This window comes from Oenanthe melanoleuca, chromosome 3 (genome assembly GCF_029582105.1).
Source record: "Oenanthe melanoleuca isolate GR-GAL-2019-014 chromosome 3, OMel1.0, whole genome shotgun sequence".
Lineage (NCBI taxonomy): Eukaryota > Metazoa > Chordata > Aves > Passeriformes > Muscicapidae > Oenanthe > Oenanthe melanoleuca.
The window spans coordinates 44,594,069-44,666,157 of NC_079336.1; positions in this window are offsets into that span (position 1 = coordinate 44,594,069).

The window sequence follows — 72,089 nt, forward strand, 5'->3', positions numbered from 1 at the left end:
ACACACTAAAGGTGAAATTCTAAGTTCCAGTACTACTTTGGAGATCTGTTATATGTTGTGTACAAAAAAGACACTGGGTGAAAGCCTGTGAAATCAGAACCCAGGTCTCCTCTTCTGCTCCATTCTGCTTATTAATCTATGGCTAGGTTATGGCTCCAGGATATCTCCTCCTTCCTCTCCCTCTAGGTTCCTAATCCTTGCATTCCTTTTTGCTCAGTTACACAACTTTTTTGGGAGTGGTGAAGAAACTGCCATATAGCTGGGAATCAAATACTAGCTCTGGGGGGATAGAAGATACCTTAAAATTCCTGTAGCCTCTGGAAAGCTTGCATCCCAGCTTCCTCCCAATTTCCAGGCATGTATTTCAGGTTCTGAGCTCTGTGCAAAATGTGTCTTCTTCTCACCATACTTTAAAGCAAAGCCAATCCAAATAAAATGAGTTTCAATAGGTCTTTGTGGAGACCTCTCTTTTAAATTTGGGTTGTGGCCAATGCCCCATGAAGAAAAAATCCTGGGCTTTTCTCTAGGTGTCCTGCACCTGAAAAGTGCCTACTTTAAGTGCCCTTTGGGTTAGGATGTGGCTGAGAGAAGGCTTGTGATCCACACTGATGTTTTGATTGCAGTTGAAATAAGACCAGGACAAGCATGTTCTTTAAAGTTTCCAGAAATTTTTCTTAAAATAAAGCTCTCGATGAAAAAGGAAGTGAACATTTTTTCATCCAGTTTTAAATTTCAGTATAAATATACATATATTTGCCAAAACCACAGAGACTTAAATATACTTATATATACTTATATTATATACTTATATAAGTTATATAGGAGAGAGGGAAGTGATAAGGGGATGTGAAATCCTTGCAATCATGCATAAAAGCAATACTTCCATTTCCTGATACTAGTAAGTAAAAAATTAGTCAAGAAACAATTTTAAAGGTGTTTTATTGAAGTACAAAACAATCTTCCTAAAAAAACCAAGAAGCAAACAAACAAACAACAACAACAACAAAAAAACTAGTGGAAGAACCTTGGGAAATTTTAGAAGCAGTCTGGAGAAATGGTAGAAATATATTTTAGCCACTGCACTTAAAAGGTGGGCAGACTAGGTGACCTAATTAAAAGACAAGACATGACAGGATGCGCATTATGGTCTTGCAGTGACGTGCTTTGGTGCCTTTAAAAGTAAGACAGAGCACACAAAGCTGTTAAACATTGTGGTGTGTCACCTCTAGATTTTAAAACCCTTAGATGCCCTCGAATCTTGTTTCGAAAATATTAATTTCCAAAAGTAAACTGTCAATTATTAGAAAGAAAAATATTCCCCACATGAAGCAACGGCTTTTTTTCCCTTTAATGCACTATAAGATCCTATCAAGGGAAATTGTCTAGACAGGGTTTATTTTACTAATTCTCAATGACAATAATAATTAACGAGTTAACAAAAATGTGGTGAAATGCAAACATTTAATGTTTAAGGCTGAAACTGAAATGAATGTTGGAGGAAGGGCTGCTTGGGAGAGAGCCCTTACAACCCCATCAGGTTTTCCTGCTACCCCTCTGCCCAGCACTGCTGCTCTCTGAAGGCAGTAAGCATTGGAGAAATAGTATAAAAATGATGGGGCCATTTAATGGCTGACATCTTGCAAGCTTAAGGCACAGAATTTTCTTTATGGGTTTCAGGAGTGTTTTTTTTCCTCCGTTTTCAATGTCTCCTCCCTTCCCTCCCCACCCCCCCAGCTTCCCACACACAATGCAGGTGAATATCAGAGGTTCCCATCAAGAAATATAATATGAAAATACCTGTGCACCACTACTTCAAGGACAGTGAGAACATTTCCTAGTGGCATCTTCTCTGTGCTTGGAGACATAGTTCAGTGATGCATGTGGTTCAGTGATGCCAGTTAATGCTTGGACTCTATGATCTTAAAGGTCTTTTCCAAGCTTAACTATTCTATGATTCTAAGTGCATTTCTAAGTGTTTTATTGAAAATTATTTCCAGAAGTGAGCTTAGTCCTTGATTAAAGAAAAGATTTTACATATGAGAAAGAGAAACTTGGAAGGTAGATAATTTTTTCAAAAGCAAAATTATTCAGATTCCATTTCTACCTTAATTTATCAAAGACTTGATTCAAAAAGCCACCCCAAACCTTATACTGGCATTTTTTAAAAATCTTCTGTGAACCCATATGCTTCTTTATCTATGTAGTTGTGCCTAACAGAAGCATATCCATAGAATATCTGAGTAGAATATTGAAATTTCATCATTGTTTGTTCAGCGTGCATTTGTATTTCTTTCACACAGAGAGAAAGAGTGGTGCATGCAGTCAATCCCCATCACATTCTGCTGATGTTAATTCTGCATATTCCACTTTCAATGTCAGCACAGTCTTCACTGTGTCACTCGAAACCCAGGTTTTCTTAAAATCTGTGTCACATTTCCTCTCATGACCTCACCACACATCCACTTAAATACCCTACACAAAATTTAATTGAGATTATAATCTGGTGACTTCATTATGAACTTGCTTTATCTTTCAACAGGTCTGTTGGAGCCAGTGTTGGCAGAAGCTGCATTTCCATCATCCAGTTGACTGGGTGGTGCAGATTTTAATTATTTCCTTCAGCACTCTGGTTTACTGCAAGCCTATACACATATCACACAAGTGCAATAGCTGCCATTTCTTTCCAGCTGTCCCCAAAGCATATATTTCTCTCATTACCTAAACATTTCTCATCATTAGGTAAACAATTATATTCTCTTGTAGATTTAAGTACCCTCTGAATGCCCCATGTAAGGTATTTAGAAATATTGGATACACTAATGAGCAAGATATTTTTGAAGTTGTTTGCATGGGAGTTCTCAGAATTAGAAGGCAAATAACTACTTTTCTCTCAACAGATATTAGTTTGTAGAAAGGCTATAAACACAGAGGTTACCCAAAAGAAGGGATAGGAGGAAAATGAAGATTCCTTGTTGCAATATGGAGAATCCAAACATGTCTTAACATCCAATAACAAGATTAGGATTTAGTAAACCTAATATCTATTAATATTCTGAAACAATTAGTTGCAATTACATCTACTAAAGAAATCCACTAATGATTTGCCTGTGTTAATTTTGGTAATATAACTGCCTAAGATATAATAATCAAATTATATATTTATATGAAAATATAAGTTTTTAGTAAAGGCTTCACTTTGGCATTTGAGTTCTCTTTGCAGAGCTTAGTCATTAGCACATTCCATTCAGTTTTGGGGCAAAAGATGACCTTATCTGAACATGCCCAAAGAATATTAGTATTTTCAAAGCAGAAGGAGTCAAAAGTAAGTTTTGGGACAGAATTTTGAAGCTACCTCTTATTGGAAGTTATCCATAAAAAGTCCTGCAAGAGTAGAAGAAGGAGCTGAACTTGCATTTCAACTCACCCTGAAAAAACCATTTTGGGCCATAAAAAGGAAGAGAAGCCAGCAAATCTGGCCTTGTGTGAGATAACATAAGGACACAGGATTTGCATAGAATGACACTGACAAGGCCACAAAGCACCTCATCAGCTTTCCAGCTGCACACTGCAGAGGAAGAGGAAACTTTGAAGCTTTTTTAGTAGTAGATATGTACATGCTTCTATCTCTTTCTAAAGATTTTCAGTGGTATTTTTTGCATTTGATAAATGCACTCTATTCTTCTGTCATCTTAACCTCACTTATGCTAAAGGTGATAGCAATTTGATTAGAAAATTCGTAGGACTTTTATTCTTTGAAGAAGAAATTCTTAAAAGTAGCAGAATTATCTATCCCATGAATTGGACTGTATCATCTTATGTTGATAGCTTTCAAATGATATTTAAAGGAATATCTAAAGTATAACAGGATGTTCCCCTGTTCAGAATGGATTGGGAGTTGTCAATTCAGCTGTTTGCTGACTATAAGTGTTTTGACCACTAACATTATTTAGGAAATTTTTTGCAGTACAACAGTGGTGAGTGTACCTCAAACATACCAAAGGAACCAAAGGAAGCATTCAGCCAAGCTAATCTAGGAAATCTAATGTCAGTTACAAGGCCAAATCTTCTATGTATGGGAAAGAGATTTGCACAAGGCAAAGGAGTATACCAGTTGCAGAGTAGATCACATCATACACAAATCATCTTTGTGGGTCTCAGTTTCTACTTGCTATGACAAAGTTTCTTCAAAATACATAGGATGCCATGGAGACTGAGTTCAAGCCCTTAATCCTTGCTTTGCTGGTGCTGACAAAACAGATCTCTAGACACACATGGGATGTCTACATGCAGGAAACGGGACTGATGTGCACAAAGGGATAAAAACGTGGCATGTCTGTAGCAGTCCAACTTCTCCTTATAATAATATAACAGGATATTAATTTGCTGAACTGGCTTTAATTCAACTTCAAAAATATGAGCTTTAGGGCATGCTTATCATGAAGAATATAACTTTACAAAAAATACAAAACCAGTGAATGGTTTAATGCCTGGAATAGAAGAAAGTTAGTGTAGAAAAGATTTATAGCCTACAGATTAACTTCACAAATGTAAAGAAGCCTTTCATCTTCAATGCTGAGATTTGTATGCTGTGACAACTCTGAGAATCTTCTTGGACAGGATTCCATTTTGTTTTTCTTTTCTCCTGCTTATCATTCCATATGCTTCTAGTGCCATGTGCTTTTTCTGATGTTCCTACTGAACACAATTTTTTGTTATACCATCAACTTGCACTTGGCTGGTTTTGGATAGTATAGGTCACAGATTACTGGTTCACATCTGTACAGCAGGAATGCTGTACAGGGGTGCTAGCTAAAGTGTGGTGTCTCATGGGCTGCTGTCAGCACAATCTGGTGCCAGTCCTGCCTGGTGACTCTTGGAATTATGGTATTATTATATATTATATGGAAATACTCTGAGGTCAGATGTCCCAGTTGCAGAGGGTGTTAGCTAGCACGTATTGAATCCAGGGGATGAGGGGGAATTTTCCTTTTCAAACTTCTCACCTAGCAGAGTTTCTCCCAGACTAATTCCAGGCAGATACCATCCTTGCTGTCTTCCTCTGGGGGTCAGAAGGGCCCTGTGCTGGGGCCAGCCCTGGTAAGAAGAGGGGGTGGTATTACTGGCAGCCTCAGTAAGGGCTCACCAAGCATTGACAATGTCACATTGCACCAGGTGAGCCAAGCAGACCCAGACTGACTTCTGATGAAGTGTTTGTGACTTCTCTTACTCTCCTTCTTGTAAATAAGATATTTGAGTTACTGTCTCCAGAGAGATAAATAGATGCTAATGCTAAAAGACAAAATAAAGTCATTATGTTTTCAACACATGTTAACTTAGAGATGGTCTCTTAGGGGCTAACACATTACTTGCAATTTTACTTTAAAATGACTTTGTAATTGACTACTATTAATCTGCTTCACTTGTAGGTTATGTGTGCTAAAGGGATGATACAAATAGTTGTTCCTATTGATAAACATTCAGTTGCCAATAAAATTCAGGCTCAAAACTGATGACACTGCCTTTTATACAGCACTCCAATTAATCCAGAAGGAGCTGATTCCCAATGCATCCTCTGCAGCCATTAAATAGTATCTGCTTACTGTAGAATTTACTGATCAGGTCAATTAATCTCTTAGAAACATCTGCTTTGACTCAGAGCACATACCTCTCATATATAAGTTAGAGAAGCATTTCTCTGGCTCTATGTTACTAGGCCTTAGTTTAAAGTCAACAAAAAGTTACCCACTGATTTATTAAGACTTTGAATTAGGTCTTTGGCTGCAGTGCTGAACACTGAAAACAGGGAAAGCTATACCTCGTCAGTCCTGTAGTGTGTCTGGAATATGATCATGTAAACTGTGCACAGGGCTCACACTGCTTCCAACATCTTGATAATCCAGGGCAAGGGAAGGCTTAGCTGTGCTGTACAGTGGAAAACAATGGATAAAACAAGTACATCAGGGTCTGTTGTGGATGATACAGAAACACTGCCGCAAGGATCCGGGCTGGGCTGGCATGACTCAGGCTATTCTCTAGCACTCTGGGCTGTCAACTTAAGCTTGTACACAGATAAAACTTGGATCCAGCAGAGTCTTTTACTCAAAGCTCTGTGGAAAAGTAGGCATTGTAGTCCTGGGTCTGTTCCAGCCCTGGAAGCAGTAAAGCTGTATTCATGGTGTTCTTCATGTATTAATAAATACCCTGCTGGACACAAGGCTTTGTATCCCTGGCATGGATGATCAAAGAGCATATTACCTGCTCAGAGAAAAAGGAGAGGTTGCCAAACAACAAATACAAATACAAATACTTGTATGTAATGGACAGGGCATGTTAACTTGGAGTTTTATTCTGGATTTTTAGACTGTAAACTCCCTGGGATGCTTATTGTCTTCTTTACTGTTAGCAGAAAAAAAAATGCTGGCAAAAAAGAAAAAAAAAAAAAGACCAAAACAACTGTGATTTCATCTCATGTTGAAAAAAAACCCAGTAATATCTTCAGGATTTTAATAGGCTTTTGCTTTAGTTTCATTGCATATTGAAAATGGTTTGAATTTTGGTGTTTGACATTATCACTGAATAATTTATTGCATTTCTGTAAGAAGACCTGAACCAAGCTGTTGGAGAATAATCAAAAATGAAAATAAATCAGACACAAACTGGAAAAAAAAATTGAGGAGCATACATTAGAGCTGATGATGTTTTGGGTCAGTTCAAGCTAGGCTGGAGGATGAACAGACTGAGAGCAGCCCTGCTGAGAAGGACTTGGGGGTGCTGGTGGATAGAGGTTGGACATGATCTGGCAATCCAACAGTGTCCTGGGCTGCATCCAGAGCAGCGTGGGCAGCAGGGCAGGGAGGGGATTCTGCCCCTCTGCTCTGCTCTGGTGAGACCCCACCTGCAGGGCTGCATCAGCTCTGGGCTCCCAGCACAGGAAGGACTTGGACCTGTTGGGAGAAGTCCAAAAGAGGGTCACCAATATGTTTAAAGGGATGGAGGACCTCTCCTATGAAAAGAAGCTGACAGAATTAGGTTTGTTCAGCCTGGCCTTTTTTATAATTTTATGATTTAATCACATTGACCTGCTGAACTACAGTCATTTGGATTCAATTAAGATGATTCTGAGATTATTTGTACTGATACTATGCTCATAGTTTATTTTAATAGGCTGGCCACAGAAAAATAATTATTGTCTTTAAAATCAGTGTACTGTCATTCTGTACTTGTATAAATATGTTTAAAACAAATGCACAAGTATCAAAGGGCCTAGAAAAGACAGAGTCACAAATTTTCTGTGAGTGTCCTGAATCTGCTTGATAATCCAAAATTCCAGGAGCCTTTCAGGATTAAACTCACCTTGGATACAATGCAAAGAAACAATATTTGAATATCTTCATATATTTGATTCAAAGTTGGATAATGAACCATTCAAGTCTAATACTAAGGACAAAATTTGCCTTCTCGATATAATTGTGGTATAGACTGGTGTGGCTCCACTCCTGTTACTAGACCTGCACATCTTTATTTTGGCTCAGCTAAAGACACTTGACCTACATGACTAACCTTTTCACATTAATATCTTACTGAAGCCCATAGAGTAACATTTAAATAAAGAAAGGCATGCCTATGCATCTACAGTGTCATGCTCAATTCCCACCACGTTTTTATTTTTAGTGTTTACCAATCCATAGGTCACTGATAAAAACTCCTGCACATCACAGTGCTTGTATGCAGGAAAAAGGGTGCCACAAACTGCTGAGTATCTCAGGGGATTACATCCTTTCTAAGGAAACAGAAAACTGTTGTGAACAGCAGCCAAGAAGTTCCTGGTGCAAACTGAAAGCAAAATTGCTTTTCTGAGATGAGGCAATCAAGAAAGAGCTAAGAAGAGCTGATCCAAACACACTGGCAGCTAGTTTGGTATTTTTGTTTTGGATTGTGGGTCCAAAGCATAATCCTGTTTTCATTGGCAGTGAAGATCTTAACAAGCATAGATAATTCTTGGCTGGATTATGCTACCAAAATCTCAGCAGTCTGCCAATTAACTCAAGCTGCTGCCCTTTCTCCAAAAGAGAATTACCTGAAAATAGATTGACTACACTGAACTGTCCCAAGTTAATTTTTAATAAAAGAAATTAGATCATTTAGCTCTTGTTTTACTCTGTGATACTAGGTTCTGTTACACTTTGTATACTTCCCCAGAAACATAGCAAATCATGCACAATTTGTAATGAAATGGAAGACTGCAAACAGTATTAGAAATCATTCAGAAGGCAGTGAAAAAAGAGTGTTTGTTTCAAGTTTTGAAAAAGCAAAGCCAGACAATATAAATTGCAGGTACTTTTCTTACCTGTTTCACTCTAACATGGAATGGTTCAAAACTTCAGAAACTTGTGGGAAAAGACAAGAAATAGCTATTTTGAGACAGCTTGTGTATATTCATGAAGAAGAATTGCTGGCAATGAATGGTCAAATTACCAGCAAAACACATGAAGGTCAATAAACCGAATTTAAAAAAAAAAAAAAGGAAAAAAAGAAGGACCAGACTAGTTTATGAGTGGTTGACTTCACTATCCAAGTATTATCTATTCACACTATGCTTGTTGAGCCGTGTGTTTTTTGAGTATCCTGTGTGGCTGCAAAGATACAAAAGGGGTCTGCACACCAGGAGACACATCTGCTTACCTTGTCCAGCAGCCCCATCTGAGAATGGCAGCACAAAGGAGAGATTGATCCTAATGGGAAACTGCAGCGTTTTTCAGGTGACCTGACTCAGGAGGTGAAAGAAGCACAGTTATTTGCATAGGTATGCTGCCAGGGAATTCCCTGAAGGGGTGAGACCTGGAGAACTCCTGGCAAAGGCTGGTGCTCTGAGCTGTGGAGCAGATCTTATCTCCCTTCACTTCTCCCGGTTTCCACCCAGTTTAAAATGTGCTTTGATCTCCACCCCTGCTGTAACTGTAAGCAGGAATTTATTCTTAGTTCCTAGCACAGAGGCAAGAAAAGTGTGTTAATCCTAACTCCTACAAAGTTTTAATGAGATTAATAAATTCCTTAATCTACCTAGAGGTTTATTAATTAGATCTTTTCTTTCTTTAAGTGAAAAGAAAAACAAAAAGAAGTAATACCGCTCTGACAAAAGGAAGTAATGCTTTGACTTTGATTGAAAAGAAAGACTCCGACTTGCAGTAGTAGTATTGGCTTTGCACAGACATCCTGAGCAAATGCAGAAATGTAGGAATACAATTTCTAAGTCACCTAGGATCAACTTTCTCATGTCTGTGTCATTCAAAACTGTACGAAGTAATGCTGTTGTTTTGATTCATTCATGTACAAATATCATGTTACTGAATTGTGGTGAGGAAGAAGCAGTGCTGTTTTCCTTTCAGTTATGTGATTTGCAGAGGGAAGACATTGTTTCTGATTTTTTGCTGTTGTTTTTGTCTGTATGTGATGTATATTCCTTGCTGATACTTCAACTTGTGTTAGGAGAAATCTTTTAAAGAAGATGCATTTGAGTTATTCAAGAAAAAAAAAAAAACTTGCAGAAATACTGTACTCTTCAAGTTAGTTGTAATTTTCAGGGAGGTTTCAAAATGTTTACACATGAAAATGTTTAGAGGGAAAATTTCCCACCAGTCATTGCAACTGCTGCAATATTGTATGAATAAAAAGGTATGTTTACTGATTTTGTTTTTCTTTTTCAGTCTCTGTAATCTGCAGTGAACCATGAACTGCCTCTGGTGGTTTTATGTTCCCTCTTCCATTATAATATGCTCTGCAAAGGGCAGAATACAAATAACATGATAAGAAACAGTTACTCATAATTTTACTCTATTTTTCTCCCTTCCTATCCAGAATAATAAAACAGAGGCTACCAGCTTGTGTATCTAATTTCTGAGTTGATAATAAAAGATGGTACAGAGATGGGGGACATGGATCAGTCCATTTAGGTAGGTTAAATTACAGCTTAATGGGTTAACTCCACACTAACCTAATTTTAAATTCTTTATCCTCAGCTCTGTATTACTGATCCTAGTCCCACATGGATTCTTTTGCCATTCAATATTGAGAAAGTGCTTCTCTGTTTTATCTTTCAGGGTCTAAATAACACTCATAACCTCTCCATAAGAAGCTGACCTCACTGGCTGCTGATCCCCCCTCCCCACACACCCACCTGACACTGAGAGGCATGAAGGCATGGAAAGTGACCCCAGCTGCAGAGTGGGAGTGTTTGCTGGGTGTGTCAGACTCTTCCAGACAGCCCTGGAAATGCCCCCCACTCTGCATCCCTTGAAACAGCACCCACTAAAAGTGCTAGTGAAGAAACTGAAGAATATCAGGTAAACCTGTGCTGGCATAGGTTTATAAGACTTGACCCAAGGGATATCCTCAAGGGAGCAATGTCTGAATTAGTATATTATAAATGGCAGTCATGGATCTAGCCTTGTTTCTAGCCCTTCTTGCTCCATTTCCTTAGAAGTGACCCAAGTATGAGTACCTCCAATCCCTTATCACCATTGCTAATTGCTATTAAGCACCTTTTCAAATGACCTGAGAAGATTTGGCTGCTTTTATTCCACTAAAATAAATCAATCAATAAATATATATTTTTAAACCATGGAACAGAGAGAGCAAAAAATCCATGCAAGATCCTGTGTTACTGGGAGATGCCAAGCAAGGAGTACAAAATAAATTTGGTGGCATCCTCTCACCCCAGTGTTTACTTCTCCAGAGGATACTGGCTTTGTCATTGCTTGGGTTTGGGCACAGTGTTTCACTCTCTTGAAAGTTTTAGGAAATGGAAAACCAGTTTTGCAGTGCAGGGCTTTGGTGAGGCTTGGGTCTCAGCTGACACCACAGGCAGCACAAACAATGAGTGATTGAACTGTCTTTTAGGTTTCATTTGTTTTGTAATATTTATTATGGTATAAGTCTAATGCAATACTGAAAATATCAGACTCATTGAAATCAGAGGGATTATATTAGGAGTGCAGTGTTTGTTGCATGGGTTTTATTTTGGTTATATTGGTTAAGTATAGCCTTGTTCATTCACTTTGGAGGATTTCTGAGATTCATTAACCTTTCAGAGTGAGTTTTATGCCAAATGTTCATTTTATCTCAGAGGTTAATTTAATTTGCTGTTCTCTACTGCAAGCAAAGCAATAGTTCAATTTGAACTAAACCTTAGGTCATCCTGCAACGAATCGCTTCCAGGTGGTTAAAAGAAAGTGGTGTAAGACAGAAAGGGAATTACAGCAAAATGAAAATGCCTTTTAAACTTCAAGAGAGGAACCAAGTAGTAAAGCAAGTCAGCATGAGAGGTAAAAGCACAGGGAGTGATTCATCTAGTTGTTGAGCCAGTTTTGCACCAACACAGAGCAAATGTCTCGATGGAGCTATGTTGGAGTAACTGGTATCCCAAGCCAGAAGTTTCAGTTCAATGCAGTGATACACCTTAGTCTTCACAAGTGTTTCTAGTTCAGACTCTTATCCATGAAATTTGGAAGTGGTATGTAAATCATGTACTTGTTTCCACAAAATGTGCACCTATAAAGTTGAATAAATTCGGGAGTTTCTTGACACAAAGCCAATTAAAAAGCTCTTTGGGTTTTCAGCTTTCATGGGGAACCATTAATTTCACAGAACTCATTCTGGGATAATATGGCTTTCCTAAATAATATTATTGGAGGCTTTTTTTTTGTACCAGAAAATACCAAAATAGTTGATTATATATTCAGCTAACATAAGCCCCATATTAATTAGAAGTTAAACACATATTAGTAATCAAAAAGTTTACTTTTTTGTAGGAATCTTCAAAAAACCTCTCAATAAACACCAAAAATTTAGAGTTAGGGTTAAGCTTCAAACCAATTAAAAAAGTATTTGGCATGTAAATATGAGTTTGAATCAAGTTGTATTCTTGTACCTCCCCCCAAACACTACCCTGAAGGCAGACCATAAGTTGACATTTAACCATAAATTCCTAATAACTTCCATAACTCACCTTATCCAATTCCCATTAGGAAGAAGGTATATATGACAACACTGCCACTAGGTTTTTCTTGCCATTTATTTCTGAATCTGCTGGCCAGTCTAAAATCAAGCTAATTAAAGGGCAGACCTATCTGAGTTCCCATCAGTTTTATGGAATGAGGAGCTAAAGCAGAGGAGGTAAAGCCTTTAAAATCCTCTGTAAATCCTGTAGCTGAAGGAAAGGCTATAGCATCAGTTTGTGCACTATTGGACACCAGAAAAATAGCATAGGAGATAGACTTTTCTGATAACCCCTGTCATGAATGCTGCTTCTTCTGGAGATCACAGAATACATGTCATGCCCAAATCCACAAAATCCCACAGTTTGTTGCTTCTGGATCCCTCTTTCTTGCTTGTGCCTCTTTGGAACCTACAATGCAGACATATTTCTGCATAAAATGCTAAGTAACTTCATCTTCCCATCTCTTTGAATATTTCTGTACACTGCTATGGAGTAGAACTGTTTAGTAGTCTTTGGCTCCAGGAAGAGGAATGCTATGGCAAGGACAAGCTTGGGAAGGGGAATAGAGGGTCTGTCTCCCCATGCAGCAGCCTCCAGGTAACTGGCCTCATTTGGTACCTTGGTTGGGGACAGAAGTTCCTGGGTTTTGCCTTCTGGACAATAAAGGCTTTGCATGCTCTTTGAAGGAAGCAGTTTGTCAGTGGTCCTGTTCCTGGTTTCTTTGCCTCCTTCCTGGTGGAGACATTTCTCCATCCATTTTTCTACTGAGGTCTAGGAAGTGTTTTCCAGCTGAGCTGTGTGCTTTCCCCTTTGCACTAGAATACTTTGCACTATGCAGTAAATTTTTAAAGCACTAGAGAGATTAGACTGTGAGTTCTGGGCCCAAATATCTATCCCCTTTTCAAGTCAGTAACACCTCACTTGCTGCTTCCACAGCCCTCAGAATACAACTGGAAAATGCCAATAGCACCACTGGGATCACAGACCTGAGCATGGAAACTGCTGGAGCAGAAATGCATGGACCTTCATACATGATGTGAAGGCCAAGTGACAATGATTTCAAGTTTACTTAATTTTTCATCCACTATGTGAAACCTATTTACCAAAGCTAATGACCACTCTAAGTATCCTTGTGAAACACCACCACCATTGTTGAGAACTGCCAAATTTTGTCTAACCTTTCTATTTTTGCTTTTTTAAAGTTCATGAAAGGACTATAGATTCCTTCAATACCATCTGCAAGTATTCAGCACTTCTCAGTATAGAAAAAAGTTAAGACATAATTAACTAAATGACAACTAAACAATTAAATCCCAAATATTCATCCCTGTCAAAATAATCCTGGTAGAGTAATCAGTAGGGGCGTCTTTTTGCTGACATGCAATATGTTAACAAATGCAATATGAAAGGGTTGTTATTCTGCATAAGAGGTTTATAAAATAAATTAAATATCTCTTTCAAATAAGCATCCATTCATATGTGTTATTTAGCCATATATCAAATATTTTGCTTGTTGATTACTGGAGAAATAGCAAGTAAAATCCTCATTTTGAGCCTTTAAAAATCCTTCCTTCATGTAAATAGAGTCTGGTTTTTATTCCAGAGGGTTTCAAAAAGGATTTTTCAAGGGACATGTTACTTCTCTCTTCTCAGTGGTGATTCAAGAGGAACCAGTGATTTAAAAATGCACCAGCTCCTTACAACCAACACTGAGATATTAAAACAATATTTTCATTTTCTTTGTTTTATGGCACAATTTGCTGGAAGTTCACACAAAATGTCATAAGGAATTTTGGTCTTGGGAGGACAAAAAAAGAAACAGAAATGAAAAATATTCTTGTATTTGACTTACAGCTTTGTGTGAACATCAGGGTTTGAAGGGAGTCTGGAGGCTGAGATCTGAGCTGTAGCTGAATGTTAAATAAGAAATATATTTTTGATTTGTTTCTGCTTAACTACAGTGATGGAGAGACATGCAGTAAGTGCATTCTGTTGTACAATCTGTGACCTCAATGACGAGAGAAAAAATGGGCTTTTGCTGTCAGCTTCTCCTCCTATTACAGATTTGAGTTTTACTCCAACATTACTTCCAGTCTAATTGCATTTGACCTGGCATTCTTGCTGTGCTAGTGTCAGGCAACATGTCTGGAGGCCTATGCAACAGCTAATATTTATAGAGTAAATATAATTACTTGCTAAACCCTGGAAGCATCAGCCTTATGAACTTCCTAATTTTCATTAAAACACAGGTTTCTTTTTACTTGCCTGTGGAAGCAATCCAGACAAGGTATTTATTGTCCTAAGTGGAAGCTGTCTGCACTGAGAAATTAAGGTAGGGAATTAGAAGTTTGCCCTATTTAGTGTAGATTCAAACTAAAAATAGCAGGTTGTGGTCAGCTGTAAAGAGTCATCTGTATGTTAACTATCAAAATATTGATATAGGCAGGTTAATGGTGTCTGCATGTTTGCATCTTACAACTTCAGAGCTGTTTATATATTTGCACAACTTAGGTGATATTTTGTTGATTCCCTGCTTCTTTCAATAGGGACATATTCAGTCTTCAACAGGAAAATTTTTTTGTTTTGGCTGCTATTACAAACCAAAGGTATCTATATCTGTTTGCTTACCTTTGCACACTTAACAAAAGTTTTTCTTCATTTTGGGAAGTCTTAACATTTCAGAATGGGAACTTCCAATTCACTATTTTCTGATATTTGTTTAAAACCTGAAATGAAGCATAGGCTAGACCTGCTCTTCCCCTGTTTGGGACAGAGTTTTATTGCCCCATTGTCAGCATTACCTATAAACAATAAAATTAACTTTTCATACCTCTAAAGTGATGCCTGGAGCTAGTTGCAGTATTAGTGTTTTCAGGCTCAGCTCTGCATGATTCAAAGTGCACTTTTAAAAATGATTGGCATCCTCAGCTTGGGGCTTGTGTTTTCACCCATGAGAGGTGAAATTGTAGAACATTTTGCAGTAGCAAGCTTTGCATTATGCATATCCATTACCCTCACAACTTAGGAAACAGCAGTACGTGTGTGTCACAGCACAAGAGGGTGTGCATGCTGACCTCAGTTCTCTCTCTTTCCAGCTGTTTTTGTGTAATAAACAAAAACAATCTATCTTCAATATGTAAGCAGGTTCATTTTTGTAGTGCAACCTTCCCCTTCCCACTCACACTACAGCATAGCAAAAAGCTCTAAGGCAGTAGGGCATCCAAAACTGTGTATTGATTCACATACATACTGAAAAACTGAAGGTTCATGCCTCTGTTCAGTGATGATAATTTAAGACCTGTGGAATTTTGCTACTCAGGGCTCTATTTCACAACGCAAAAAGTGAGCCAGTTCAAGATCCACCTACTAGGATCCTCTTGTCATACAATCCTATGATTTCCTGTGATTCACATTCCTACCTTTCCCCTCAAAATAAATTTTTTTTTCTGTATTTTAAGCCTTAGTGTAAGATGCTCCAAATACTATCCTTCCTTTGCCTGGATGCTCAGACGGATGTTTTTACTTATTAAAGAGTATGAATCAATTCTAGGTTTCTGGTAAGTCTTGCCTTTCTTTGTCATTCAGTTTGTACTTTTTTCTTTTTTTGTTTTATGTAAGGAGTCTATTTTTGTCTTGGTGTAACACTGAACACTTAACAAGCACACAGTGATACACACAGGGCTTAGTGAGCCCTGATTCTCAAAGGGAGTGCTAGCTGAACACAGCTGGGGTGTCTCCAATTATATGATAAAGTAGCTTAGGGCTCCTATTTTTTTTCCCTCTGAAAAACTGACAGAAAATGCCTGTGTGCAATGCAGAGCATGTGTGCTGTATACCTGTTTATATTCTGGATGTGTCAGACTTCCAACACATGAGCAGATGAGTTTTCCAGCTCATGTGCATTGAATCTAACAAATCCCGCTCTGCAGTGTATGGTTAGCAGAATGGGCAGGCTCAGAGGGTTCATTTCCACAAGGAGAAGAGTGCTGTGCATGTGGTTTGCTGTGTGTGAGTCCATTTTTCTGCACATCAAGCAGCTGGGTCAGATCTACTGCCAGGATTTCTGCAATCCCTTGCAAACCTTGTCAGCAGAGACGGGACAGTGGCTCTTGCCCTGTAGCTGGCACAGGAGCTGTGCTCCAGGCTTCAGCTTTCTGCTGCTCCTGCAGCATCCTCAGGTCTGGAGGGCCCCATCTCATGGAGATTACACAATTCTGCTCAGCAGAGCTGTGGGAGGTACAGAGGAATCTGGCTTCAGCCAATACCTCCAGGGTGTTTTGGCACCCAAGGGCATGTAGGACCCTGTGGGCATCCTGAAATAGAGCATAAAGCAGGAATCCAACATGGAGCCCTGGCATCAGTGTTCAGTAACTTTAATAACAGTGCACTTCTCTGGCAGGCAGCATCTGTGCAGTGCTGGGCAGCTTCCTCACGTTCCCCTGAGCTCCAGCTACAGTGTTTAGCACAGGGCTGGTCCTGAGGTCTTGCTCCTGACTTTATCAACACAATTCCTCCCCCAGTGAAAACAGTATGATGCCAGCTGAATGTCAAGGCTTTGCTCTTCACCTCTTAAAACAGCTATGAATGTTACAAAAGCTTGTAGTGCTACATTTTTAATGTGCATCACATCTGTACATCTCTAGAATGATGTGTCTATATGAACAACAGCTGAAACACCTCGGTCTGTACGGCTGCCAAAACGATTTATGTACATCACATTAGTCAACACAGAAGGAACTGGTTATTTTTATAAGGAAAATGACACCATCCTCTTTCAAATATTTGAAATATTTTTGGCAAATCACATTTTTATAATCCTTATACAGCTGTTTCATACTGAAATGAAACATTATATTCCACACTCATGTCCATTCCAAGACCTCCCCTCTGATTTTATTTGCTCCTTTACACAATCATATAAGAGATGATACTTATCACACACAGAAAGGAAAGCAATGTGGTATAAACCCATATGTCTTATGCAGTCAGACTATTATGCACCACATTGGCAGCATCAGCAGCTTGTGTGGACCATGCCACAAGGACATGGAGGCACCCAAAATGTGAGGTGAAAGGGGAAGTGGAAAAATGGATGGTCTTCTATGGACTACTGGGGGTCAGCTTCTCTCCTGGTATGTTTGGCCAGGGGTAAGGGACTGCAGATGCTGCAGGTTTCTGGGTATCCTGGTACTTGTGCTATAAAAAAGACTGCAAGGTGTGATCTCTGCAGTTGATTTTGCTGAAGTAAAGCATGCACTGCCAGCAAGACTCAGAAAGCTGTTACTTCTTTCTGCCCCAGCAGCCCAGAAACCAGTGATCACTGTGGCAAGCCCATCTTCTTTCCATTTAATTGTTTTAACCTTATTTTCCTCTGTGTCTTGTTATTACCAATGGATTAAATCACGTTGCTTTATACTGCTCCAGAGTACCCATTAAGACAGTGAGTAGATCTACTCCAGACTTACATTGCTAGGATCAATATCAAGATCTGGCACATTTTGTTTATGAACACTTCTTTCTTTGTCCTCCCAGCTGGGTGGCTTCAGAGCCTGGAAAATGAGAGGCACTATTTTTAATGTCTCATTCAAACAGCAATGTGGTAGAATTGGCAAATAATAGTAGCTTTCAATACAGGAAACAACACACATTGCAACTGTTCCTATTTTAAAAGTTATTTTTAAAAATCTCTTCATGTTGATTGTAATAATTATTTGTGCTACTCTAGCCCATAAACCTTAATTTATGAGTTTATTGTTAATCAATGCTGTAGTTATAGCTATTTTTTTATTTGTGTGTGTGTGTGTGTGTGTGTGTGTGTGTGTGTGTACATAAGTTTGTGAATTTTAAAATGCTAAAGAAGCTACTCAGTAAGGTATAAATGATGATTTGGAAAATAAATTTTCAAAATACTTTAATAAAATAACACCTATAAATAATATACTGAAAACATTATCAATAAGATTTGAAACTAAAGCACCAAAATGTTATGTTTGCATGAATATCCTTATCCTCAATAAATGCTTTTTTATTTCCCTGCAATTTGGTCTATAATAGATATTTGTCCTTTCACTTGCAGAAGGTTTGCACTAATGCTAAGGCTACGATGCCAGAAAATTTCCAGACCCTGCTAGGACATAGAAAGACATTGCATACTATAGAAATATGCAAAGTATAAATCAGAAAAATAACATTTTAATACGAGAAATCACAAACCTTGTTTTCAACTTTGTTCCAAGAAATGGGATTTGGGCTGATTTTGAAAAAAACAGCCTCTCAAAAATATAACCAGCCAGAGGAAAGCGCTTTGCGTGAGAACGTGAAAATTTGGCAGAGAAACAAGCAAACAGAAGCGCTGTTATACTGATGTGTTGGACAACTTTAATAATGGGAAGTTTCAAATATCATATAAACAAAAGTAATGATACAATTAGATAAATGCTTTTCATATTAAAGATAAACAAAATTACCAATTGCCCTCTGAGATGGGGGTGTAATGTGTGGGCAGTTCTGGTCCTTCATATTCAATCTTCAGGCACTGGGTGCTTCATGATGGCCAAGTTGTTGGAAGAGAAAGTAAACTCAGCAATGGATGGGGAACAGGGTAAGGAGGGAACCTGAAGTCTTACTGAGCAGAGGAATAGCCAACTAAATTAAACAGCTTTTATTTTTCTGGAAATGGTCACAACTAACTGCTGCTGAATCCCTGTAATCACAGCTCGGGTTACTGAGCACAGTTGCCTTGACAGATCTTTGTGGAGAGCCACCTATTTTCTTTCTTGGGATAAAACTGTTTCTGTGAATCAGATCAGGAGGCTCTGCATTAATCCTTTCTTTTTGCAAATTAAGAAAACACCGTGCAGAGCGAGTGTTTGCATAGCTGGCAACTTTATCACAAGCACATGGGGTCTGGAGAAACCTGCTGAGAAAATCCTGAGGAAAGCCTGGTGCTCTAATGTTGGCAGAACTTGTGCCAGGCAGAGCTGTTGTGGGGAAAAGATCAGATCTGCACCCTCTTTATACTTCTGCTTTGCTGGTTGTTTCCCTTTTATATTTGGGGATGTTGAGATGAAGACCTGAACCCATGCAGGAGCATTTAAAAATTCCACAGGGATCTTTTCCCAGATCTTCTTATATCCCTAAGCAGTCTCTTAAGAGGCAAAGAAGCCCCAGGAGCTTCCAGGTCAGCTGAAGAGGATGTTAATTATGATTGCTATAAATACAGAAGAGCTCTGGATTGGTTAGTGCTTTTGTTCTTTCCATTTTTATCTCTGGGACAAGAGGCTGAGGAAGTGCATACCCTGTCCCTGACCTACGTGTTCCTCAACACTCGGCTGGAGGAAAAGCTCAACACAGAGCAGAGCGGTCTGAGGGGAGAGAGAGAAGGGCTGCAGAGTCAGAAACTGTTATTCAGATAGGAGCAGGAACATCAGCTAGTTGTGAAACTGCTCTTTTAATGCTTTCTTTTTCACAAAGGCCTTGTTTTCTTGCTGTCATCAGGACTTGAGAAATCCCCACTTCATTATCTGCTGTTCGGTGCTGAACATTCAACCAAGAGTTTATATTTTATCTGTGAAAGGCTATTCTAAGGAAAAATACGAAACTATTATATATTATACTGGAACCCTTTGACAAAAAAGGTACATCTTCCTACCAGAAGTCTCTTTTATTTTTTTTCTGCCAGGCTGTAACTATTATTCTGCTACAGAAAGCAAAGGGTTTGTCTCTCTTCCTGTGAAAACTCCACCCATTTTAATAGGAAAAGAGAAACTTTTAGCTTCTGGTCCCCATCCAGACCTTCACAATCTTGCAATATGTTTATCCTGAAAAACAGGGAAATATTCGTATTTTCTCCATGTTGCAGATGGATAATTAAGGAAGAAGAGGACTAAACACCACACATTGATTGGAGCCCTGCTCAGCAGCCCCAGGATCAACACTGAAGTTCATGAACCCGAGCTAGGAGCTGTGCTCAAGCTGCTGGAAAGCAGAGAGGGAGCGATTCTCTAGCAGCCAAACACCCCCATTTGTGAGTGTAGACCCAGAGCTTGTCTGTGGGTCCTGCTCCCACCATCACCCTGTCAGCAGCACCCAAACAGGCACAGCTTGAGGGTGTTTGGAGCAAGGATCTAGGTGGCATGTGCCTGTAAAATACCTTTAATGCCAGGCATAGCATAGTTGTGACCTTTGGCAGGTCAGCAGCAGTCAGTGCAGTGTGCTGGGTCACCCTGGGAGGTGAGAGAAGGAGGGAGGTTTGAGGAGGGCTGCTCTGCTTGTGGTGGGAAATGTGGAGAAGGTGGGAGCTGCCAAGGCAGGCAAAGGGGGATGTGGAGACATGGCTGTGTAGGGAGCAGTGCCTGTGTGTGGGAGGCTGCACAGCTCCCTGCTGCTCTCCCCTTGGCAGTGCAGGCTGGGTTACTGCTGGGGACACTCGCACAATGGTGACAATCTCCTCCCCTCTGTGACTCTGCTAGAGTGGGGTGGCCACACTACCAGTGACCTCCTGACATGCTTCATCTCTTCTTTCTACCCTTTGCTTTTGATTTGGGATTTTTCTGGATGCAACACTCCTTTCTGATTATTCTGGAAGCTCTTGAGGGATTTGTAACAGCAGTAATATATGGTGGGTTTGGCTGGGAAAATTCTGCTTAACAAAAAATGTTGAGGTTTGGAAACTTATTTTTGTTCTCTGTTGAAATAAAATCTAAGTCTTCCAAAAACTGTTTTGGAAATGGAGCAGAGCAATCTGTTAGGGACCCACTGGGTGGTAGGAGTTCCTTGTTTGGAGCTGAGCACAACAGGATTATGAGTTTCAGTCTCTGCTCCCCTAAAAGTGGGCCTTATGCAGGGACTATTCAGAAGTGCTGCTTTGTTCACACTAGAAATTCCATTCTGGATGTCATTACAGAAAACCAATATATTTTCATTAGAAAAATTTCATTTCAATGAATTTGTATTTTCTTTTGAAGAACTTCAGGTCAACTTGAAGTTGAGGCCATGGCACAGAAATTAAACTCTGCAGGTTCTCAGCATTCATTTCACTTTTCTTCTAAGCATGTGTTAGGTTACATACCTTAACATAGTATTTATTTTTTTAATTTAAAAATGTGCCATTTACAAAACAACAATATAAATCAAAAGCACAGCCACTGAACTTCTGTGGGAAATGGTCTGGCTTGCCTCTCAGCCACTGCTTGCCAGCTTCACTTCAGAAAGTCATCTGGCCCTGGAGCTGCCTTCAGAAATGTGCTGAAGGGATTCCAAGGCATGTACAAGATTAGCAAAATCATTTCAGGAGCAACAACAACACAGCTCTCCACCTCAGGGCTCAGCCAGGCTGGAGGGGTGAGCCAACAGCAATCTTGTGAAATTCAAGGAGGATCAATGCAAAGCCTGGACCTCTGAAGGAAAAGCCCTGCAAGGCAGGAGGCTGGGGTGGCTGGGCTGGGGAGAAGCTCTGTGGGAGTCACTGGTGCCCTGGGGCATCAGGAGCCATTCAGGAGCCAGCAGACACTGGACATGGTCCATCCATGCAGCTGGGGATGGGATGAACCCCCTCTGCTCTGCACTCATGAGACCATGGCCCCACACAGTGTCTGGTTTGGGCTCCCTCAATACAGAGCATGGACAAGCTGGTGTGCATTCAGTGAGGGGCCCCAGGCTGGTCAGGGCTGGAGCAGCTCCCTGTGAGGAGAGGTTGAGGAATGGGCTGTCTCAGTGTGGGGCAGAGATGGCTCCAGCAGGGCTGGAGAAGAGTGACCTGGTTTCCTCACAGCAACAGAACAATGCTGATTTTGCTGTTAAGTACTCCATTTCTCATAAAACTGCACACTAGAGGTTGTGTGATTTGTCAGAGCTTTATTCTGAAAGTCCTAGAGAGAAGGGGCCACTTTATGTGGATGAGAGGAGAGCATATTTCATATTTCTGGCAGGGGGAAGAATACTGCCCGGGGAGCAACAGGAGCCACAGTCCTTTACCTGGACCCCTGGCTTTTGAAGCTGCCCCATGATGGAAAACATATATCTATATTGCATTTTTTAGAATGATGGGGAAGGTTTTGCTGCCACATACACTCTGCTGGAGGCCCTGGGAAAATACCCACTGGAAAATGCCAGTATTTTGTTTCAACCCAGAGAGAAATTTCACACCCCCATACCTCTCCATCCACAGCTGCTTCAGTGTGTCTCCTAATAACATGGTCTAGCCCAAGAGATGGACCAGATCTACATGCTAATCTCATCCATCTCTCTTCTAATTCAGAATAGTGCCCTATAATGGATAATTTCAAATGGTTTTGAGAGTCAAATTTGAACAGACTCCTGTTTCCTAGTTTCTTAAACACTAATCCCCAATAGATGTCACTGTTTAGTAAACGTCACATGGAGAAAACTACTTTAAGGGATACCAATGTTAAAAGAGACCAGTTGTGTTGCACTACCTTGCATCTTCAACTGGTAACAAGAAGCAAAGGGTACATAGAAGAATAAAGGGAACATACTCATTTCAGAGTGAGGGAGGATTTTTTTTCATTTGCTTTAGTTTTTATTCACTGTATACATTACAGATATCTATAACTTGATCCCAGTCTTCATGTAATAAAATCAATTTGAACTCAATTTCTCGGTCTTGATTGGCTCAATCTCCTTGCAAATGAATCCATTGTAAATGAATTTACAGCATGAGACTTTTCCCCCCATTTGTTGCAAAGGGGTCTCATTTCACTACCAATCATGTATGACAACCTAATACAGGCATGATACAGACCTTCATGCAGGTGGGAGACCACTTTGCCCATTAGGAGGCATTAATGACATTTATTCCTCATTTCACAGAAGGCTTTTGTCATAATTTCACCTCTAATTTTATTTTCTGTATCTAAAAGAAAATATATTAAGAGTTGCTCTTTAAAGAAACGTTGCAGCCTCTTCTTGATGTTGCCTCAGGCTTATCTTCAGCCATGTGTGATTGGGGCTGAGAACAGGCTCAGTGTTTGGAAGAGAGGAGCTGGAGAGTTAGAGTGAGAAATGTTTCCATCTGAGGGGAAGCCAGACTGCAAGACTCTGCTAAAAATTTCAGACCTTGAAAGTTGTGGAGCTTGCTGAACTGGGGTTTTGTTTCAGCCCCGGAAAATGACAGGAATCCATTGTGCAAATTGTGTGCAGATGTGGGGCTGGGTATCACACATAACCCACATTCTTAGCTGTTTGCATGTCGGATTTCATTTGCAGACCATATCCAATTTTCAAATTGCACTCTCTTTCTTTTTCAGTTGCAGAAGTGGCGGCAACTGTGGCCAAATCCCAATGCTCCCTGGCTGGTGGAGGGGGACCCTGACTGGGAAAGAAGATTTTTCTTGCCTTGCTGTGCTCCCACAGAAGGGATGGAAGAAGAGGGGGAGAGAGGAGAGCATACAGGAGCACAGCACACCTAGCCATGTAGGTGCACAGCATTCCTTTGTGATGGATGTCCTTCCCTGCTGCCCCAGGGCTGCATTCCCACCTAAACTCCACACTGTGACACGTCCATCCTAAGTTCTCCCATGCACGTGTGGCTGCCTGTGCTGCACAGTAAAGCTGGAAGAGAAGGCAAAACCAGGTTACATCAAGGTTAGCTGATTTCTAGTTGTATTCTGGGTACAGTTTCGTACATACACAGTGTGCAGAGTATGCTATCTACCAGCAAAGCATTCCACTTATCCCTTGTCTTATATAGTGTACATTTTTGGTGTCTGCAATGGATAGAGATGAACCTTGAGGGAATTGATAAATCTCATGCCGAGGAGCTTTAACTTAGACATGCATAAGGAATAAATTAATTTTTAATACATTTTTCAAGAAGCACTTTTTTGGCTCAAGACCATCATGCCTGGTATGTTTATAAAAGCACACGTAGCATGCTTCAGTTAAGAGTATGTCAGTGTTTCCATTGTAAACCCTATTTTCAGAGGCCTGTATTATAATTCCAATATAAAACTCAATCCAGGCAAAAAAACCCTGGCATCAGTGTTGGCCTGGGAGTGACGTTTTCTTAATGATCTTTTAAATTCAGTTTTTCTCTTACCAACATTTGATTAATGTCAGCTAATAAGAATACTTTCATCTCTCATCATTGTTAAACCTTAAATTTTAATGGACCTTGTATCCCAATGAGTTACTTGGTGTATAAATGAACTTCTGCTTGTTTTTAACACTTGCACAGCTCAAAAACATTTCCAAAGACCTAGTTTGTATTTTATAAGCCATTAACTAATTTTCTGCTATGTTCTACTATAGTATTTAGGAAAAAGTATTATCCTGAGTGGGAACTGGAGCCACAAAGTCCCACAGAAGCTCTCTAGCTATGCTCCCAGATGTGCTACGAGGTGTTTTGCAGTCGGGACTCCCAGCCCTGCTGTGCAGCTGTTGCAGTCCTGCTGGCAGGTGATGGATGGTGAAAGCTCACTGGGTGTAGTTCAGCTCTTCAGCAGAGAGCAGGCTTAATTGGCATCACTGAGAGGCAGAGAGACCCGTGCTCAAGCCAATCCTCCCCTTATCCAGCTTTTTCCTTCTCTTAATCACACACCCACAAGACCTCCACAGGAAACGAGGGCTCAGGGCTCCATTCACGCAATCCAAAAAAATCTAATATTAGTTTTAAATTAAAACCTTTTTCATTCAATATCTGCTCATGGAAGGAGAAAAATCTAATGTTAGCCTAATGATGCAGATTTGTCCTTATCAGCTTCTTTTTGCCCATAGGCTTTATAGAAGTCCCCTAGCACTGGGTAATGTTATATGCCATATGCATTGCCTACAGTACCTCAGCACAACAGGGCAGATTAAAGACAGAGTTTCCACCCACCCTTTGAAGATTTATGTCAGACCTTTAACCTCCAGTGAAAACAGTTTGGTGATTTAATTCTTTTTATGATACTCAGCAACAGCTTTCATACTTCCACAAACACTATGTAGCTCTCTCACCATAAACTAATCCAGGCTTCTCCATATTGGAGAGAGGTATGACAGAAAGCAATGCGAGTTCAAGGATTTGTGAATTTTCTTTCCTGACATTTGGAGTTCACAGAACTTGTTGAGTTTGTAAATTTTCCCTCCGCTCTAATCCTCTTTCCACCCCAATCTAAACAAACAAATATGCTTGGGGCTTTTTGTGTGTTCACTTTATAACTGGGCTTGAAATTCAAGACGGATACATATGGAGACCATATAGAGTGCAATGTATCTGTGGTCTGCTAGCCCTTCTCCTCCTTCATTGGGCTGAACTCTGCACCTTAGGAGATCCAAGACAGACTCCCTGAGAGGCTTGCCTGTTTTGGACAGATACTGAGCTTTCCAGCCTTTATTCATCAAAGAAAGCCTACCTAGATGCATTTTGGGCCGCCTTTTGTGGTTTTCATATGCCTTACAACCACTAATGGATGTGTCACACACTACATACTTTCATGGTTGTGGAGCCGAATCAGAGAAAGATTAAATGACTTGGTGAAAGTCACACAGGAAATTTGTGACAGAGTCAAGAATTTCCTGAAAGCCAACCTACTGTTTTCAATTATTGTTTTTCTAGTTCTTCCTTGGCAGTATTCAAAGTAGAGGTGAATCCTATATTGAGTATTCATCTCTGTATAAGTACTCATTAAGAGAAGATCTGATGACCTTTCCTGAAGGACATCTCTAAGGAGAGACAGGAGAGAAAGGGCAGGACAAAGGACTTATTAGGTGCACCCCATGCACGTGTCAAAAGCTAAAACACAGAGCTAGTAATGCAGTCTGCTCCAGGCCACACAGGAAGCTTGTAGCAGAGACAGGGAATCTGATCTACATCCCCTGAATCCCAGCTCAGGCATTCAATGTCTTCCTTAACCAGTTCATATTTCACATGATATGCAGTCTGTACCATATAGTCTTGGAAATTCTTTCTTTATTTATTTTTACTCTCCTTTCCTCTCTGAAATAATCTAATCCAGCAACATTTGCTGTGAACTTTTGAACCTTTGATGTTTAAGTAGGTTCAAAATTAGGCAAACTGTGTTTTCATGTTGTTAATTGGAATCACTGTGCCTGGATCTTTTAGCAACCTCCACATGGTTAACTTCAAACTCCCATGTCAGCCTGAAAGAAAAAAACACCAAACACATCAGGTCTCATTAAATGTGTTAAACATTTTAACTGTACAAAATGTGGAGTGAGGTAGATCTTTAGAAAAGTGAATCAAGAGAATGACAGGCATCTGTGTATATACTTCCTCCTGCCTGGGCTGAAGGTCATTATTTTGAACTAATAGCTGACCCCTTTGGCCCCTAGAAGGCCATTATGCTTAATGGCCTGAGCTAATTTGTTGTGCTACAGGGTTGGTTGATCTTTATTTTAATCTGCACCTTCTCCTGCTCTTGTGGGGAAAGCAACTGCTCTGACATGATCCAGTTGGCACCAAATTGCCTGAAGGAGGGAACAGGCAAGCAGATAGGAGACAGGATTTTACTCAGTCATTGACTGAGGATTGAATTTCTTGCCAAAAAACAAACAAACAAACAGAAAAAATCAAGGAAGGGAAGGTGAAATGTTTGCATATATACACACACACACACTTATGTGTGCACAGAGCGTAAGAGAGTGAGACAGCAGGAGTGAACCCGGGCAGAGGGAATGGAAAAGAGGGAACAAGGGAAATCGTGATAAAGAAATGCACACTTTCACAAGAAAAATCTACCTTTTTAACCCCATTTTCCTTTCTTTGAGACACTTTGGAAGAATAACACCCACATGGTTTGCTGCCAGGAAACAGAGATAGTTTTGTTAGTTCTATTTCTCACAAAATAAATTACCTATTTTAAAAGCAAAATCCCTTTGCCAGCCACATGTGCCCATGCATCTTCTGGCATTACCAAACAGGCTGTTGTGATTGACACAATTAAAAATCAGTTAAAATAGAAAGCAAACACATAAAGAGCATCAGCTGTTAGTCACATTCTCAGAGGGGAGGTAAAATCTCATGGGGTGCTGCTCTCAAAACGTTTGCAGACAGCACTGTTTTTGTCTCCTTGAAACCTTTCTTCAGCTCCTCAGCCCAGGAAGGAGCAACATTGCTCAGGTGGGGTATGGGGCTGGGTTTGCAGGATTTCTGGGCAAAGAGGAAGACAGGCTCTTGTCCTTTCTCTACCTTCAGCAGTTTTCCTCTGCCCCAAACAGCAGCGTGTCACAGAGTCTTTCTGTCTTAGCTGATATAAATTTACATTTACTCCTTCTGCTGCTGATCCTGGTCTTCTGCACACATCCTGTGCCCTGGGTAAGGAGAGGTAACACAGTGGAAAACTGTTAAATCAGCAGCAAACTGAAGATTTTACAGCTTACAAGAGCACACATGCAGAGGAGCAAAGCTGCTTTCCACGTGTGTGCTTTTGTATCTGCAGTCACACATGCATGGAACGCCCTGGAAATGTGCACAGCATGACCAGCTATTGCAAGTCACAGGTCCTTCTTCCTCCCTTTTCCCACTGATTTTCCACGGTCTGCTGGTCTTGCTGATATCTCCTAACGTGGCTGTTTGGGGAGGCTGGGACACTGCTCCCTATCTGTGCTGTGCAGAAAGCTGCAGGAGGGGCAGAGCCTTGGAGCTGTGCAGTGCTTTCCCCCAGCTGCAGCTGGCAGCTAGCAGTGCTTCCCTTGAGCCTCCAGCCCTTCCCTGCAGGGCTTCAGTCTGTGCTGGAGCCCTCTGGATGCGGGTGGTGAAAGTCACGGACATCCCTGATCCTGGCATTGGGGATGACTCCCCCCAGTCCTGCCAGCAAAGCCAATTGTGCAGTGTTTGTCTCCACAGCCCAGCCACGAGTCAGGGTCTGTCCCTATTAATGGTGTCTGGGCTGCCATGACTGAATTACCTACAGCAGTGGCCTTGACATTCAGGGGTGGGATGGAAAGCTCAAGCTGATATGCTCAGGTGTCTGGGTTCTTAAATATATGAGATTATACCCTTGTACTTAATTTAAAAAAAAATGCACACAGATGAATTTCTATTACATTTCTGGCCCCCCCTCATTCCCAGAGGTTCCTTGCATTTGTTGTGATGGATGTTAAAAATCACAGCTGCATGGGGGAAGGGTTGCTGGTCCAATGGTCCCAGGGTATCATGTGCCTCCACAATATATGGAAATAAATATCCCCATGGGGCAGCCTGAGATGTGGCCTGTGCTCAGCCAAGTCCTTGGGCAGCTTTCCTGTGTGTAGTCCTTGTAGAGCAGGTAGCCCCCAGCTTTGGGATATCTGGAGAGCACAGGCCCAGGATCTCCATTGTTTGTCAGGGATGTGCACTTAAGGTATTAAACACACCTCTAACCTTTCCATCTGCAAAAGCCTGAAATTTTGCAGTATTACACTCTACAATTTAGGCAGTTAATTGCAAAAGTAATTTAAAAAGCAACTTCTTGCTGTAACTCATTAAAAAAAAAAAATTACCCTAGCAAAATAAAAGGCCTCCTGCAGGTGGTGCTACAACGCTGCAAGTATTTTTTTTTAAATTAGAATAGGCACAAAAAATGCCTCCATTATCATTTTCTCTCACTTTACAACAAATGAAAATCTCCATGTGGGAAGTATAGGCAGCCAAGTTCAAACTGACTTCAAGTGAAGATGTAGAGGTAAAGCATCTTGCAGACCTGGACCTGACCTACTCTCAGTAGCATGACTCCACTTTCTCAGCACAGCTGGTAATTGTGACATATTAAGAAAATAATTTCTTCTCCTCCTGCAAATTTTAAAGAAAATTGTTGTTGCCTTACTCTCCATGCCCAATGACTTGTGCAGCAAAATATTATGGTGCAAAATGAGGCTGTAAAATGTGCTGTAACAGATGGGTTGGTGTCTTACACCCCATATTACTGTAAGAATGTACAAGCAACAGATAATCAAGGAAAAAATGATTAAAAAGTCCTTAAATGTCTGCTAACAAAAAAAACAAAAAAAAAAAAAAAAAAAAAACAAAAAAAAAAAAGCCTCACATTTTATGCATTTCTGGTTTTCTACAGACTGAACAAAATAGCTTGACTTAGCCAGAGTAGCCTGGTGGGCCACCTCTGAATAGACACAGCCAGTATTTATTCCTTTTTGCCTTTAAATGGCATTGGATAGCCCCCCCCAAAATGAAGCCATTATGTAGAAAAAAAAGTTAACCCAAGGAGCAAAATATCTCTATTTTAAACAGTTGTAATTTAAATAATCTTTATAAGAAAATTGTTGTTCTTCAGATTTTCTTGTTTTAAAAGTGTGTCTTCTTTTTCATCTTTCTTGCCTGCTGAAAATTTGCTTCTCCTTTATTTTTTTGTCTGTTTATGGATTTAATGGCTATTGTGAAAGGAAAACATAAAAAGTAAAAATCTGTGGGGGAAAAAAGTCAAAACAACTACTTTCTCTGATTAAACATGAAACAATTTGGTGTTAAATATCCTTTGCTACTGCTTTTGCCTTCCATTTTAGTTTTTATCCCAAACACACTCATAAGTAATTATTTATCTTTTTCTATGAAAATATGTTTTTAAGTGTGTCTGCTTGCTAGTCACAAATTGTTGCAATCCTTGTAGTTAAGACAACCTAGCATGGCATCCTGTGACATTACTCTACTTGCATTTTCACAGGGAAAGAAACAATTAACCCATCAGCAGAAATGCCTGTAGGGCTGTCAGATCAGAAAATAAATGGAGGCCAAATGATGATGTAGTAGTAACACTTCTATAAGAAACAGCTGCAATTAAATAAAAATTGCAGTGACAATAATTAAAATATATGAAATATTTCTTTCAGGTGACATTAAATCTTATTCTTCAGTGTGATTTTGTATTTTTTTCTCTTCCTTATGTTCAGCACCTGAAACTTCCCAGGGAATTTACAGGGAGAGGCATCTAATTGGAGACAATAAGAACTTGCTCTTCAGTGCAGTTTCAAGGAATGTCAGGACAGGTGCAATATCCATTTATTCTTCAGTCTCAGAGAGGTACAATGTGTCTGGGTTAGCATGGCTATTAGGAGTTTAACAAAAAATTGGTTTTTTATAATTAGAGAAGATGTTGCTTCTTATAAATTGAAAGCCTATTAGTACTCACCAGTTTAACTAACAGGATTTTCTTTTTATTTGTTTTTTTCATGAAGTGAAACCCTGCATGTAGATATGGTTTTAAAACTAAACCAATAGCTATCACTAAACAGCCATGTTTTCTTGAAAGATCAGATGCACAGAGGGAACACAGAGGCATTTTTTGAGCTTTTTTTGAAAATGTCTAATCTTCAGAAGAAATTTCTAAAGAAAATAAGTGAATAGAATGATTCAGTGGCTGCAGATGCACACCTTCTGCCCTCTTGGGAAGAAAGCTTTGCCTTGGAGTGTTATTGGTTCATTTTCAGAGACACTAACCCTGGGGACTGTTCATATAGATGCTATTTATGGCTTTCTTGAAACACATCAGTGTGTCCTTGAGGGGAAAGGAATGACATCAAGTCTGGACTCAGCACTCCAGGGGTTTCTGCACTAGCAGCAGATATCTCTAGGGGACCCTTCTTCTATGACTGGTCTATTTTATGGCTCTGTGCCCTTCTTTGGATGACTCCAGAGCTCTGTGTGGGTCACACCACACAGGCAAAGCTAGAGGGGGACACCTGGTTATCTGAGCCCCAGGGGTTTATGTGGTACCTGGTACTCAGCTGCTCAGTGCTCTGGTGATGGAAGTGATTTGTGTGCACAGGCACACAGGGGACCTCTCAGACAGGAACACAGAGACTCAGGTCCCACTGACAAAAAGAGCTGGAATGAAGCCCATGTTGGATTCAGACACTTGATGTAACACTGAGGCCACCTTTAAAGGAAAATTGCCTTTTTTGTGGATTTATTTGTCTGCATTATTTAAATTGTTTTCCATAGTTTTTTGTTTTGTTTTGTTTTGTTTGGTTTGGTTTGGTTTGGTTTGGTTTGGTTTGGTTTGGTTTTGTTTTTGGTTTTGTTTTTTTAACACTGACATGTAGCTATCATCACAGAGCTCAAATGAAGGGTAGCCAGTTACTTTTTGTAAACTTTGTAAAACACACCTATTATTTATTTATTTATTTATTTATTTATTTATTTATTTATTTATTTATTTCTACTACTACTACTACTACTAGTAGTAGTAGTAGTAGTAGTAGTAGTGATGGTGGCACTGCAACTACTTTGTAGGAGCATAATGCTCTTCTGAAACTAAATCTCTGCTTTTGGAATTCTTCATACACTGGAACTACATAGCAAACTTTCAGTGGCTGGAAAACAACCCACTGGATCTTTACCTGTGAAGAAAATTGTTGTGCTGTCTCCTTGGTGAAGCTGCTTTAAGATACTTCTGGAGCTTATAATTTAATGGCTGTACCAATTTTAAACAGGAAATGTGTTACTGACATAACAGACATCTACCAGAAACCACCAGAAAAAACCCACGAAATCTGTTGAGACAGAAAGAGCAAGGCAGTACCTATATCAGAGGACCACAGGCTTTTCATATTTGTTGAAGAATTTTCCCTGGCTGGGCAGTCTGTTGACGTAAACCTGAAGCAACTGAGAAACCATTTCTATATTAGTACTTTGCTCAACTGCTGATAAAAAGCCTAGTTGTAAATCCTTTCTATATTAAAGTAAGCAGAATTTTCTTTTTTCTTTTTTTGCTTTGAAACCATCATCGGAATAGTTTGATTTAACATAATGTGAGATTAGCATAGGCAAGAAACAGCTGATTGAATCGAGGGGCTTTTGGTGGTAACAAGATTGTCTTGTCTGTGGGAAAGGACTCAAATGGATGCAAAGGAGCAGAAGTTTTAGCCATGCTCCTCACTTACTGTGCTACTAAACCTGGAAAGTGCTTACCTCTATTCTCTGCAAAAAGAGGCCACAAACCACCTCATCTTTCACCATAACCTTATAGGATTTCCACAGAGCACCCTGAGTGGGTAATTTACTATATATGTAAGCCATCCATGTGAAAACTTCCCACATACCAGCTCCCTGTTAACTTGGACAGGTCCTGAGCAGACTGTGAGACTAAATAACTCTATTAAAGAGGAGTTTATCTGTTGGTAATTGGAAGGGGCCCAAAGGCAGCGTGCAAAATGTCCACATTCAAGCTGAACTGATGGGAGACCCGAGGAATGTATTAGCTGAGTAAATTGGCCTTTCAACTTGGCACATTTCCTGACATACCTAATAATATTGAGAACAAAGTAGAGAGAGATTAGAAGAAAAAGCAGTACTTACCATGTGGCTAGAAACTACTCTCAGTTACTCTGGTCATATATCAACATTATATTAATTCTTGTGCAAAGTGGTGGCTGCAATGCCTCACACAAAAGCCCAATTATTGTTTGATCTGGGTGGGCATTTACAGCTACATTGTCTCAAAGAGAAAGATAAACAACATGCATATATGTTTATTTTCCTACAGTGCAGGGAACCTTTTCCTCTCATTTCTGAACACATTATATAGCTACCCTCCTACTAGTTTTTGTAAAGAATGGCTTTAGTTTGTAAATTGCAGATAAAGCACTTCAAAGGCATGGCAGCAGGAGTGTAGATTTTGTTTTCTACTTTGTATTAAACATCCCTGAATGTAAAGGAACAAATACCTGGTCAGCATGTAACTCAAGGGCTGACTGGATTGCCATCCTTGTCTGAGGTAGATTTCCAAGAGTTCAAAATTTTCATTCTGAATCACCATGAATAGTTACTGCCAGTGTTTGGGGCTTTTTTAACAATTATTTTTGACTGCAACTATCTTAGGTAAAACAGTGCTGACTGGGTTATTTCAGTAGCTGCAAAATGCTTAATTTATTAAAATATTTCTCTTACAAAAAAGTTTACGTTACGCTTTATAATTTCGTTTATAAATAAAAAGGTTCAGAACAGAAACGCTATGAAAAGCTGAGGTTTTTACCAATTAAAAAACAAAAACAAATTCTGTGAAGGTATGAAAGGCTGAGCCTTGATCACAGAGGATTTTCTAGTGAGAAATATCTGGCTATGCATGTCCAATTAACTATTTACCTTTCCAACAAGGTGAGCAGATGGGAGACAGAAAGAAGTGTGCCATTTTGAAGGCTGCTATTATAAACATTCATGTCTGTGTATGAGGAACAATCAGCAGAAGACCAACCCAAAATCAGCCAGTGTAATGCCAGGATTTACCCTGCCTGATGGCCACATTTCTTTCTGCTGCAATGGAGGTACTGTAATTTGCATTATGTCTGCATTTCTTCTGTATATTTTCCTCCAGAACAATAAAACAATGCAGCATGAAAATATTGTTTTTCTTGAGTAAATAGTCACACGACATCCTAAGAATAGATAAAAATTCATTTTATCTCTTCAATGTTCACTTTTAAGATTTTTTTGAAGTAGTAGAAAAGAAATCAATAGTAGCTAAAGAAATTAGTTTTGACATTTGAAATCTGACAAACAAGGTTGCCATATTCTCATTGTTTTGTTTGCCATTCCTTTGCAGCTACTGCTAATGGCTTTGCAGCATTCTGAGCTTTGGATGTGCAGAAATGGTTCCAAGTAATATGTCTCAGAGATATGAAGGTAGAAAAATGCTTTTTAAAGGAAACTTCAGTGTTTTTCTTCACTGTGAAATTTTATGTAGGAGTATTGCTTTTTTAAGTTCTCTAACATGTGATGGGAACTGGTGGAGCAGCAGTTACAAACTGTAACATATTCTGGGAGCTGACAAAACTCTAATTAGGCATGCATTTTAACTAAAAAAAAAAAAAAAAGAAAAAAAAAAGAAAAAAAAATAGCTTATTATTAGTATTTGCTTCCCACAAAGTTACTTTGACCTTTCATAAAACAAAAAGCCAAAGCAACAAAACCATAAAATTTAAATCTGGAATTATGGAATAAATACAGAAACATGAGCATGGTTGTGGTCTTTCCTGCTCCATTTCTCTCCACTATCTGGTTGCTGAAAGCAGTATATACACTATTTTATCCTGGTGATTACAGTGTTTTGCAGTTTTTCAGCAGAATGGGGATTGAGATTCATTGGTTGATCTTTCTGGAAGGATGGAAGGAGCAGTGAGCACTGTGGCATGATTGCTGCAGGGCATCCCCTGTCCACTTCCACTTCTGCATGTGGCAGGGCAGGTACCAGCCTATGGTTTACATACACTGGGGAAATATGATTTTCAGAGTAACAGACAAGAAGGTGTATCAGAACAACAGGCTGGAATACTGGAATTTTTCCTTCCTCAGAGTCAAAAGTGGTTAAACATGTATCATATTTGCCTAGCCTATCTGAAATGCCTATGCCTATGCTCCTAATAACTTTCTGTAAATTGCTGTTAAAGACAAACACATGAGTCTTTCAGTAATGGAAAAAGGGAAATAATGGAAATAATGTTGCTGTGCAAAATGGCAGCAGTGAAGGGAAGAAACAAACCCAAGGAGCCAAAGAAAGAAAAGATGGATATGCAAACATATTTGTGCAAGTGCCCACACAAATGCACACAGGTGTGTGTGCATATTTTCATTTCAAATGCAAAGATCATCCTTTTTGGATTGATCTGGGTTAACATTGGACAAAAAAAATGTAGACTGCATCTGCAAAGTTATGCTCTGCAGTCATATTAATGTGTATTAATGACGAGTAGGGAGTTCCCATAGTATGAGCAGATTAATCCTAAAGCAGAAGTATAAGATCAATCCAACTAATTCCTCCTCCCTCTTTTTCCCCCTCAGCCACACAGTAATTTCTGGCTTTCTCTTCTACAACCTCTAAGAGGGTCATCATCTTCCCAATTAATTTAGGAAAAACAAATCCTGGGGCTGTGAAGTGCCATGACAATGGAGAGCTGAAGGAAGAGCCCAGGGATAGAATGCAGCTCCCCTCCACCAGGTATACTGGGACCAAGCCATATTGAGCCTTGTGGAATGCATTTTAATATGCAGAGACTTTTTGCATAAAGTCTTCTCTTACTGTTCCTGATAATTAAAATAAACAAACTCTTTAATGGGAAGACTGCAAAACCTGAATGAATTTTTTATTTCTTTAAATGCTTTGCTTATATCAAAAGTGTTTTCCTGAAGCTCTTAAAATAATCAATTGAGATTTTTTTTTCCAACCCAGAGTGTAATTTAGAAATATCCAGAACATACGTTTGTTCTATTTTCTGAGTGTATAGGGCTACTGGACAGTCTCCAGTAGATCACCAGATAACACTGCTGTTGGGAAAGATTTCAGATTACATAGAAGTTGATCCAAAGCAACACAAAATCAGCTTCAATTTAACTTAAAATCTTAGCTGAATCCCTTTTATTTTAATCAAATTTTTCATTAATATGTATTTATTTGTGTTTTCATTTCCCAGTCAGGAAGAGGTGGAAGTTCAGAAAAGCATTTTTTTGTTGTTGTTGTTTGCTGAGAGAGGAGATCTCAAAAAGGCTGTGAGAAAATTAGTTCTTTTAAGGATTTCAACACTCTGAAGAGAATCACACGATGTTTAAGAAGGGAATTTATGTTAATCAAGGTAAATAACTGCATTTACAGAAGAAAGTTTTACTTACTGATTGCATTTCCAGTGAACAGCACATGTATGTTAGCAATAATGATACAAACACCAACAGAAGAAATGCACCTTCAGAGTGCACTGCATTTGAAATTTCTTCCATCTCAGTAAGGAGAAGATCCAACTGGTTACAAGGCTTTCTAGTCTACCCCTACATTATAAATTCTAAATGCCATGTCACAGCCTTTACACTATCTAGTTACCAGCCCATTTTTGTCCCTAACCAGATGGGGCTCTCCCAGAGATGTTCTAGGGAGCATAAACCAATCCTGACAAACAATCTGGGTGCAGCCACCCTGTTTTGGAAGGTAGGAGGCTTTGAAAACATGGATATGGGCCAGTCCCCACACAACCAAACCCAGAGAATGGGCCCCAATACAATGGCCTCTAGTGGAATAGAAGTTGCTTTAGAATTTTTACTGCCTGTGATTATATGAAACAGCAAAGTATGATGAAGTGAAATAAAATACTGAACCTAAATTAATGTACCTTTGGGGCTATAAGAGTAAATTTTTGGTGACAAAAGTGGAGTCAGGGATTGTTACCTTGAATTCGTACTTGCCATTCCTCTCCTGCTGTAACTAGAAACAGATGACCTGAAAATCACAATACTTAACCCATGATGAGGTCTCTGATGGGTTCTGGTTTAACCATACATGGGTCTTTTGGCAAGGTATATTTTGAAAGGAATCAGGAAGCTGAGCCAAAGCTTTATTGGGGGGTATTTCTGCCCTTGCTATGTTGTGGTCTCATCATGTCACTCAGGAATGAGGCACTTGCTGTTACATTAAACACAAAAATAACACAGGAAATTGATTTATGTTGGCACAGTTTTCCTATTTTAAATTATTTACCTGAAATCCAAACCAGAACTACAGTCAAAGTATAGTTCAGAGCTCAGATTTCTTGGGCTCACATGTTAGAGAACTTGACATTTGATCCAGATGGTCCATCTGCCTTTGATTACTGTTTTCTGGTAAATAAAATGAAGAGGATACATACATTCACTGCCACGTTGGAAAAAGCTAAAATCATGTCAAGAGGTTTATAAAATAAGTTAATGAAAGCAGCCAGAAAGTGAGAACAAAATATGTCTTCTTTCACTACAGATCTTTAGCATCCCTTTTTATCTACTGATGCTTGTTTTGGTGTTTGGAGCTAAGAGAAAAGAGATGCCCTGCACATTAATGAGAATTTAGCAAATTCCACCAACTGCAATTGCACATCTTCTGCAAATATGGACTGAAGTGAAAAAATAGTTTTCGTTTTTTAATAAAATGCTTTATCAGGAGAGATAGAACTGAAGGTAAGAGGGCACCTTACTTATAAGGCTGTTGAGATGGGGAGTATGTTAAGATGCCACATCAGTTTGATACCAGTTTTTAAAGAGTGCCTGCCAGAGTGTAGTGCAAGTATTAGTGAGAGTATTTTTGAGATAGCAGGCTTTTGGTTAACTTCATGATTATCATTAGTTTTTTTTCTCATTCTTTTGCACTTTGGGTCCTAGCCAGAACTTGAAAAGGAAATACCTCTGTACCCCGAGAGAAACTATTTGTGAAGAATTTCTGGCTTGACCTTAAACAGGAATTGTCTGGAATTACAGGAAAGACTTTTTACAAGACTTCCCCCCTAGCTTTGCAAATGCAAGCCATTCAGAAGTATTGGGTGCTTATCAGCAGCTCTGGGAAACATTTAAGGTTTGTCCAGTTTATAGCTAACAGGGAGAGGTCCTTGCTAATGGCAAAGAATAGTGCCATTTTCTCTGAAAGTTGTTCGTTTCCTGAGAATGGGCTGGGTTGGAACAGTATAGAAGCAACAGTAAAAACATGTAGTCAAAATAATCTAATTTTCAACCTCAAGGTTTCTAGCATGAGCATGCAGTGCTACCATAGCCAAGGAAAAGCAGTAAAGCAGGCAAATATATGTGTGTGCTTTATTCTGTTAATATTAACTCTTTAAATAAGGGTCCCAAAGTGGACCTTTCCCACTGTGCATGCAGAAGGTATCAATTCTCCATATCCAAACACTCTAAAAGCTGCTCTATGTCACAAAAAGGTTTATTTTGCAAAGCTTTCTGAAAATGTGGTTAAGTATCTCTGCAAAGCAGAGGTTTCCAAATTAATGGGATGAACTGTACCTGCACTGAGCAATTAGGAGAAAATTTAAGATACTTGTCAGACAGTGCTGTTATTGAAAATGTTTCTGTGCAAGTGCCAGTCTGTAAGGATGCTGACCTTAGAAGAACTACTGACATGCTGCAGTCTGTGCTCCACTCGTAGCTTCATGCCTATTAGGAAGTTTCTGAAGCATTAGCATGCACAGATGGCTGGGGCCTCCTGTTTGCTTTGCCTGTGGCCCTGCTCTTTGTTATTGGATATTTACTACAGATTTGTTTTGAGGAGAGTTGCTTGCCTTGTGCATTTACTGGGTGAAGATTTTGATTACTTCACCTGAACTCGAAAGTGAGAAGCCAAGAGAGGTGTTCCAGTCAAAATTACTTGCCCTATTCATTCCCATTAATTGCGACTTTGTTTGGGGAAATCTCCAACTGTTTTGCTATTGTCTCCCTCAAGAAGTAAAGAAAGCAGTCTCCCACGTTCAATATTTTGGAGAATGCCTTTGTAACATAATTTCAAGAGAAAGATGAGGGTTGCCACCTCATCAGAGCTTTTCTTTACTAATATATATGAGTTTTGCATTAATGGGATCATTATCTCCTCTTGAAAGTTTACAACTTGTTGACAACTAATAAAGTACACATATGCCTGTGTTACCAAGTTACACTGAAGAGCTGTTTATTTGAATCTCAGATAAATTTAAATTAAATTTAAATGGATGCAGCCCAGGACACATTTGGCTCTCTGGGCTGGGAGTGCCCATGGCTGGGTCATGCCCAGCCTCCCATCCACCAGCACCCCCAAGTCATTCTCACAGGGCCACTCTCAAGCCCTTCACCCTGTATTGTTACCTGACACAGGTACATTACACAAGGCAAAAAAAGCCCCATAATTTAGTGGTTTGCCTAAGGTAGCTTCTCAAGTAACAGTAGGTTAGATCAACCTTTGATTAGCTTTTTCTGAAATAAATTGTGTATCAGCATTATACATGAAAGCACAGAATACTTCACCTGTGTGTCTCTCTCACTGGCATGTCAGCATTCCTAAAAGTGAAGGAATATCAGACATATATTTACCAGAGGAGAAAGGATTTTTTTTCCACTTTTTCCTGCTAGTCATTGAAGTGAGTTGGTTGTGACATGAGGGAAGAACTAAGCTGAGATATAAGGATTCCTGAAAGCACAATATCCCTCTTTCTTTCACTCTCAATCTGACAGAAATTTGCTATAAAAATAATCCTGTTTTTAATTCCTTACTAAACTTATGTTAATATCATAAATGCATTCATCTACACTACTAAAAGTGGCCAAATGAATGTACTGTTTCTTTCACTATTGATCCATCTCATATTATGAAATATTATTCAGCAAACCATAGCTGACAGCTCAACCAATAGAGTGCATGTCTAAATGTTTTCTTGCTTTGTTAGTTAAGCATTCTGTCTCCTACCCACTGAGGAGACGTATTTTTAACACACAACCAGAGCCAAATCCAGAATTTACATACAATAACCAATTGAATACATTTCCATTATTTCACCAGTATTTTTGTCTCTGTATTTTATACTTTAAAGCAAAATCTATGAACAGTGTAAACCAGCTCAATTTAGTATCTTGTGCTAGGCAATTAAAAGAATTTTATTTTTTTAAAGAAAAAGTTAAGTGTCCTAATTTTTTCATGTGTGGTTGCACACAGATGTCATTGTAATGATGAATGAGTGGTGAAACCACTGGTGAAACTATGAGGTCCCTGGCAGAGCCCCAAGCAGTGAAGGCAAACTTTCCTGTTGGAACAGCTCTTTCCAGCTCCTTCCATTGAATTATTGAGTAAAAATTGCTCCAGGCTGATAAACCACACAATGCTGACCAGCACAGTGCTGCTCCAGGGCTGCAAACCTGCACATGAAGAGGTTGTGATTTCTTGCACCCAAATTGCAGCCCTGGCAGGGGGCTCCTCTCAAGGACACTGATGATATCCTTTCTGCTTTTAGAAATAGAGCAGTGTTATTTGGGCATGCATACAAGAAATTCTCCATCCAGTATCTTGGTTCTGGAAAGAAACACTTGTCAGGAAATACTCCATTTTTAATTTTATTTACAAGGAAAACAATTCTGCCAAATATTGCCCCTCCCATCTGAACTTTTTCCTATTCAGACAGCAGCCTCTAACTGAACATTTACAGTTTTGATAGCTTCTGAATGACATCTGTTAAGTACTGGAATAATTACAATTTATAATAATGACATGTTGATAATATATATTGCACAGTACCTAAAAGTAACTTTTAATTATCTCCATCATTGACAACAGTAAATCATATTGCTGGTACCAATGAGAATTTCTAGACCTGTGCTGGTGACTAGGGCTTTGGAGTAGTATGTGTTCCACAAATCAAGAACTATGGTATTCTGCTATGTAGTGTATCTAATATTTTATCATGCTATAATTAAAATTTCTCCTCCAGTTGCAGAAAAGCAGACAAGCTGCAGAAACACCAGGGCTAATGGAATGTATCATGATCAAATGCTCCACATGATCAAATACACATCCTTGTCCATAGACTCCAAGGAGACATGGCTATTCCTGCTTTCCTCACATTCCCTTTGTGGATTCACAGAATGACACAGTGCTGACACCATTCCATATCATTCCCCTCACTGTAAAATTTATCCAATATTTTCAGTACGGGAACATTTTTTTTTTCCTTACTGGCTGATCCTCTGCTATGAAATTTACCCCACTTGTGTGTGCAGGGAGAACATCTCAATTTTCCAAGTCTAAAATATGTACTTTTGTGCCAGAGTCAACAGGAAAAGAAGACTTACAGGATCCAACTGACTTAGTTTTGTGTTTCCCTGATGCCCAAACAACCGGAAAGCAGCAGGACCAAAACATTTCATAAATTTCTTCCTAGGTGGTACAGACACTAAAGCAGGATGTTTGGATCTTCGGCCAGTCCCGGCAGGAATATTACAATACAGGAAAAATTTGTGCACACTACACACATTTATGAGGAATGTTTAAGACTTATCTGGACAACACATTAGTGAGTATGCTTCAGGGAACAGTCCTGATCTGCCAGCAGTTGAACCACTTCATGTAGAAGGATTTTATACTTTCTAATCTTATTATTGGATCCATTGTGTGGTTCAGCAGCCACACAGGTGGAAAATCTCTTCCCTTCAGCACCTTTTTCTGTTGCCTTAGGTTATGAATCAGGTAACCCTGATGTCTTTCATTCCTTTCAATGTGAGAATAGTAATTTCCATAATAAAAAAAGCTTAAAAAATCCTTCCTAGCAAGGTTACTAGAGGAAGAAGACACCAGTGGATGTTATGCCCAGATGTTCACTTGTGTGTCCATGCCAGGGATTTCAGCTCCACTTCTAGATGAAACTAGCAAAAGACTTAGTTTGGTTTCTTATGCTACATGTGTGTGTTTAATAGAATGTTCATTGGTGTTTCCTTTTGCAATTAGAACTCAAACAATACTAAACGCCTACTTCTGTTTTATGCACTGAATAGATTTTTTTTAGTTATTATTGACTTTTGTGTTTGTCTAGACATCTCACCATCACCAGGAAAAGCATATCCTATCCCAATGAGCATACGATCTAAGTGGTCAAGATAAAACCAGAGATATAGTGACTTTTCCTATATCACCTGATAAGCAGGAGGCTAGAAACAAAAATAAAACATGGTGTTCTCAACTTTTGGTCCCTCCTTGGTTTTCAGAACCACATAATTTTTCTTGGAAATATACTTTGAAATTTATTTTCTTTTGATGTAAAAAGAAATGTGGTACATTATGATATTACTTTGTAATTTTGTACTGTTCATTCATGTGAGTCAAGTTGATACACCCTTCAGCTGGTCAAGCTGTTTATATTTTAGGATCTCTTCACTTTAGAAGCAAAACCAAAAAAGATTTTGCCTGACATCAAAGCCATATTTATTCTCTTTGGAAATAAGAGGGAATTTGAACAAAGATTGTGTGAGGAAGGATAAATTCCCAACATTTGAAACATATTTGAGGCACATAATCTCTTTTTATATACACAAATCCTGATCAGCTTGAGACTATGAACCATATTGACTATAATTCTCCTGCATCTGTAATCTTTTTGGTGATTTTGTGGGGTGTCATTGGCTGATTTTCTTCTGCAAGTTGTTTCATAGCATCATAGCACATAAGATTTTACTGCCCAACAGAAGTTTAGTAAGTAAGAACATAAGAAAGTTGTCCATGATGTTTTGAGCCATCTCTCCTGAGTTAGTCTGATTTTACCATTTGTTGGGCCTGGAAGAGAATCTGGTCATTTAAACTGTCTTCCTGGTCAACCACAAATGGTAATCTCCAGTGTTGCATGAATTCTCTCTTAGCCACAGAGGATAGGATGATGGTAGTCTAGATGACAACTTGCAGTTAATGAAATCTAGGTGGGATTAATTTTTACACTCAATAGGTTAATATCTTAACAACAATCAGAAAAAAAAAACCAATACCCACAACCCTGCAGCTCAGTGCTGGTATAGTAATTTATGATAATAATTGATTCTATAATTCTGCCATGATGGCTTTAGTTCTTCTGTGGTATGTGGCATTCTTCCAGGAATGTTAAAACTTCATCACAAATTTTTCCTTAAGCACCTAAATATGCTTTAAAAGCCTCCATGGGTTTAATCAAGCACTTAAAATCTAAGCTTCCTCCAGCAAGGCTGCTGAGCCAGAACCCCTATTATCATCATAGAAGAATCCTATATGTTCACAGTAGTTTACTGCCCTTGCTTTTCCTCCTTTTGTGCTTAATGTCTGTGGTTATTCTAGTGAATGAAATTACTGATCATAGGTTTTGCAGGAACATTGAATCTTAGGAGGTATTAATGGAAAGCTAATTTTGGTTTTGTGTAAGGCACCTCTGTAGAGGGAAATCTGGATTATAAAAGCTGTGGCCAAAAGCTGGGGAGCAAAAGTAATGTTGTGTGACCATTGTCTCATCTGAAATATCTAGACTGGCTCAGATTTTATATATTTGGAAGGATCTGCTAGAGTACAAATGAAAGACAACAAAATTTGCACAAAATAGGCAGCATTTTTGAATCACTAATGTGCATGAGAACATTGTAAACTGCTTTTAAAAATCCAGCAGAACATATCAAATGACATTCATCCAAAGGCTTCAAACCCCTTTGTTTCACATTTGAATGGTGAGGAGTGAAAATATTCCTTCTAAATGAAATACTACGCCTAACTTGCAGGATACAGGACAATTGAAATACATCAGTGGCTGCAATCAAAGCTAAAGGATCTACTACTCCATACAAGTAAAACAGGTGAAATCTTGGTTCTCAGAGGACATGCAGTTAAGTAAGTTATCTGTGGCTGAGATGTTGGATTCTAGGGTTTCAGTTTAGAATACCAAATGGAAAATTTTTGAAGAGCTCTCTGTGATGGGATTTAGCTGTACTGCTCTGATGCTCTGGACAGTTAATATGTTGGTATTGCAGTCCACAGGTGATCAAACCCAAAAACTAAGTCCCTAGAAATTTGGTAATTGGTTTAAAGGTCAAGAAACCTTACAGACCAGTACTGAATATCACAAGATTTGTGATAAAATCTCAGAAGCTGACAACAAGAACTGTAAGCTACACTCAGGTTTTTTCCCAGAAAAAGAAATCTTTTTACTACTCTTTTACTTTTTTTTTTTTTTCCTTTTTTTTTCCCCTAAAATTACTCCATGCAGATGAATATGTTCTTTCCTTTGACTTAAGTAAAAAATAAAAGTAATTTTCAGTGATTATTGCAGTTAAATAGTGTTTACACTTCTGTAGTGAATTCCCATTGCTTATTTCAGATAGTATTCTCTAAACAAGTTTTTCCCACTATTATATAACTGAAATTACTGTCTCCATGAGCATTTCATTGCTAAGATTTATTTAGTTTCAGACAAGTCCAAATAACTGCAAGTTTTTGTTTTCCATATATTACTTTAATGAACTAAAAAAATTGTTTTCAAAACCTGGAGAAGGAGAGCAAAACCTGGGCCATGTTTCACACAAATCTTTCCTTGTTTCTCCTGCATTATTTCCCAGACACAATACTGCTGATGGCAACAACAGGAGACCTCTGTGTCTCTGTGACTTTGTCACAATTGAACAGTCAGCTGTGGGGACTATGGAGAGAAAATGCAAACACAAATGTGCACTCACATTGATCATTAATGCATTTCCTCTGTCAGCAGTTGCATACCTTAGAAGCCACTATAGCAAAACAGAGTTTAGTGGCTTTCATAACTTGAAAATACTGTCAGAAATCACACTCAGGAGGCAACAATGCTATTTCCTATAGTGTTATCTTTTTGAAGCTGAAGAGTTAGCTCCCTCTGCTATAGAAACTGCCAGGTCTGGAAGATGGTGAACATGAGTTACTTCAGCAGCCATAAATATCTTAAAGAGAATGCAGTATAAAACCACATGAACCACTACCCTTTTTTTAATTATAAGCAAAACTTCTTATCCAAAAATTATATATATATATAGGTTCAGCCATGCTTTAGCTTTTCTGATCCCACCATACCCTCCAGAGGAGAACCCCTGTATTCTTCTTGGGAAGCACAACCCTTCTCTCACTGCCTGTGTATTTCCTTCTTGTGTTTCATTTAGAGCAGGTGGTCCCTACTCAGCTATGCTGATCTCCTGCTTTCCTCCTATCAGCTGTGGTGCTTTCCTGCAAGACCTGCAGTGTCTTCTTCCCTGTGTGCCAAATTTATGGCCAACATTTTTTTCACCTTACAGATCTGTGGAGAAGTAGAACCATATTTCCAAGCATTTAAATTCTTGAAGTTAACAACAGCATGGAGTACTCTGTCAAGGGGACTCTGTAAAGTCATGTAGAAAAGGACAGAAATTCTCCCCTTTCCTTTCAAGTGAAGTTGCTTGTGTGGGAGGCTGTTGTCCTGAGGCAACAGGCTTCACTTCATGATATTTTAATATTTTGTTTACTATGCAGAGTGGATAGCTAAAAAAGAGAAACAAGTTTTCTCAGGTTGTCTCAAGGCTAGAATGTAACTGGTCTTGTAGTCACATAACCAAGGCTGCAAACAAAAAACCTGGGACAGCCATTCACACTGCGTTTTTTCAACTCTTCATTCAACTATTTATGTTTTTACTATTTAGTTGCTTAGGAATTAGTTTTTCCTTGTTAAAATGTTTGGTTTTCTTTAAGTCTTTTTTAAACTGTTCTCAGGATTACTCATTCATTTTAAATCCAGAATATGATGGCAGGGAGGGTATCAGCTGAAACCTTTACATTGGTCTTCTTGGCATACTGAATGTGTGTAATTGATCATTTTCCACCTCTGACCATGTCATTCTGGGTCCAGCTCTCAATAAAACCTATGTTTAGCAATATATATCGTGACACTGTACACATACTGAACAAATTTTTTTCTCACAGTTTACAATAGAAATAAGCTTGACAATAGTAATGGGTTGGTTTTTTTCCAGGTACTAAATGAAAACTGACCATTTTATTAGTTATTGAAAGCTGTATGATTTGCAGGAAAGAGAAATGCATTTTTATTATTTAAATAACACATTTCTTTCCATGTTTATTTGTTGTGGTTATCATAAGCCTTCAAGAACTACCCACAAGTAATCAGTAGATTACAATTAGCCCACAATTTACAAGAAGAATAATAATTGTGACTTGGATTTTCCCCATCTACTTCTCTACAAGTGCTCTCTGCCTAATTTAATTTATCATTTGATTATATTTGACCCAGCATCCCTCAGATGCCATTGAGAAAATCACTTCAGTTAGGAAGTGCTCAGAGAGGGACTTTTCAATTGTAGAAGTCGCTCAATAAAAATCATTTTATCACTATAGTATCACATGGAGAAAAATTGATCTAAACTCTTTATTTTTTTTTTTCTAAAAACACTTTTTAAATTTCCTATTGAAGAGCCACATTTTCTGTACAACAGATTTGGTGAAACTTTAGAAAAATCTGAAGGTTATGATATCTACTCATCTGTCAAGATAACTAGAAAAGCTGTTTAAGTTCCTGTGTGGAATAGACAGCTGAAACAGAAAGAGTCACTGCCCAAAGCACATTTTTTCTGATAAATTGGTTAAGATTCAGATATGTAGTGTGAGTTATCAGTCATCTGAATGTGCAGCTGGGGAAGTGAGTGTCAGATGACAGGAGTGTTTCTGTGCAGAATAATGGAATCACTAAAGAAACAGAGAGAAACACAGGAGTGTTTCTGTGCAGAGAAATGAAAACTAAAATTTACACTTAGCATATTTGCTGTTATAAGGCATAGTAATAGAGAAAAATAAAACAGTTATGGTCTGAAGGCTCTATAGTGTATAGGAATTGAGATTTTATACATGACATTTATATCCAGGATGCAATAGAGTAATGCAAGAGATTAATAACTCAATGATTATTTTTTTTCTCTAACAGAAAAGAAAAACATAAAAAGCCTGAATACTAACTACCAGTATGTGTTGTAGCCTGTATTTACCTTCCTGCTATGTTCAGAATTATAAAAGAAAAGATGTAAAGATTGTTCCCTAAGAAGAGGAGGAAGACTAGATTAAGAACAAAGGGAAGGCAGGTGCTTTGTGTTTCCCATATCAAAAGTGAATAATACCAAGTTTTACTCCCTTATCAGGGATTAGCAGGCACTGAACAGAATGGAAGATGAGGTAGGCTGAAACTGCTTTGAGCCCAAGCACAAATTTCATATTTGGTACAAAAGGAAAACTGTTTTGTGTAGTGTGTCTGACTATGAACTCAGCCAAATGGGAAAAACTAACATTGCTTTGTCCAAAACCAGACTTTTGCTCCAAAATCTCAATTAAAGCAGTGTTAAATTTTCTTTTTTTTTTTTTTTTTTTTTTTTTTTTTCTCTGAAGGAGTTATAGTTTCAGCAGCTGTGCTTTTTGGGCTTAAAGGGAAGCACAGAGGCGAAGATCAGCCTCAGTGTTTGTACACTTTTAATACATAAAACTGGAAAAACCAAACTAAAGGATTTGTACAACCTTTGAATTTTGTTAGGTTAAAGATCAGTATACTTAGCAGGAAGGGAGAAGAAGCCCAAAAGAACTCTATTATTCTTACAGTCCCAACTAATCCAAAAGATTTTCACTAGGTGATATTACTCTGAAATATTTTAAGTCAATTACTCTGAAATACTTGGTTCTCCCTCTGCAGCAGAATTAATCTATCCAAAACCTCATCTGAATGACTAACAAGACAGAAATAAAACAATGTAAAATTTATTTTCTGAAAAACACCCAGGAATTTGAATTAGTCAGTGATGACTGACAGATTTCATAGGGAGCCCCAGCAGGTTCACAACCTGACCTAGTGATACCTTTTGTCCTGGCATTGATCAAAATTTTTGTGCAGAGGATCAGAGAAAAATTTTGTTATATGAATCTTCCTTTCACCACTGTTTTTATGGGCCAGCCAGCAGGGAAAAGATGCTCTGTCCACTGTTAGTTGTTTTGGGAGAATTCTTGGTCTGTGCATGTTTAAACAACCCCTCATGAACCAGATGATTTTTGTCATGCTTACCACTTCTTGAACAGTTCTTGAGAGAGAAAGTGGCAAAAACTAGCTGTGGAATTCACTCACATATGTTCATGCATACAGGTTTGCTTCCTGTAGAGATTCTTTAGGGTGATAGCTGTAATAATCATCCACTCCTAGTGTCGCTGCAATAAGGTTAAGCATTTCAAATTATTGCTGTAAAATCCCATAGTATTTTGTAAACATGATAAATTTCAGAAGATATGTACTTTGAAAATATATACACTGAGAGCCATCAGTAATTAATTAACACATAACTGAATCCTGATCTCAGGTCACTCAACATAAATGCAGGCTTGCTTCACTGATGTCAATAACATTTATTCATAAATGTTATTCATATTCACTTCTGTAAGCAGAGTCAGTGGTTGGTCTTTCCTATTTGCAATTTCTGCTGAGAGATTTAAAAAATAGATTTGTTTCATAGCTGCCAGAGCTATAGAAAATTTTCCCAGTACTATGCAAAAAAAAATTAAATAGATGAAATTTCTTTAATACTTTGAAATATTAAATATTTTGCATATAATTTAATATATAAAATATATGTAATTTTTTACTATATATATTTCTTTCAGTTGTAGCATCACTTTATTAAACAGCTGCATAAATATGCAATACAGAATTATAGCTGAACATGATAACAGTGGTTAATCTTTACTGAAGGATGGACCTTTGCATTGGGAAGGTTGTCTCAGGGGTCTGCATTCAGGTTGGCCTTTCTCCCCTGATGGTCCCATTGATTTGAATATGAACAAGGCAATCAAACCAACACAACCTTCTGAAACAACTTTCCATTTAGAAATTTTTGCACTGTGTTGTCAAGTAAAACATTAGAATTGAAGCCCATGGTAAAGGAAGACATGACTCATTCCAGGTGTTCAAACACTGGGAGACTCTGTTAAGTTCAACAGTCATGGAAGGAGGGAAAGGAAATTGAAATCTCTAAGGTACATGGAATCTAAAATTTTATCAGGACTTTATAAATAAGATCAGCAGCTTGCATGGCCCTCAGATCTTCCTATGAAATCAGTGGAGTTTTTAAAATATGTTTGTGTTAGCCAGCAATGCCAAACAAGCTGTTGTTCATTAGTAACCCCTCTTGGTTAATTAAATATGTCTGTCTTGAGGAGGAAAAAGATAGTATGAAGTGCTATAAAAAGTATAGGTATGTAGTCCAGTGTTTCTGTCTACTGATCATTATAGTGGGCTTTTTTAGTAATCTAATTGGTCTGGGTCTTTGTTGACAGATGATTCCTGGATAGGAAGGTCTGAATTTCTCACTTTTGCTACTTTAAACATTTAAAATATTTGATGATTTCTTTAAATTTCCTTTCAGCGTTTTTGGGTTTTTTTTCATTATTATTGTTCTCCATACGAAAAAGAAATAGTGAATATATTTTTTTCCCTTTGTGTTTGGCATGTATAGGATAAGAATAGAATGACAGAGTCATAGATGTTTTGTGTTGGATCTAAAAGATGATCTAGTTCCATCCCCCTTGCCATGGGCAGGGATCAGAGCTACTAAATCAAGTTTCTCAGAGCTCTATCCAACCTGGCCTTGAACACTTCCAGGCAGGGATGAGGCATTAAGTGCCTGAAGCACATGATGCACTTGCTTGTGTCACACCCTTAATCCATGAGTTAGCAAACTAACTGTACAGGGTCAGGCCTGTGAAAAGAAGGTACAGTCCTATAAAATACCATTATATCTAATACCATGGATGTTTCTAAAATCTTTTAATAGCTCTACATGATTTTTCACATCTTTAATGGCTATCTTTGCCATGGTTTCCATGTAATTCACAGAAGCAGTAATCTACAATGAATGAAAAATGCATGTGACAGGATGAAAATTTCCCTCTGGAGAGAAAAGTCCCTAAGGAAACAGTGCAGCCATTTGAAGCAATGTGTACACAGAGATGAGGAAATGTACTGCCAGGCAGGCTGCTAGTTTCTGCTCAGTGACTGGCAAGTAGTCAAAGCTGCCTACCAAAGAAAACCCTTTTGCAGTTTCAACTACATTTTAAGGCCAACCTCACACTAACTTCACACTGAGCTTGGCTTCAGGAGGAGTTGGCTTGTAAAAAACAATTTCAGAGCATGTTTGAATAGGCAAAAACTGAGAGTGGTAGAGCATTCTCCATTTTGATTCTTATTCTTTTAGTCTGGACTAGCATGTGTTTTGATAGTTTCTCTTTCAAGGTAATGGTGTTTTATTTCAATTTTTCTGGAATGTGCCATTATGAAGCAAGAGCACTTAGGTGTTTGGCTGACTTTTTGCCCTAAACTTTCCAAAAGAACAGTCATCATTGTCCTTGTCTCTCCCACCCCCACCCACCCTTTCACTGCCTCCTGCTGCTGTCACCATTTGCTATGGACATTCATGCCTAAGCAGCTGCCAGGGGAAAGAAGAAGAGAATGTTTAAGTAGTTTATCTGCAAAAGGAAGGAAGGGTGATACACGGTGGACAATCTTCTAAACTGTCTCTTTACATATTTTGTTTTCTGAATGTAGTACCAGGTGATGCATGGCAGCTGCAAGAGAGATCAGTCTCAATATTTGGGCTTCATCTGAACTCAGAACTCAAAGTAAAGGTCAGGAGCCATGACCCTAAATAGATTAAACTAAATAGAAAAGTATATAGAACCCTTGCCATATGAACTGCTAACCTGAGGGGGGAAATCACTTTGCATTCATCTCTAGACAGAGGTTAAACTGAGTTTGGAGACATGATGCTGAAGCTCCACTTAAAATTAGTTAATATGTCTGCAACACTGATTAAATGAGAAACAATGATATATTCATCTTAGATGTTCTTATTAGACTTTGAAATTAACCTGTCCCTAAAACAGAGCAGCTTTCACAGTTTGCTATTTTTATTTCCCTTTAACCAATCAGTAAGGTAGCTCACAGTTATTTCTCACCGGGAAGATTTCTCTGCAAATAAAATGTTAAAATGAGATTACACAAACCATTAGCCTTCACCAAGCTTTGCAACTATTTTTAGGTGGAAAATAAATCTCATAGCTCCAAGGCTTGATAGTTTTTGTTTTCTTAAAGATTAAAAGAAAAAAGTCTACACTTTTTTTTAGAAATAAAACCCCAGAAGTTTAATTAGCAATCAAGAAACAAAGACAAAAAGAGAAAGACATTGATAGACGGCCAAAAAATACTGTTATGTTACAGAAAAAGTTTTGTTTCAGACTTATCCCAGTAGTACCTCCTACAAAGCAAAGCACTCCTAAAGGAGTTGCTCTGCTGGGAGCTTAACACTATTAATGAATTAGTGAACACTGATTCTGAGTTAAGACAGCTGGCTTTTAATGAATTACTCCCCATACGCAGCACAGCCTGTCTTTTTCATGCTGCTTTGTTGCTGATTACATTATCCTAAATGGGAGTGAGAAGCAAATTCAGTGTTTCTGTTATAGGTACAAAACTTTCTGAAAGAATTGTTGTTGTATCAGTAGGCTTTATGAGTGATTAATCATGGTAAATATAGTTTCAAAGTTAATAACTGTGTGTACCTTCTATGAGTGCATTCTGCATCCTTCATTAATATATTAAGATGCAAGAAAGTGCTTTATAGAATATGAAGAAGGTTTTTTTCTTGTTTCACAAATTAAATTAATTCACTTAAGTATATTTCTTGGGCTCTGAAAGTATGAAATTCATGTGAAATGATGTGATAATCCTGGTGCATGGGACATTTTTAATGCATTTTTTGAGTTCAGAATTCCTTGTAACATACAGTTGTTCTACTGAGCTTTTACTGTGCATAAGAATAACAATATATAAAGAAAATATCTTTGCTTTCCAAATGTCCATGTATTTGTACCATTTCCCTCACATTATCATAGAAATAACATGAGTTTTTGACCAACAAAATCAGCAACAACTATCTTACACTACAAAACTGAGAGGCATTCAAAGATGGGGATAACTGTGATTTTGCTGTTATTATGAAGACTCTCTAGCAAATGGAAAAACAACTTTCATCTGTGTCTAGATCTTCCCAAGTTTTTTTCTTATAAGACAAGATTTCTGCTGAAAGAAGTGTGCTGTGAGCAAATAATTTTTTAAAGGAACAGGTACGTATGTCTGAGATTTGCCAGATGATTTTTTCAGGTTTCATATGAGGTTGTATGGTACTCAAAATCAGGGAAATAAGTACTGATATGAGGCACTATCCATTTTAAATATCCTATTATTAAATCCTATATTAATATATTAATATGTTAATATACTTCTGAGACAGATATGTAAGACTGGAACTCTGTTTATGAAGGATAGAGAAACAATTTTGCATTTAACTACATTTCTTACATCCAGTCCTGAGCCCTAACAGGCAAGCACTACAGTCCAAAGTAATGAAAATTATATTCCATAGCTACAATGAATAAAGCAAGATGAGGAACAAAACATTTTCTCAGACCAACTAGTGGAACTAGGAAAAGCACACACTTTTTTGAACAAGTCCTTTCTGCTTAACAATGTGACATGTGAATATAATTCTGTCTGAACCCAGATACCTTAATTTTCAAACTAAAATGTTACACATATGTTCAGACTTTACATTTTTTGCATTACCATGTGTAAATATTTTTTATCATTTGTTTTTCTGGCTAAAATATGGATCTTTGATTTAGATAATCTGAGGTTTGAATCTTCCTTATATATTACCATACTTCTTATTAGAAGACAAGAGAAATATGTACAAGTTACTTATTTTCCCATTAATGTTAGTTTGAATGAAATTCAGGAGGCAATTTCCTCCCTTATTAGAAGTGCCTTGGCTCCAAGGTTAAAATTCCTGGCTGTTTCGAATTTGGAAAGCTTCCCCTGGTAATCATATTCTATACCAGAGTGTGGTCTGTACGCTCAGCATTGCCTTATTTAGATCTGTCAGGCAGCACTGGCTAGCTGAAACCAGTTTAACTTTCAGCAGGAGAAGAGTAACAGGAGCCCAGTCCTGGATAAACCAGTGGGAGCTCAGCCAGCAGCTCTTCCCGGATAAGAAAGCGCTGTCCTAGGGAGAGCTTGTCTGCCGAAGGGCTGGGGATGCATTGTTTTAATGAACTCCCCTCAAGCTGGTGAAACCATTTGAGGGAACAGATTTGGGTTTGTGGATATCCTAAATCTCTTTGATGTAAAAAAAAAAGTGGAAAGTTTGATTTGAATCAAGATTTTTGTTTTCCATTTTCCCTATCACATGCATGCGCTCTGCAGGAGCAGCTTTGTGTATGTCCATGGGCATTCTCTTAGGAAGAAAAGGCATTTTCAGGATAGGATTTTATTCTTATTTTTTTATTTTTTTTTCTGTATACTGCTTAGCTGCTGATATAAAACTAATTTATAATTTAAAAAGAGAGAAAAAAATTGCTTAGTTTTACTGCAAACAGGAGCATTCAAATCTGTGCTCTTTTGCTTCAGCTGTAAAGAAAATTTCTCTTTCTTCCCAAAGATCTAAGTAATTATTGTGTAAGCTTTATTACCTTTCATGTAGCCTCTCTTTCCACTGTCTACGTACTCTGAAAGTCCTCATGTATCTTTTACTTTCATGCCCACTTTCCCTCAGTGCAAAGTTCAAGACTGAGGACAGCAGAGCTCAGGAGGATGATGCTGTCTCCTGGCACAGTTTGGCTAACCACCAAGTCAATATTTTGGATAGTAGTTTATCACTTGATATTACTAGTACAAAGCTGCTGCCTAGACTAGCTCTTCCTGAGTGCATTTCTTGTTTATTGAATTATTTTATATTAATCACATTTTAATGAAATTGGATTCTTAAGAAGGATTGATTTTTACTTTACACCTGCTGATGGAAAACATGCTTCTTTTGGAAGGTGGGCATACAGGATGAAGGACTAGACTTCAGGCTCCCAGCACACTCAAGGCAGCAGTGTTGTACCTGCTCATGGTATTCTTTGTATGACCACTGCTGCCTGCCTTGCACACATTAGATAGATATTGGATAGGACTGAAGGTGATTTAAGTTTTGGCTGTTTGATAGCTATTCTTTGAAAAAATGACCTATCCTCAAATTGTTTGGTACAAATGATGAAGCTGAAAAGGTACAAATTTAGTATCAAGAAGTTATGGATTTTGCAGGAGGTGGCAACCTGATGGATCACTTTACTAGCTCAGTCATAGCATGACATACTATCCTGCTTCTTAAAGTAAAAAATGAGGAATCAGAAAGAAAAAAATGTCCTTTTTCCTTGCCTGTGGACATGGAGTTCAATATGTGAAAAAATAGATTCACCTGTAATTTTATAGCTGTGTCTCTGTCCAATTTTCTCACCATCTCTCCCCTTTTCTCAGTTTGAAAGAAAAGAATGGGATTGCTGGCTGGCCTTCCAAACACCTAGAAAAAAAATAATATGATTTGAGATTTTGTAATTAAAATCCAAGGTATCCCATGTGGTTCAGAGCTGGGACAGAATGCAGGAAAGCCTGAGACTGATTCAATGCTCACTTCTCACCCTTATAGCCAACTCGCTTTGCACAGGCTGCCAAACCCCAAATTGCACAGTTGCACGAGAAGAGGGTCAGGCTGCAGTTCTGTGATGCCTCTCCCTGTGTGGCCACTCAGTCACAAGTCTCTGTCTGGCATGGTGCCCACCTGCTGGCACTGGATTTTCCTGCTGTTTTCACCTGCAGCTCTTTAGCTCCTCCTGACCCCTGAGATGCTGGCGGATCAGGGAGTGTAGCTTCACTGAAGGGGAGAAAGCAGCAGAGGTTTCTCTCTCTCCTACTCTTTCCTACCTGCCTGTTAGGAATAAAAGTGTGAGTCTGGCTTCAGGGCTGTGGAGGTCTGAGCTGTTCGTTTTTTTGAAATTATTCTGTTATCCAGTGCCATTGAGACAAATAAAGGTGGAATTGTTTTTAAAACGCTTTCCTAGGAAATCCAAGGTAGCAGAGAGGAGAGGGAAGGAGGGAGCATCCCTGTTCCTGGCTCATGGACTGTTTGTAACCAAATGAAATTATGAGATCACTTTATCTATTCATACATGTAATACTTATCTATTCATACATGTAATATCTAGGTACAAATAATGGCATTTATATCTGCATTATTTAGCAATAATTTATTAGCAATTAGCAATAAAAATAGCAAAAATTTAGCAATATTGTTCTAATATAAGTTATATATCTATATGATATGTATATGTATATGTATATGTATATGTATATGTATATGTATATGTATATGTATATGTGTGTATTTATATATATATGTATATCACATTGTCTTTTCATAGAGGTCTCTTTGGATATTTTTAACCCAAATTACATAAAACAGAAGACTTATCAATGACAACTTCTAACAAATTCCATAGAAATAAGTGGCTGAATTGAAGACAGAGACTCAAATATGTTCCTGACTGATGGAAAAGCAGACAGAAATCAGACTTGTTTTGTTTAAAGAAAGCAAATGGTTCCCTAGCCAGTACTCATATAACACATATATTACCTACTGCTTTTTATTGCTTGGTGGGGATGAGAGAGGAAAGGAGCTTTGTGGACCTGGGTGAGAGGTAACCACACAAATGTGTTTTGTTTATTCTACTGTTCAGAAAATAGCTTATAATGTATACTAAAACAGTAATTCTATAAAATACTATCTATCTTCTTTCTATTGCATATCAACCCCCTGTCATGTAACTGTCATATACAGAATTGTTATACACAGAGGTGCCCTCACTGCCCAAAGCTCTTCAGCAGCAATGAAGGGAGGAATGCCCAGACCAGCCAGGTTTCCTACAGTAAAAGGAAGAAAAAACTTACCCAAACCAACCAGACCTGTGATGATCTATGGCAATCAGTTTGATGCCCTTAGCAGGGGAGAAGTAATTTAGCTCTAAACCCCTTATTGCTATATCTCAAATTGTGGCCACTTCATCAGTAGATCTCTACTTCAGATGCTTTAAAACCTCCTCCAGAGTCTCCTTCCCTATGGCTATGTGATCATAGCAGCCCTCAATCCCTACTTTAAATCTGAGATATATTTAAAGTAGTGTGAATAATTTAAAGTTGTAAAATTATATAAATTCTCTGGTCAAATTCTCTGATTGTCCTGATCTTTCTAAGACCAGAGGAAAAAAAAACATTTGGCAGCAGGAATCATGTAGATTCAATGGCTAGAAATAAGGATTAGCATCTGACAGTGTTCCTGTGTCTGAGAATTATTGAATAAAGGGTTAAAAGTAAAGCCTTGTTGTACTTAACAGTCACTACTGTAACATATCCATGATAGCTGAACCATTATAGGGACTTTTCCCTTCAGTTCTGAAGAACATCTTTCCTGTTCAAGGATAATGCATGATACTAGGTATATCTAAGGAAGACTGACATATCTTTTTCCTATTTCTGTTGTACAGGTAAGCCAGGTTTCATTTGCCAGAATTGTCAGTCCACAATCTTTTGGTGAGAGCTACAATCACTGTAAAAAGGAAAATAAAATAAAAAATATTGAGGAAAAAAAGGGTTGTTGCCAAATACAGTATTCACAGGAAAACCTTAACATGTATTAAAGAGTGGAAATGAACTTCAATATATGATAGAGATACATGGATATTAGCCCACTTACACTGTGGAAAAAATGAAAGTATCTGATCATGCCCTAAGCAGGAGATCCAAAAACCAGATGGCTCTTAAAACTGGGTGGAAATCCACAGCATGTGTAGAAAGGGCAATTAGTGAGCTGTGGAAACAAGTCATTACAAAGCTTAATTAGCTCTTTTATATTTGATCCAGGATAAAACATTCTGGAGATCCTGTGCTGAGGCATCTTTCTTGTAAAGAGGAATCTCTCCTTAGTTTTACCACAAAGATCTTCTTTAGGTACAAAATCATTGGAAAAAGAAATGTGAACTCAGCTAAGGTGTTATACTGAGTCAGGTAAAATAGTAAGAGTAATTCAAATAGGAAAAACCCCTTCAGTCCAGCTGCAGACAACACATTTTGCAAAGAAATACAAATAAAACTAACTGATACATTAAAATAGAGGCTGTGACAACAGACAAATTAAAGTTTATCAACCCCCATACCCACATTTGGTCCTGAACCTATAAGCAGTGATCTGTAAACACTGGTTGGAAAACAATGCCAAACACACATCTGTTACTGCTTGCACTGAAATGAGCAATAGATCATTGACACTGGGATGGGGACACTGAAAGGACAGCTGAAAGATGTTAGTTGAATAGATAATTCCTGAAATAAACAGAAAACAGCTGAATTTAACTTAATTTACAGCTGAATTTAACTTAATACTCTTTCCTAGTGGCTCTGTCTCAGCTCACCCAGCAGACAGCTGTCATGCTTTTAAAACATTACTATTTACAGTGGTTGATTATTGCCCTTCTTCTGGATGGTGCCACCAGAATTAACAGGACAGGCTCTATAATAGTTCTTCAGCTTCCACTCATCTTCCTTGTTCTACCAGTCTGACATAGTTGCAGAAATCTGACTTGTTTGGCCTAATCTGGCTGGTTTTGCACTCCAGAAACAGACTGACAGACTTGTAAGTTTGACTAAAGACTAAAGTTTAATAAAGAAAAAGATATCCTGAAGCGCAGAATAATTATTGGAAAAAAAACCCAGCTCCCTTGCCAATCAGTGCCTGATGTTTGCATTCCACTCTTGATAACTTGTTTCTAAGAGATTTCCAAAAACTTTACAAAAATGATAAATTTCAAATACATATATATAGTATTTAGCATCATAATAACAGAATAAGCATTTTCAGTCACTCAGGAAAGAATTTAAATAGTACACTTAAATTATTTACATGTTGGCATTGTTCCTTTACTTACATATTTTGCCATACTATTCTTAACAGTGACTCCAGTTACACAGCCTTTGGCTTATTTCAAGTTTGTCAGACAAGTAAGTCAGGATGGCTGCATCCATGCTGTGATTTTGGAGCAGAGAGCTGGATCTAGCTTGGTACATTGCAACTTCTTTATTCCAGCATGACAGGTCCTCTTCTGCCTTAACCAACCCATCTGTTCCATGATGACCTGTGATCTATTGCTGGATTAGATACCAATAATTTTCTAGGCTCCTCCTCTGAGAATATAGCTTCTACCACCAGAGCATTTTTCATGTTTAATAAGGCATATATTAAGTAAACTCTGAGTGCATTAACCTTTACATTCTTCTGCCTTTCCCACCAAAAAATTTGGTTTGTTTTCTGAGGATCTGCTCCTGAGCTGCAGGGAAAATATCTGGGAAATTATATTTTCTCCCTTCTGTCTATAAGTCTCACTCTAGGATCAAAACTCGCCCCACTCAGTAACCCAGGTAAACCCTGAATACTTACTCTGAGTTTCCTGGTTCTTGAGGTTCATGCTCAGCCCTCCAGTCAATGTGAGCTTTCACTCTTGCTGTGAGGAATGTTCTCCTCTCCTCTTCCTATGGCTTGGAGCATCTGGGGTCACCAATGTCTGGGAGAGTCCAGGGATAATACTGAATCAGAGGGAGCTGAAAGAGAAGAATAGAGTGTCTTAGTCCTTGAGTTTAAGCTTTCTTGGGCTTTTAAAACATATTTTGATCATTTCTAAATTCAGATGTAACTGCTAACTCATATCCAGCTGGCTGTCAACCAGGACCCCCAAATCCCTTTCTGCAGAGTAGCTCTCCAGCCACTCTTCCCCCAGCCTGCAGCTCTGCACAGGGTTGTTGGGATCCCTTTGTTTTAGTAGGGTGCACACCAGACCTGTCCTTTCCAACAAGAACAACCAACAACCTTTGTGCTTGTGGCCAAAGCCACAGCAGGACATTGCCCAGTGTGCAGAGCTGGGTCCCAGAGACTTTTCCTGGTAAGAAGAGGGCTTAATGCCTGACATGGTAACAAAGTGAGGAATGGGCATAGGGATGTTCAGGGCTGATGTGTGATACAATGCCAAAGCACTGGATGGTTTGGGAGGACAGCGTTTTGCAGAACGCAGTGCTCCTCTGCACTTTTTGTTTATCTTTTCTTCCATAAAAAAAAAAAAGGTAATTTATTGTTTCTACAATGATAGGAACAGGAAAAATAAAAAAGAGAAAATAGTGGAGCACATTGTCTAGCATAGCTGAAAAAAGATGCTTTTTCAGGCATAAACAATTTTGAGACACCAAAAAAAACCAGTTTATATCCTTTAACAGCTTATTGAGTATTGTGATCCACAGAAGTATATATGTGCAACCTGCCAAGCATTATTTTACTGCTATTATTTGTCCATCATATCACAGATGAACTGTAAGGACGTCATTATAGAGATGATAATTGAGGTTTGCTTATGAAGTGAAATGGAACACTACCCTGCCCTGACTGTGATAACATTGCCCTTTATATCAAGTGACAGTTCCAGTCAGTGCACATAATACTGGAGTCCATGTGCTTATTTAAACCTACTGTGGTGCATATTATGTTTGATATGAGAAGATTTTTTCAGCGTAAAAAATGCCACTTTGAGTGTACAATATTTTTACTGATATACCAAAGTAAAAAAAAAAAACTAATAAGATTACATTCACTTTTACACAATCTCCTCTTCAGAAATACTTGCAATTGGCTGAGAAAAATCCTAAAAACATCAGGGAACTTCCAAAGATGTTGAAAATATCATACCCTCAATTTTAAGAGAACAGAATCAGGAAAATACAGAAAGGATTATTCTTCTCAGGTGGAGGAAGATTTATTGCATCAAAAATAACTTATTGGGTAGTTGTTCTTTCAGCAAATGTTAAAAGTGCTGTATAGACACAGGTTAAATGTTCAAGAACACTGTTCAAAGAAAGGTTCAAGAAAACCCCATGTTTTCTGTTAGGTGATTTCCTTATGTCCTCTGTGTCACATGAATGTTCTGAAAAATAATGAGTTAATTATTATAACTTGCAATTAATCATCTAATTAATAATTAATGTCATGTTTGCAAATTGCTTTAGAAATACATAATGAATTCTAAATGTTGTCTTCATTTACAATATTTCAGTGTTATTTATTTATTCTCAGAGAAGTGAAAAAATCCATATACCAACAGCTTGCTAGCATTTGTGCATAGCTAAAAAATAACTTAATTTGAGCTCTTACTTTTCTCTCTGTTTTATGAGCAGAACTAACTCTCCAGTCAGAGAAACCTCTGGACACTCAATTTTCAAAGCTCTGTCAGAGACATGAACAGTGTAACTGAGAAGATGAAAAGCTTGAGTACATAAGAGTACATATACTGGTATGTATCCTATAAAAACATATGTAATTATGGGAGGGATACTTTTAAAAGTTTGACATGTAAATCTGAATCTTGTCATCTTTGCATTTTGACTGGCCTTAGTTATTGGTGTTAAACAGAAAGTTGATGAAATAATTAGTCCTCAGGCTAGAATTCTATGCATAGTTAAAAAATCTTGAATTGCATCTAGAAATGCCTAATTATTTTATAATTAATAAATATGTTCATATATTATTAATAATTAATAAAAATGAATATGAGTAGTTAATGAACTAGTTAAAAACCTGACATATGGTAAATGCCACATCATGTCAGAAATTTATTTTTTCTAGTAGTGTTGAGTAGTAAAACCAGTGTGTTCATTGTATAAAGTAATGTGTGAAAACCTGGCTTCAGATGTATTTCTCTGGTCCTGAGCTAATTGTATAAAATTATTTTGTTGAAGGATGAAAGAGACTCGGTTTTTTAATGCTCAACAAGAAGAGAATTTCCACACCAGAGAGAAGCACATTCTCTACATTCTAGCAGAACGCAACACCTGACAAAGACACTCAAAATAAATTAAAGACACTCAAAAATACAAATTAATTTATAGAACTACTTTATTCAGAACTGTAGAAAAGACATACTGTTTAGAGTCAACCTGGTGAGATTGCTGGTGCTAAAATTGCTCCTTGGGCAGGGGACCTTGGTGAGACTGCCTGGCACCTCCCTGCCCTGCCTGCATCAGCCAGTGCCCCAGGAAAAACCTTCATGTCAGGTACCAGCAGCAGCATTTGTGCTGTGCCTGGAGTTCTAGAGTGTAAGGCAGGCTGTATTCGAGCCCAAAATAATTTGCTTTTGTTAAATATGGTATTCAGCTATGCCATTTTGGAAGGGATAATAACTGACTGTGGCTAGTTCTTCAGCTGAGCTTGAAAGCCTTCAGCAGTTTGCTTTCATTCTGTGAGCACTGATGATTGCCGTGTATAGGAAATTTTACATTAAGGAGGGACAGGACCAAAGCTCAGTGAATGGTAATGAACTTTACACAGCATGGTGGTTAGTTGGTAAAATATTTGTAAAAAGGCACAGGGCGCTGTTGACAGAGATAGTAGTGATAATTTACATCACTTCAGCGCTAGCTGGCTTCCTCCCAGAGATGAGAGACTGCACACAGCCTGGACCCATTTTACTCCTCACAGCCCTGGACTTTGCCCTCGTGTCCCTCTGGCTACCAAGCCCAGCTGGCAGCTGCAGCAGTGCTCTTCCCTCAGGCTTTTTGAAGCAGGAGGCAGCTCAGTGCTGGGTATACTGCCTCAGCTTTCCAGACTGCCAAAGGAATGGGAAATGTCCCACGTGGCATTGCTTACATGTAAGGCAAAGCAGAAAGTAGCTTTATTCAGAGCTCTTTTGTAAATTATATAGGGCTGAGTTTTTGAAAATAAGCTTTTATTTTATACCCCTCTCTTTTGAGTGTTTTCCATTGCCAGTTTCCAGCCCTGAGCTCTTTGCTATCTCTCTGACATGTCAAATGTTAGCTCCCTGTGGAGAGATGCAAAGCCATTTTGCCTGACTTGCTTTGAAATCAGTTCCTGTTACCTCAAAACAAGCAGTAGGAAAGACCTTCACATAACCTGACTCAAACAGGGAAAAAAATACGGTCCTACAAGGAAAAACTGGAAGAGTAGCAATGCACAGGAGAAACACTATGCTCTGGTTTATGTTACTTTGAGGTTGTTTATATTAATATTAAAAGGCGACCTCCAGGAAGGAGATAAGTTTACACAGTATAGAATTTGTGCAGATTCTGGTTGTATGATGAAAGCAACACCTGCTGAAAACTCTAAAACTTGCATATATTTTCCATGCAAAACTACACACTTACTTTTCTCCTTCATCCCAAGTATTACATACATCATTGCTTCTTCTTTGTATTCTGTGAATGAGGATTAAATGCACAGGTTGCCAATGGAAAATTCAGTCTCTGCATCTCCTATGTAAACATGAACTTTGAGCATTCACCCTGACTAGACTTTTAAAATAAATACCATACAATCCAGCAATTTTTACTGAGGCTGGTGTAAAGTTGTAGTTGTTTCATTTTATACACCATCATTATTATGAAAAAGCAATTAGTCCAGAGTGACTAGATTAACAAAATCTTCTGTGAAAAAACATCCACCCTCCCTTTCTAGATCCCACCATGGGGCACATAAAGCTTTCATGTCTCTGAGCATGTTCTGATGTCAGATGTGACACCTCACTTAGTGAGAATAATTTCCTCATGACCAGGAGAAGAGAAAATAAATGGGAAATGTGAATTACAACCCAAGAGCACGTGAGCTGGAATTAGCTGGATTGATGCAGATAGGTGTTAAAATGGAGACTCCCTTGTGCTGCATAAAATAACTCTTTTTCTCTTTATGTGGGCTGTGTGTAGCAGGGTCCAGTGTGAGACCACAAACAGCCTGCTTCTGCTTTATTTCTAGCAGAAAGGTGAGAACTGGGCAGTGATTTGACAGCAGATCTGATGTGACACTAGAAATAACCTTCACTGGCACAGCCTGTTTCTGTCTGGGCATAAGTGAATAATCTGGGTACTGAAATGTGTGTGTTCTGCCACCTCTGCAACTATCAGTTTCCCATAGAAACAACATAATTCTGGTCAATAGCACCTTTTGCTCTTTATCCCACCCTTAAAACCAGAGCTGGACTGTCTTAAAACTTAACTTAGCGCTCTTCAGAACTGTAAAATGCCATTAAAATCAGGAAAGGCAGTGTAGAGAGGAGAAAACATATAGTAGCTTCAGCTCTCAAGAGGGATGGTTGTTCTTTAAAATTAGGCATTGTCTTCAGTTCAGCTTGTCCCCTTCACTTAGCCTCAACCTTGTCCCCTCTTTAGCTGCACTTCACAAACTATAATTAAAGGGTGTGTGGAAAGCAAGTCTGCTGTCTACAATGATACTCAAATCCTATAAAACCCCTGACCTGTTGGTAGCCAAGAAAAGCCTCAAAAATATTCCATATTGGAGAAACTTTTAAAATATGTTATCACAGGCAGTTTTCTCCACCCCTGGGAAATTGCTGTGAATCCATAAGCTCAAATGCAACGTGTACTGGTGGTTTTCTTGCACTCACATTAGTTAATAAGATTAATATAAATACATACAAGAGGCAAATTTGACCTGGATTACTGCCTTGCATACCTCTAAAGAGACTCCTTTCTCATGTTTACACAGACAAAGCACCTATTAATTTAGCAATATGAAGACTATATGTAGAATAAAATAGGATTGGGTTTCAGATCTGTGGGGAATGTTCTCAAACTTGTATTTGATACAGAGTCAGACATAACTGCCAGCTCTGTGCCTATTTCTCTTCTGCAAGAGCAACAAAATGCCTGAGGAACTCATGGGGAATTTATTATTTCACTGAAGGTTACTTGGAAGACAAATAAAGATGCTACTAGAATTAAACTGCAAATAAAAGAATGGCTAGAGATTATACGCTGTGTAGAATGTTTATTACAATTAACAACTAAATCTCTGTAATTTAAATATTTTTAAAGGTTTGCTGACCCTTAATTCCCCAAAGAAGAAAGAGAGTGATTGTTTGAATTTAGACTAGTCATGCATCTGATCAAGTATGTTGAAAACAGATGCTGTCCAGCTGAAGTTTGTTTAGCTTGTTCTTATTCAGATCTGTCCTGTGGATGGGGTGCTGAGGCCATTAGCATTTTGTGATAAACAGCAGCACATTCACAATGCTATGGAAAAAACCGAATGCTAGCTGCTCTAACTCAGTTATATTTATTTGTGTGCTCATGCCTTAAGACTTAGACCTATAAAAATGAATTACTGATTTAAATAAATTTCACTGAGAGATAATAGGTTTAGTTTTTTCAAGAGTTCAGCATAGCATTTCCATGTCATGAGAGGAATTTATTCCTATTGTTTGTTTTAAGAGCCATGAGGTTTATTCTGAATACAGTGTCTGGAAGATAGCCAGTCTGTATGTAATGAAAACACAAGGATTTGTGGCACAATTTGGCAAAAGATAATGATTTTATCACGGGTGTCTATAAACACTCTGTAAATATTTGCCATCTTTTTATATATATATACATATATGTAAAGGGCACATATGGCTTTAAACTGAAAGATGGTGGGCTTAGACTAGGTATTAGGAAGAAAGTATTTCCTTTGAGGGTAATGAGGCACTGGCACAGGTTGCCCAGAGAAGCTGTGGATGCTCCATCCCTCAAAGCGTTCAAGGTTTGATGGGGCTTTGAGCAACTTGCCCATGGCAGGGGGGTTGGACTAGGTTATTTTTAAAGTCCTTCCCAGCACAAACCATTCTATGATTCTATGATTCTACGATCCTATGATTCTATCATTCTATGATTCTATGATTCTGTGATTCTATGTTGACTTTTCAAGTGATATAAAGAAAGGAGTAAATGACATGAACACCCTTGGCTATGGATTACCTAATCTTTCTTTGTTTTGGTTTTTGTTTGTTTGTTTGTTTTTGTTGCTTTTTTATTGTTTTTGTTTTTGCTTTTTTGTTCATTTGTTTGGGTTTTTTTTTGTTTGTTTGTTTGTTTTTTGTTTTGTTTGTTTTTTTCCAGTCACAAAATATTGGGGCACTTCCCTGGGAAGCTGGAAGGGCATGAACAATGAAATGTTTTGATGAGTAAAGAGCTCTCAGCCCAAAATACTTATCCAGCTTGGTGTTATATGCTAATACCATTTCCCTGAAATAGAAATACAATACAGAAAAAATACCAGAAAATACTTCCAGACTTATTTGTCAGTCTGACTGCAGATTTGCATTGCTGGAACTCATCACTTATGATTCTGTGCTGGTAATGGTAATGAGAATACCATGTAATGGATAATGGGAAAGGGTGAAGATCTTGGTCACCAACATCTTGCTGTGTCTGTTTGCTTTAGCAAATTTTTCTCTTGAAAACCTGTTCAAAAGCATTAAGAGCAAGGAGACTGAGTGGCTTTCACTGAGGGCGTAATTTGAATACCAGGGGTTTATTCAGATGTAGCAGTGGCCTAATTTGTTTGGAGACCCTTTATTGTTAGTGCTGCAAGAAAAGAAAAGAGCTCAGAGAACACATTGAGTTCATTGGTGGCAGCTAGGGAAAGAAAATCTTATTGCTTACAAAGAGAACATATGTGCCATGGAATCACTGAAAGTAAACACTAAATCCTATGGTGTTTTTTAATAAAGGGTTTAATTTCAAAGAGTAATTGTTCTTTAAAAATGGATTTTCTTTTTTGTTTGTTTGTTTTTGATTTTTTTTCTCCTAGGAGACACAAACATCTTAAATACATGTTGACAGATCTGTACACATTTGGACCAAATTCACAAACATTCATATAGTTCTAAACAATTCTAGTATCTTTGAAACAGTATTGTTATGGTATGGGAATCACTTAAATCAGTGGGTGCAAGAACAATTCTGTTTTGTCAATAGATGAGGAAAGAAGGCAAACAACAGTTAAGCTGTTTTATAAAACCAGATGACAGAAATAATAGCAGCCTCCACACAAAAAATAGACATACACCTTCATCTAGAATCAAAAGAAATGCAAATCTCATGTGGGTGTAAAACTGCTGAATTATATCTAAGGATATGTAAGAGAGGTCATCAGTTTGAAGACAGTGTTGTTTAAGAAGAATTTAGAATTGATATTCTATTGTTTCTCACTTAAACAAAACCAGTTTCCCTCTGCTCTGCATAAAACTTCTTCCTGGAGGAAGAGTTTCAATACTTGCAAGAAAAGCAAAAATAAGTTTCAGAAGTTTAGAAGGAAATCCTTTCTCAGTATAGCAATCCCATCCTCTTGGTATCCTCCCACCCAGTGAACCAGAGGGTCAAACCCACTTTTGACTGGGAGGCTGGAACTTGCTGGAGCACAGTTTGAGTTCCTGCAGGTTTGGGCACGGTGGTGCAGTGCAACAGCAGCACAGGGTGAGCTGGGGGTGCTGATGGTGTCTGAGTTCCCCCCACCAAGCTCACAGGGTGTTGATTCCCCAGCAGAGAACCAGAGTCCCCAGGTGCTATGTCTGCTGAAGGGGACTGACTCTTCCTGTTATCAGAGACCTTCTCCAGCTTTAAACTGTGCAGTCAGGTTGATCTGAAATCAGGATCGCTTTTCTGCTGGCCAAACACACATTTTCCAGTGTTTCCTCAATTTTCAGTGAGTTTACCAAAATATTCCTCAGAACAGAGATAGCCTTGACCTTTCTGTCTCTCATCTTCCAAGTGGCCTCCAAAGTAGACCAGACAGGGACCTCCACTCCAGGGCAGTGAACTACAGTTGCCACATTATGTCTTGCAAAAAGAAAGGTCATTTAGGTCAAGAGGAGCATTTGTGTCTTTAAGGATCTAAGTGCAGTGCAGCAGCCAGAGAGCACAGGGGCTAAACTAAGCCACGTTCCACACCTGGGCTGAGCTGCTGGCTGGCTCCTGAAATCCTGCCCTGAGGGCTGTATGGGCTGAGAGTGATGTAAATACATCCTGCTTCCAGGTAAGGGCAAGGAGAAAAGGGATGCCATGCAGTGCTTTCATGGAGGAGTTTCAACATAAGGAAAAAAACCTGTAATTTTAAAATGGCAAATTAAATGAGATACAACAAAGTCTGATGTAGTTTTCTCCTAAAGAAAACAAAATGTGAGAGCAAAGACTCAGTAAGCTGGAACTGATTCTTATTTAATGAAGCTGTTTAAACAGCTAATTCTGTCAAATGTGGTACTGAGTTTTCCTATTTTGATATGGAAAGACTGCTCACAAGTGACTCATTTTATACAACAGACAATTTTTCTAGAAAACACTATAATGTATAGAAACACTATAAGAGTTTAATTTCTTGATTTGGTATCAAAATATGGCAAAACCATTATCAAAAGAATGTACTATTGCAACCAATGACATATTTTAGTTTGAGGACATAAACTGAAAACATGTAAGCAGTGGCCATGGCTCTGGCTACCATAAACCATCAATTTGAAATGGTTGTATTAATAAGTAGGATGTCCACTTGAAAGTTTTTACAAGGTTGAATCTTAAAACTATAATTATCAGGCTATGTACTCTTGGCCAAACATCTGTAAGTATTCATTAATGACACCAAAAATACAAGAAAAATTACTAATGTGAGAGGTATTCAGCTTAAATCAAGTTAATTCCTTTTTTTTTTTTTTTTATTTGGAGATCAACTGCTCATCTAGTACAAAATTTTATGTGAATCAGGCATAATAAACTGATTTTTCTCCCATCAAATTATAAAGAACCAATACAGGAAAGCAAGAATTTTCCTACTTTTAGTAGTCTTGCATCTCTCTATAGATAATGATTTTGTCTGGATTACACATGTAAGTTATGCTAAAACAAGGAGAGCAAAGATTACTACATTATATTCTGATAATTTATTGTCTGCAGATTTTGTAGAAGACTCAGCACATCGAGCAAGAGACTCAGAAAATCTAAAAAACCTCTGTTTTCCTTTCTGCTTTAACCACCTAGAACCACTGACCAAGAGCACATTACAAACGTTGGGGCTGGCTCATATCCGTTGCCTCTTCTTTCTCAGAGAGGGAATGTTAAAGCCCAGGGAGGGTCCAGCTCCTGCAGAGATCCAAGGAGCAGTGACAGTCTGTGGCTGTATCTGGGTCCCACTTCCCCCATGCTCAGACTCAGTGCAAGGCATTGACACACCCACTGATTGCTTTCAAATCTCACATCATCCCATTTAGCTATTTTACAGCTGTATTCTCCAGTTTCAAAAAGCTTGAACACAACATCATGTTTATGGCCTTTCTGAATTCCTGCCTTGTCTGCTGTTAATGGGGATGTTAGCCTTTGGTCTGAATAATTAGCAAAAGATCACATCCTTTCTAGTTTTGCACTGAGCCTCATGTGTAATTTAAACCATCAAGCCTTTCTATAATTAAAGCATAAAGTGATTTTTTTTTTTTCTGTGCTTTTCAAATATAATCTGAATTTGAAACCATTACATAAGAGGCATCTTCTGCATCTTAGATGGTGTGTAACTCAAGCTGTCATAGTAGCAAAGCAGCACTATTGCCTTTTTTATTTTGCAAATAAGCTATTTTTTTCCTTCTCTTGCTTATAATACTTCTAATACTTATTATAAAAAGATCCAATAAAAAAGAATCTCTTTGCAATAATGCAAACAGTAGACTAATTTTCTAATTAACAACAAAAAGTCATGATATCATAATTGCTTCATTTCCATAGCTCATAAGTTATACACAAAAAGAAATCTCGATGATATAATTGTCTCACATATATTTTATAGCACCATGAATGAATTTCTCTCGCATTCTCAATTAAAAAGAAAGTTGTTCTATATAATTAGAATATATTTCCTTCTTCCTTTTTTATATTCATGTAATTAGAAAGCAGAAAAGAATACATTTTTGAAAGCAGAACATAATAAAAATACCTCTCCTTGCATTCTCATGATTATACACAAAAATAGAACAAAATATATTTCAAATTTGAAAATCCTGAAATAAAACATCGAGTCATTAAAAATAATCAAGAATCTAATGCAATTAGATTTTTATTACATTTTACCAGTATTTTTATTTGACTGAAAATTTTAACAGGAAATATGGATTTGCTATATATGTTATTCATACACAAAAACACATACATGTATAGATTCACATAAGAGCACAAAGTTTAACTAGCAGCATGAAAATCAGGAAAAAAATATTGTTTTCTCAATTTTTCCTATACTATTAATTTCTAAATTTTTGAAAAGTATGTTTAGGACAATAAAACTACAGTATTTTTCATATTGTCTAATGTCTCCCAGGAGATCTGTACCTATTTCCCTGATGAGTAGGAATTGCATGTTTTATTCTCAAGGACTCACAAATGACCTTATTTTGCTTCACATAATTTCTGAGATATAGAAGATATAGAAGTCCTAAAGGGCAGCTGCTTTCATAAAGGTCTCATATGGCCAATCTGTGTGCAACACACAGCACTGGTTATTTCAAACCCTCTGCAAATAGTGAGTCTGGATTGAGCTTCTACATAACACCCATTAAATGAGAGGGTGCAGAATCTGCTCCCATTTCACTGCTAGGAGTGCTTGGCAGGGACAGGCAGGATGCAGGATGAAGCCATGGCCCCATGTGGGACCCGAGCATCAGTGCTGGCTGCACCCAGTGCTGAGCACAGCCCTTTGCTGGGGAGCAGAGGGCAGCCCCAGGTGCAGCCCCAGCCTGAAAGGGACCACTGCTCTCTCAGCTGGCCAGAGCTCTTGAGAGGTCTGCTGGGACTGGGGAATATGAGGGTACTGCAGGAAGGGAAGGGACCATGTTGACTCTCTGACCTGGCGAGTTATTTGTCCTCACGTTTGAGGCAGCAGTATTCAATTTTGCTTACACAGCTGAAAAGCCTTAAGCTGACTGCAGCTCCGTTTTTGTTAACATAGCAGCACCCAGCTTCTCGCTGGAGTTGGATTTGAGGCAGCTGGGGTAAATCCTTTGATGCACTGTATTGATGATTTTCAAGCAGAGACAACTTATATTTTCACAGGGCAGGGGAGAGAATGGAGCCTTTCTTTAGCAAGATTGAACAATAGCCCTAAGGTGTGGCATGCTATCTTTCAAGAAACTGTGCTGTAACAGAATAACAGTAGTTTTTCTACTTCCAATGCAAAACACTGTGGGGTATTTGGTTAACATCTCCCCTCACAAAAAAGTTCAACAAAGAAACTGTAGAGATTTTAGCCATTTTTTCCACCTCCATGTCATGATTATGTTCTTCACTAGCTCCAAATTTCCTTTTCCTTCAATCTGGAGCCCATTTGCATCCCAAGTGAACAAGAGAGGAGTCCAGGAAGCCTTTGGGAAGTTGCACTGTATGAGTTGAAGTTTGAGGCTTGCCATATGCAGCCTGCTTTTACTCTGTTATCACCTGCCACAGAGTTTGTAAAGTACAAAACCAGAACCTATGGCAAGTTACAAGATTATTCCTCAATGTGTTTTGTAGTGAGGGTACTGGACACTTAAGGACTGTCTAATGTTGCAGTGTATCTATCTATATCTATCTATATAATCTATGTCTATCTATGTCTATGTCTATGTCTATGTCTATGTCTATGTCTATGTCTATGTCTATGTCTATGTCTATGTCTATCTATATCTATATCTATATCTATATCTATATCTATCTATATCTATCTATATCTATATAATCTATATCTATATCTATCTATATCTATATAATCTATATCTATCTATATATCTATATCTATATCTATATCTATATCTAATCATCTATCTATCTATCTATCAATCATCTATATATCTATATCTATATTTATATTTATATCTATCTATATCTAATAATCTATATCATCTATGTGTATATGTATGTGTGTGTATATATATATATATATCTGGAGTACATGGCTGTGATGCTGCCTGGTCACTTCAGAGATGCAGGAGATGGAGCACAGCCATTCAGACAGATGCTGAGATGGTGACTTTGACTCACAGCCCCTTTCACTTGTGGGACTCTTTGGAAAGGTGTAACTCACTCCATTCACCCCACAGCCTCTTGTGGCTGCTCTTCAGTCTGCCTTGAAATATAAGTGAGGAATTGTGTCAGGAGAAGTCTGGTGTATCTGACTACAGCTTTTGCAATTCAGCTGCACTGGTTCTGCAGGGTTAGCACTCAGAAGGCAGAGGCTGGCACAGAAGAGACCAGTTCTTGTATAGCAATGTCTCTCTTTAGTTAGATATGGCCAGTCAGTGTCTTCTTGCCTGAGGCAGGTCACAACTCCACATTACTAATTTATGGACAAACCTTTCTAGCATTACCATGCTAAACTTCTGTATGGCAAAACTGCAGCTCCTTTTTAGTCTGCTGCATCTGTCTGGGTCCAGAATGAGTTTGACATGTGACCTACTGGGTTTTACTGATGTGAGCATGCTGCTCTAACATGCTTCCAAAGCAGAAACTCTTCCCATCATCTATGGGCTGCAAATAGAAGCAGAAAGAGGGAGTAGCACAAAAGTTTCTTCAGTACCAATGCTGGTAGCATATTAAGTAGAAAATCTCATTATTGGTCTTATAGCTGGTAAAAAGTCATGCTGCTCAGAACAGCCCTATTCCCAGACAAAATTAAAATATCTATTGTCCTTTACAAAGTTTTATTTTCTGCAAGGAAGAAATAATGGCAAAAGATTTCTTGCTGGGAGGTCAGTTGTGGTAGATGCAGTGAAATAATACTGGTGCACTTTCATAGTTCCAAAGGATGGTCTGGCTGCTAACCAAAATGAGATTTAAATTTTACATCTAAATTTTACATACATGCTGCTGCCTCATGATTCTGGACAAAATGTGTTTGTTTTACTCTCATTTCTCCACCAAGAGGATAGGTTTGTCCTCACACCATGCAAAATCAGTTTTTGTTTTACATTTATACAGGAAAAGCAAAGAAACCCCTATTTCTTTCCCAAACAAATTCCTCATCTTCCAAGCATAGTCTGGCTTGCATACTGAGCTGTGAAAAACAAGCAGGTGAGATTTCTGGGCTTCTCAGAAATTCTGAGATAAAAAAAGCCCAAGAAACAGCCTTCCAGGTTCTCATAACATTTCTGTATTGCTCCTCAAAGGGTCATTTCAGGAGCACTTTCAGGAATGCCATTTGTGCAGTGTTGCTGTCTGTAAGGAAGGCACCATCAGAATGTATGATATTGCTGGCTACATTTTGCACTTCTAGCATTAATTACCTACAGCCCTTTTTGACAGTTTGGTTCCTGCACTCCTCTAGTGTATATCTACATGGGAGGAAAATAATTAGGAAAGTTATAATTATGTTGTTAGGTTTAAATACAATTCCCTTGGCTCAATCACTCAGCCCATGAACACCTAGCCTTCCTGCATGAATAGAGGAGATTTGTTTTAGCATTTAAATCTCTGTGGCATTCTTTCAACTATTTGCACTTATCAGTAAGTGTTGTTTTAGCTTACATTTGAAAACCTGTGGCAAGGGTGAGAGACAGGGGCTTTCCTACACTAGCCAAGGAAATGTTTTACATCAGAGGAACAGTTTATGGTCCTGCACTGATTAGTGAACAGGGATTGTTCTGATCTGCACTCTATGCCTGAAATTCCTGTGCAGGCAAATCTTGTGTGGTTTTTGGTTTATTGAAATCCTGTCATTTAACTATGGAGTGTGAGTTTTTTCTTGTGTACCCAAGAAAGTCAAAGTGTTTATTGAAGCAGTACTACTTCCAGGGTGGTTGGCTTTGAAGCATTACACATAGTGATTCCCTATTTGCTCTGCTGATCCTGTAAAAAAATACTTTTTTCCTTTCTTTCTCCAGCACTGATTTTACCAGCATAACTAGAAAGCTATGTGCACTGCTAGTTCCACCTCTTCCTCTCAGATGAGTTTTGGTCTGACTAACTTAACATCCTTTCAGTATTGTGTCCACATTTTCATGCACTTCAGAGAAAAGAAAAAAACCTAATATCTCAGATGAAGTGTGAAGGTTTGCTCAGTGTCTGATAACATGAGCTTGCCTTCCTCTCCCAGGAG